The sequence below is a fragment of the Myotis nattereri genome (genome assembly GCF_964212035.1).
Source record: "Myotis nattereri genome assembly, chromosome: 10".
NCBI lineage: Eukaryota > Metazoa > Chordata > Mammalia > Chiroptera > Vespertilionidae > Myotis > Myotis nattereri.
The window spans coordinates 27915606-27987286 of record NC_138085.1 but is presented as its reverse complement, the minus strand read 5'-3'; the positions used below and the strand labels follow the sequence as shown (position 1 = coordinate 27987286).

Genomic DNA, 71681 nt, shown 5'->3' with positions numbered 1-71681 from the left:
ATGTAACCAAGAGTGAACCCAGGGACATGGGGCAAGCTGTACAAGAACACAAACAGTATGGTTTCATTCTATAAAATGTAAAGGCAAGCAATACTATACTATTTGGGGGAGATATACATATGTGGTGAAAGTATAACAAAATGCAAGGGAATAATAACCATGAAATTTAGGATGACAATTACATCTGAGGGAGGGAGGGAACCCGATGGAAGAGGAATATACAGGGGTTCCAACGGTCCTAGCTTTGGCTGGGTGATGAGTTCACGTGGGTACCATTTATTTACATCTAGGATACACTTGTTATTAATATCCCCTCAAACCTACTCAATATTTACTTTAAAACAGAGATAATGGGTCCTAAAGAGATCTCCTGAATTTTCTGAATATACTAGTAATAACACAACAATAGCTATCATTTACTGTTTACCACAATTTTATTCCTTAGTTTAAAAAAATCTTTTAGCCGAAACCGGTTTGGCTCAGTGGATAGAGCGTCAGCCTGCAGACTGAAGGGTCCCAGGTTCGATTCCGGTCGGGGGCATGTACCTGGGTTGCAGGCATATCCCCAGTAGGAGATGTGCAGGAGGCGGCTGATCGATGTTTCTCTCTCATCGATGTTTCTAACTCTCTATCTCTCTCCCTTCCTCTCTGTAAAAAATCAATAAAATATATTAAAAATATATATATATTTATAAAAAAAAATCTTTTAGGGAGAACCAAGATGGCGGCATAGGTTAACGCCGGAGTTTGCTGCCTCGAACAACCACTTCAAAAGTGAAACTAAAAGATGGAATGGACATCACCCAGAACCACAGGAATGCTGGCTGAGTGGAAGTCCTACAACTAGGAGGAAAGAGAAACACATACCGACACTCAGAGGAGGCGCAGTGCTGAAGTCAAATACTGAGGTGCGGAGTGCATGCAGAGAGGGCTGGTGGCTGAGGGCGCAGTTGGCGTTTTCAATCGGGAGGGAGTCGCAGACTCTGAGCTCCAAATACAGGCGAGTCTTTAGGGACCCTGACTCAAATGGGAGAAGCGAGACTGTCTGGCTTCTGTCGGAGCGAGTGCAGCTTTCTCTCCGAGGTTTGCAGTGGTTGCTGGGACTCAGAAAGGCAGAGCCTCTGGGGACAGGACTGAGAGCAGCCATAACTGCTCTCTCTGGCCCACCCTCTTGACCCCCTGTGACCCACTCGCCCCGCCCAAGCCCTGCACAAAAGCATTTGCCGGATAGCCTCAGGCAAATGCCAGATTAGCACCTACCTAAAGGACAGAAGTTCTCTCACTGCAGACACAGCTGATTCTCACAGCCACTTGGCCTGGAGGTCAAATCCCTGCCAGTATTACCTACAACAGTCTAGGCTTAACTACAAGACTGCACACAAAGACCACTAGGGGGTGCACCAAGAAAGCATAACAAAATGCGGAGACAAAGAAACAGGACAAAATTGTCAATGGAAGACATAGAGCTCAGAACCACACTTTTAAGGTCTCTCAAGAACTGTCTAGAAGCCGCCGATAAACTTAATGAGATCCTCGAGAAATCTAATGAGACCCTCAATGTTGTGATAAAGAACCAACTAGAAATTAAGCATACACCGACTGAAATAAAGAATACTATACAGACTCCCAACAGCAGACCAGAGGAGCGCAAGAATCAAGTCAAAGATTTGAAATGCGAAGAAGCAAAAAACACCCAACCGGAAAAGCAAAATGAAAAAAAGAATCCGAAAATACGAAGATAGGGTAAGGAGCCGCTGGGACAGCTTCAAACGTACCAACATCAGAATTATAGGGGTGCCAGAAGATGAGAGAGAGCAAGATATTGAAAACCTATTTGAAGAAATAATGACAGAAAACTTCCCCCACCTGGTGAAAGAAATAGACTTACAGGTCCAAGAAGCGCAGAGAACCCCAAACAAAAGGAATCCAAAGAGGACCACACCAAGACACATCATAATTAAAATGCCAAGAGCAAAAGACAAAGAGAGAATCTTAACAGCAGCAAGAGAAAGAAACTCAGTTACCTACAAGGGAATACCCATACGACTGTCAGCTGATTTCTCAACAGAAACTTTGCAGGTCAGAAGGGAGTGGCAAGAAATATTCAAAGTGATGAATACCAAGAACCTACAACCAAGATTACTTTATCCAGCAAAGCTATCATTCAGAATTGAAGGTCAGATAAAGAGCTTCACAGATAAGGAAAAGCTAAAGGAGTTCATCACCACCAAACCAGGATTATATGAAATGCTGAAAGGTATCCTTTAAGAAGAGGAAGAAGAAGAAAAAGGTAAAGATACAAATTATGAACAACAAATATGCATCTATCAACAAGTGAATCTAAGAATCAAGTGAATAAGTAATCTGATGAACAGAATGAACTGGTGATTATAATAGAATCAGGGACATAGAAAGGGAATGGACTGACTATTCTTGGGGGGGAAAGGGGTGTGGGAGATGCGGGAAGAGACTGGACAAAAATCGTGCACCTATGGATGAGGACAGTGGGTGGGGAGTGAGGGTGGAGGGTGGGACAGGAACTGGGAGGAGGGAAGTTATGGGGGGGGGGGGGGAAAGAGGAACAAATGTAATAATCTGAACAATAAAGATTTAATTAAAAAAATGAAAAATAAAAAAATCTTTTAAAAGTGAAATGTAACAATTATTTTAAAAGCCATATGTAAAACAGAACTAGCTAAAATGTTAATTATTTAAAAGGCAGAAATAAATCAGACATCAGTAAAAAAAAATCCTATCTAATAAAAGAGAAACATGGTAATTGGGGTACAACCGCTACCCTTCCCATTGGCTAATCAGGGAGATATGCAAATTAACTGCCAGCCAAGATGGCGGCCGGCAGCCAGGCAGCTTGAAACTAACATGAGGCTTGCTTGCTTCAGTGACGGAGGACTCCAACATTCCCCGCCTGCCTTGCCGGCCTCTGAGCCTGCAGTTTCAAATATTGTAACAAATATAGACGCTAAACAAAACCCCAGAAACCAGCTTTCGGCCGCTGGGATCTCAGAGCTGGAGTTAATACAGAGTTTCGATTATAGAACCGAAACAAACCAGATACCTGCTTCCAGGAGTGGAGGCCTAAGAGCTGGAGCCTCAGAGCTAAAGCTGGCCCAGAATAAAAAAATAAAAAAAGGAGCAGTTGGGAGCTTCAGTCGGCCTGAAAACAGCCCTCAGCCCCTTACCCAGACTGGCCAGGCACCCCAGTGAGGACCCCCACCCTGAAGGGTGTGTGACCAGCTGCAAACAGTCATCATCCCCTCATCCAGGCTGGCCAGGCACCCCAGTGGGGACCCCCACCCTGATCCAGGACACCCTTCAGGGCAAACCAGCCAGCCCCCACCCATGCACCGGGTCTCTATTCTATATAGTAAAAGGGTAATATGCCTCCCAGCACTGGGATCAGCGGAGCTGAGAGGCTTCCAGGCACTGGGATCAGTGTGACAGGGGGCAGCGCCCAAACCCCCTGATCGCCCTGCGGCTCTGTGTGTGACAGGGGGTGGGGCCACAACCTCCCTATCCACCTTGCTCTGTTCGTGACAGGTGAAGGCGCCCCAACCCCCTGATTGACCTTGCTCTGTCTGTGACAGGGGGCAGTGCCCCAACCCCCTGATCCGCCCTGCTCTTTGCGTTACAGGGGGTGGCACCACAACCTCCCCATCGACTCTGCCTTGAGTGTGACAGGGGGCGGTGCCCCAACCCCCCAATCGGCCCTACCCTGAGCGTGACTGAGGGTGGCATCGCAACCTCACAATCTGCCCTGCTCTTGCATGACAGGGGGCGGTGCCCCAACTCCTCAATAGGCCTTGCTCTGAGCCCAACCAGGGGCTGCACCTAGGGATTGTGTCTGCTCTCTGCCACCCAGGAGCAGGCCTAAGCCTGCAGGTCGTTATCTCCCAAGGGGTTCCAGACTGCGAGAGGGCACAGGCCAGGCTGAGGGACGCCCCCCACCCCCCCAACCCCCTGAGTGCACAAATTTTTGTGCACCGGGCCTCTAGTAAATAAATAAAAGAGAGAGAGAGGAAAAAATGAATTCAGTCAAATGATAAAGCCAGACATTTTTGCATCTAAATTTTACAAAGAGAAAAACAGTGGTTGAGAGATGGCAGTTGCTCTATATGCAGTGGTGGGTGGCAGGAACATTGGAGAGAGATGGGTGGAGTTGAGGTGTATTTTGAAGGTAAACCTCTTTAGGGAAAGGAGGATAGACTTGATGGGTTGGATGTAGGGCTTCAGGGAAAGGAGGAATCAAAGATGAGTCTTAGGTTTCTGTCTTGAGTAACTGGGTGTGGGAGTGGGCATGTTGGACAATTATTGAGGGTAGTACTTAGGACATATTCAATTTGCATGCTCTGGGACAACATAAATTGGTATTCCAACAAGAGCCTTGGGCCAGATCAAAGAGTCCCATCCTTCAGGACAGTGTTTCATTCATGAGAACAGGTAATGTCATCCAGGGAGACAGCATAAAGGAGAGATGGGGCCTGAGGAACTGCAACTTTTGAAGTCACAGGAGGAGGAACTGGAGAAGAGGAAAGAGGAGGGAAAGCCACTGGGGTTGGGGAACACTAGGGGTGATGGCCACAGAGCCCCTAGATGTGAGTGTAAGAATGAGTCAGAGCAGCAGGCTGTGTCCAACACCGATTAAGATGAGGACAGCAGAATGTCCATGGGGATGTGGCAACAGAGATGTCATTGGTGATGCTCAAAAAAATGTTTTGGTGGAGAAGTTAGAAGCCAAGACTAGAATGTGCTGAGCAGTCAATGGCATGCTAGTACTCAGGGGCATACAAATCACAGTAACAAGATATTCTTTATACACTGGATGAATAATGGTTTTTAATTTAAAAGTAAGTTTTGGTCAGGGAAGGAAGGATAAACGCATCATTGGGAGTATAAGTTGGAAAAGCCACATCAAAAGGCAGATTGCCAGTATCTGTTGAAAATAAAGATGCACTTACAATGTTTTTTCAGAAACTTATGTAAGAGGCAATAGCTGGCACATAAGGGGAGTAGATTGCATAAAAGACACAATCCCTGTTCTCTGTGTACCTAGAATGTGGTTGAGGAGAAGAGAGCAAAGGGGCCAAGACAAGAAGAAAAACTTGAGCACAAAGTCTAGCAAACGAAATGTCACGTGAGAAGGCAAAATGCTATGGACTTTAAAGGAGACCAGATAGTGCATTTGGTTGGGGAGATGAGGAGAGGTCTCTCAACACTTCACACATGTGGGATGTTAGAGACTTGGGCAGTGAAATACACAGGGATGAATGTGTCTGAGATGTTTGTATGAGAGGAGGTGTTGGGGGAAGAAAGCTAATGCACTGGGAGTAACTAGTAGAGGAAAGAAGCTCACTGTAAATCTGCCTCAGCCTCAGTTTACACCAGAAAGCAGAGCCTGAGACAAGGCTTGCATGCAGGGTGATGAGAAGGGAACAGGAGTAGGGGCTGGAAAAATGGAAGCAGGAACGCTAGGGCAGCCAACATAAGGCTGTGTTCTTGGGCACAGCACTGCCATGGGCAGCTATGACCAAGTCCTGCTGGGACCCTCTGAGGACCTTGTAGATAGACTGCATCTCAGAATTGTCCACCAAGTGATGGGAGAGGTAGCATTTCCCACCCACTCCCATCCCCCACTGGTAAAGATCTCCTCTGGAGCAGCTCCCTCTTACTTCCAAGTTTGCGTATGCATGAGTGCCAAGCAGGCCCCTGCAAGTGTCCTCCCCCAGGTGTCCTAGGCACCCCAGAGCAGATAGAGAGAGAGATGGCTGGTGCAGCCGAGACGACTTCTCAAAGCACAGCAGTGACTGGGGAAAAGGCAGGCTAGCAGGATGTAAGGTGATGTTCAAGGCTTATCCCTAACAATCCTGGGCAGTGAAGCAAAAGGAGGTAATGCCAGAAGGACAGGTCTTGGAACAGATTATGCTTGGCTGAGAAATGCAAACTTAGTTAGCAATGATCACACCTGTGATGTGCAAAGAAGGGCAGGGTCTTCTGAGAGGAGAGCCCATTGCACGCACATTCATGTCCAGGATATTATAGTAAATTGCAACTTATATGTGATGGGTGTCATGAATTTCATTGCAGGCTTTAACTAAAGTCACCCTCACAAAATGGACAATGGGCTTAAAAACATCCCAATAAAGAAACTGTTGATTGAAGGTTCTAGTAAAATTCCAAAAAAAAAACAACACGAGAAAGTGTCATGGCTGACCTACTTCCAGACACTAAAAAGTAACAACAAAGACAATACAATGAGTTTCAAGAAGTTGCCGGAAAAATAATTCCAACTAATATAAGTGATTCTTTGAAACATGGATTGATTTGCATTCTATTGTTAATTTGCATTCATATGTTAACAATTCACCTTTTACAAAAATATATACTGTGTGTCGAATTACTAACTAACTAGAGACCCAGTGAGTGAAATCATGCGAGACCCAGACCTACCACGCCATGAGAGCCATCAATGCACTTCCTGGTGACAAGTCATTTGGTCATTGCAGCGTTACGGCATTACCGTCACTGGCTTTTTATAATATAGATGGTATTAAGAATTCATCATGAGTATGAACATGTAAAATTTTTTATTTCATAGTTATCCTACCCTTTACATTTCTCTTTGGGAGTAAGTTTCCAATATTTATAATGAACATGCATAAAATTAATAAAGAGTATTTGTATTGAAAGAGTGGGGTTCAAGAGTTATCCCCAACAATCCTGGGCAGTGAAGCAACAGGAGGTAATGCCAGAAGGACTGATCTTGGAACAGATTATGTTTCAAGTAAACATATTTGTAAGAACAAATATGTTTGAAATTCACATCTCTAGGCCATGGGTTGGCAGGAGGAATAGGAGATGGTTGTGTACAAGGAGCATTTAGGATGTGGACTTAACTAGACTTGACAGCAAAGTGGATAATAGGACAAGATCAGGAAACAATAAAAAGTGACTCTAGGGTTTGATACTAGAACGACATTCCAGAGGGAGGCGTGGTGTGCCAGTGCATGTCTAGAGGAGGTGGCTTTGGGTGCTGAGCATGAGGCGGGCTGTGGATGGACAGCAGTGCTCGGTGGTCTCTTACCATGACCTACAGGTTCTCTGTCCCAGAATCAGCCAGCCACAGCCCAGGCTACAAAGAACTGAAATAGAAGTTGGTGTTGTAAGTTTTGCCCCTGTCGTTGGTGAGGGTGACAGGCTGCCCCACTTGCGAGGAAGTGGCGATGAACCAGCCGAGGCAGGCGACGGACTGGAAGGTGGAGGTGGAGCCCTCTATGCCACGCAGAAAGAGAAAGGACTTCTGCGCCTTCTTCTCCTCATACAGTTTCATTATGCTTTCCTTCTAGGAGCAGAAAGAGGACTATCAGAGAGGATTACTGGGAGGAGGGAGCTCAACTAACTCAGCCTCAGGAGTGACTGCTTTCCCCACAGGGAGGAGCATGGCTGATGAGAGGAGGATGCCAGGTGTCAGCACAGGCAACGCTTCGGTTCCCAACAGCTTGGCTGCCCCTGATATCACACAACACCAGGGACTTCTGATTCTTTGAGACAACACCATCTTTTCCAGAACAGAGTGGGGCTCATTGTGTCGTGGGGGCTCCTGCTAGGCACCCATCCACAGGTTCAGATCATTCTCACGAGATTCCCAGTCTCCAGTGGGTTTGCACATTGCAGCGTCTGTCACAGCAGAAGGATGAGCTTCATGACTGTAAACGCTGCTTTCAGTGCAGGGACCACTGACATGAAATCTGCAGCATCCAGACTCACAATCTGCCCTTCCCTGCTCTGTGTGCAGTGGCCTGAGCTCACATGGGAGTGCCCGACATCTCAGAGGGTTTCTGGGAGGCAGTCGAAGAGGACGAGGAATGGAGAAGCTGCAGTCCTGGCCTTCCTGAAATGCCTCTGTGGTGTCCTTTCTGGCATTCAGAGGATGCTCTGACTTTAAAGTAAGTGTTGCATCCACTCCAAAGGGAACAGGTATTGGCTGGGGGACTATCAAAGTCAAGTTTCCTTACAATGAATAATCCAAGGTTGAAAAATGTTATTTTTACTCAGTAATGTATTAAATTAAATTAAAAGTCACAGTACTTCTCTCATTAGCTGCACAACCACTCACCTTAAGCTGCAAAGTAGGCCGGCCCTCAATTTCTGCACAGAACAGACAGAGATCTTCCTTAACTCCCAGGTATATCGGACTGCCTTTTTCATTAGAGATGTCCGGGTCTGTGCATGGCACTGAGAAAATAGTAGCTGGAAATAGGGAAATGGGGACAGGCATCAGCTCCAGGAGGCAGCAAGGCTGGTCCTGTCGTCAACACTCTGTTGCTCCTCCCAGCCCCATGCTGATCAGCCAGGTCTGCCCAGAAGGCTCCCCCAATTAGCCAGGGGGTAGAACTGCTCCATCAGAGATGGGTGGTGAAACCCATTTCCTTTTTCCTTCCTTCCTATCAGAGCCCAGTTTCCCCAAAGTAAAGATAAAATTCGCCACCACACTTGCAGCTAACATAAGTTGTAGCCCATGAGCTCTAAGTGGAAGTGTAGTGGGGGATTTCCAAGAATGTCCTTTAAGGAGAGCTCACTCAGCTGGAAGGAGAACCTTTTTTTGTTAATGCTCACCCAAGGGTATTTTCCCATTGATTTTTAGAGAGGGTGGGAGGGAGGAGAGACACAGATAGAGAAACATTGATATGAGAGAGACACAGAGATTGTGTGCCTCCCACACATGCCCTGACCAAGGCCGGAGATCGAGCCTTCAACTGAGGTACATGCCCTTGACCTGAATTGAACCTGGAACCGTTCAGTAAGTGGACTGACTCTCTATCCACTGAGCCAAATGGGCTAGGACTGAGCTCCTTCTATATATCCTGTGGCTTCCTTCACTTAGATGACAGTTGGCATGACCTTGAGATTCACAAGGCACCATGGGCTCTTCACACTGGCCTCAGCCGCCCGCTCAGGTTTCTTTCACATGATGTAAGCATGAGCAGCAGGGAAAATGGAGACAGGTTGTGTAGTCAACGCTTCCATGGAATTTGGCTGTGGTTGGCATATAGCATGGTACGTTGTATATAGGAAAACAACAATGGTAGGAATGAAATGTGGGCATCAAGAAGAGCTTTTTAGTATTAAGCTTGGAAATATTATATCAGAGCATGTTTGTCAGTGACAGAAAAGACCCAATAGATATACAAAGGTGGGATATGCAGGGGACAGAGGGATGGGATCAAACACTGAATCATAGGGGAGGGAAAGAGCTGAGTTGCACTGACTTCTTCCCACAGCTTCATTGAGGCATGGTTGACCCTTGATAGGAGGAAGACATATTCTCCTGTTACCAGAGGAGAGGATACCAAGCTAGAAGAGTGTGCAGTTTGGTGGTGGAAGGTGAAGTAATTTAATCTGAGGACATGGGTAGCAATGGATCAAATTTAAGGGAGAGAAGCTCCGAGGAAAAGCAGCCTGACTGAATGGACAACACCTTCTTGTTGACATTTTTTTTGGCCAAGGAGAACTGCCCATCCCTCACTCCTCATTTCTAGGTACAGGGTTTCCTTTGCAGGAGGGAACCGCCTTGTCCATCTTGCCCTCCTGTGGACACTGAGCTGGTACCCAGAAGTAGGAGACGCCACAGCCAAGCTCATAGAGGTCAGCCCCATACACTGTGGAGGTGGTATCCCTTTAAGAGGCAAACATTGTCACTCACCAGGTTTGACATTTTTGCTAGAAGGAACTGCGATTAAAGACTCTCCCTCCAGCACCCACACCATCTGTAGAGGATCTCGAATACTAAAGGTTCCTGGATGTCCCAGCCCTGCCAGGTGACGGGGGAAGCACAAAGAACACGGGAGGTTACTATCAACTTTCAGGACTTGGGCTGCGTCCTGTAATACAGTGGTTTCCCCACCCTCCCCTTCCTATTCACTGTTTTACTTCCCTCGATTTCAGTTACCCACAGTCAACTGTGGTCAGAAAATATTAAAAGGAAAATTGCAGAAATAAATAATTCATAAGTTTTAAAATGCATACCGTTCTAAAGTTGTGATGGGACCTCACATCACCCACGCCATCCCACCTGGGATGTGAATTGTCCCTTTGTCCAGCGTGTCCTCACTGTATACAGTCCCCACCCAGGAATCACTCAATAACCGTCTGAGTTATCAGATCTACTCTTATGGTATCACAGTGCTTGTGTTCCAGTCACCCTTATTTTACTTAACAATGACCTCAAAGCTTAAGAGTAGTGATGCTGGCAACTCAGATGAGTCAAAGAGCAGCTGTAAAGTGCTGATGTGATGTGTAGGAAACAACATAATATATGTATATGGGGTTTGGTACTATCTGTGGGTTCAGGCATCTGCTGAGGATCTCAAAACATATCTTCCACAGATTGGGGCGGGGGGGAGAGCGACTGTACTGGCTGATGAATTTCTAGGGTAGATTTACTGTTCTAAGAATGGCTTTCAGGAGAAAGGAAGGGGACCCAAGACAGGGGCTGTTTTCTGGATCAAACTGTCTGAAATCATGGTCCCCAAAGATTTACAAGGGGTATTAGTAACTTGTCCTTCTCTGATTGACAGTCTCTGAGTACTAAAAAAAGCCACAAAAAATGTTAAAATTGGTCATCAGTATGTTGTTTGTTTTTTTCTATGCCCTCTTTATCAAAATAAGTAAACAATTCTAAACACACATAAGATGAGAACTAAATGCTCTGAGATTTTCAAGTGCAGCTTTCCTGATGTGAGTATTTTAGCAAATACATCTGTAGCTGAGCAAATGAGAGAACCTGGTGCCCTATTGTCCCTGGGGAGGCAGGATGGAGACCGCCATGCTGGTTTATAATTTGCCACTTACTTAGTGGGGTGTCCGCCTTGTCTTTAGGTTTTCTGTGAAGAGCATAAGGCAGATCAGATGGTGGCGAGGAGGTTGTCATCATCTGGCCTTGTGAAGGAAGGAGGGAAGAAAAACACATTATTCATTGCCCTGCCCTTCCCCTGGAAATGGATGGAAAAATTGTTTGGAGGAAGCTGCCCTGAGATCCTGTCCCAGCTGCACATGTGAGACTTAGGATGGAAGAGCATGTTCCCAGGCCAGACAACCCCAAGTGGAAGCTCCCATCTCTTTCGGGACTGTTTGGTCCTGGCTCTCCAGGCAGTGATGGGCCTGGGGTACTCTCTACCTACCACATCTGGGGTTGGTAGGAGGTTCCAGAGTACCCCCAGGCACCTCCTAGGATGAGTTTCTGGGTTTAGAGAGGGTGTGTTCATCTCTGTTTAGTCCTGCACAGCTGGTAAGTCACCAGTTCTCCTGACTTCAAGTCTGAGCATCCTAAGTAAGTGGCAGCAAGCCTGTCTCTCTGCCCCCAGCTCCCCTGTTCCCCACCCAAACAGGCATCTCTAAGGACCCTGCTGTGGACATCCACATGCTCCAGGTCACAGGACACATATCTCTGGGCTTCTGGTCCGGGCAGCAGTCAGCTCCCTGAGAAGACCACAGACTCCCCACAGTGAGAAGCAGTTGTTCACCACCCTCCCTGCCTCAGGACCCCCAGTGCCTGATTCTACAGTTATCCCTAGAGAGGGAGTAGGCAGCCACCCACACTCGTGGAAGCAGCCCAGCTCCTCTGATGCCCTGAGCCTTCGACCCCGGGTCCCTCAACCTCAGAGGCTCCTCAAGGCTAGACAGGGCCCTGAAAGAGCTGCCCACTACGTGCCTTCTGAGCAGCAGAAGTTACCTTTGCTCAAAGATATGCTCTTGTCCCTAGGCCAACGCAAACTTAGGCTCCACCGCATGCAAGGGCTCCTTTAGAAAACTGATCCGGAACTCTGGCCTTCTAATAGCATTTAAGGTCTGGGTCATTTCCTGGTCTGGGTGTGCCACATTGTCAAAAAGGCTGGTCTGACACAGAGGTCCCGTGAGTGTCACTGGGTGACTGGGAGGCAACACAGGTGTGGCCGTTCTGGGGTCCCAGAGAGACAAAAGCAGGTCAGAAGCCAGGGAACAATGGTGAAGAAACACGGATGAGGCCAGTGCTTTGTAATCAAGAATTCCTTGGGACCGCCTTGGGGATAGAGGTGTGACATGTCACTGACTGAGCCACACCTCCTTCACACCATTCAGGAGTTTTACACAAGCAATATCCAGAGTTTACTCCATGTTGATAAGCTAAGGGAAGTACCTGATTAATCTTTTAATCCTCACAACAACCCTGGAGCGGCATTAATCTTCACTCCTTATGCAAAAAACAGAGACCCTGAGAGATCACAAGACTTACCCCAAATCACATCATCAGGTTACAAGCCAGATGGTCTGTTCTTAACCACTGGGTGGTGCTTCCAGCAGCTGAGACGTGTGCCTGTGGCCCATGGTGGGTGCTGAAACCTGCACTATGTCCAACGCAGGGGACTGACTCGTGGGCCGGAGGGACCTGGGAGGCCTGTGGCTTCTCAGCTCTGATGGGATCAGACTCGGCCTCAGCAATGGCATGGAAGGGAATCATTACCCTTCAAGCCCGATATTGTGGTCAGCCCTAAATGTTAAACAATCCGACTCCTTCTCTGCCAAAATGTGCCTCCATGTAAACTCACCACCATGGGCTTCAGTTCTGTTCTCTGAAATCCACTGTCAACTCTCTCCCCAGAGTACTGCCAGAGCGCCTCCGTGGTCGCCCTGCCTCTGTTCTCACCCGCGGAGTGAAATGTCCACCGGCCAACATCAGGGTCAAAGGTGTAGTGTGGTCATAGCACTCCCCTGTCAGAACTCTCCAATGGCTTCATCACACCCAGAGTAGTAACCGAATCCCTCAGCATAGCCCACCTCTGCCCCTGCCCCTGCCCCTGCCCCTGCCCATTTGAGTCTCTGCTCCAGCTGCCCTATCACCATACTGTTGTCTGTATCTATGTGTCATATCTCTATATTTTTTTTCTTGCTTAATCCCTTTACCTTTTTTCACCAAGTCCCTCCCCACTGACAACTATCAGTCTGTTCTGTATCTATGCTTCAGTTTCTATTTTGTTTGTTAAATTATTTTGTTGATTGGTTTCCACATATAAGTTAGATCAGTTGGTATTTGTCTTTTTCTGACTGGCTTATTTCACTCAGAGTAATAATTTCGAGGTGCATCCATGCTGTCACAAATGGTTAGACTTTCTTCTTTTTTATGGCCAAGTAGTATTCCAAGATGTAAATGTATCACAGCATTTTTACCCATTCATCTACTGATGGGTACTTGGGCTGTTTCCAGATTTTGGCTACTGTAAATAATGCTGCAATGAACATAAGAGTGCATATATTCCTTTGAATTAGTGTTTTGTGTTTCAGAGATATTCCCAGAAGTGAGATCACTGGGTCAAATATAGTTCCATAAAAAAAAAAAGTGTTTTTTTAAGAGAGAAACATCTATTGGTTGCCTTCCACACATGCCACACTTGTTGTTTATTGATTTATTAATAGTCATTCAGACAGGCATGAGGTGATATAAACTTTTACAGCAAAATAAACCATCAACAAAATAAAATCTCACCCCACTGCATGGGTGAATCTGATACATCTGATAAGGGGTTCATTTCCAAAAAAATATTAAAAACTTATACAACTCAACACCAAGAAGACAAACAACACAATTTAAAAAAAAAAAAAAAACAGGCAAAGGATCTCAATAGACACTTCTCCAAAGAGAACATATAGATGGCACATAAAAAGGTGTTTATATAGACACATAAAAAGGTGTTCAACATCACTGATTATCAGAGAGATGCAAATTAAAATGCACGTATGATCTTATCACCTACATGCCAACTCCATCTGGCTAGGGCACTTGTCTGTCTCACTAACTATGTGCTTTGTTTCAGTAATGGTGTCTGGTCCATAATTAGAATTCATTAATATTTGAATATACAAAGGACTGAATGAAGTGTTCCCATGAGTAACAGGAAAACTGGGAGCAGAAAAAGGGAGTTGTGGTAAGGGGCTAAGGATGCTCTTCTACCGCATGTCAGGGCTGAAGTGCCCTGGGAGAACCTCTCAGACAAGTAGGGGAGACTAGCTGCTTTGTTTCCAACTGGAGAGAACTCTGGGCCCACCTTGGCTCCTTGGCCAATGCCAGGTGTGAGGAGGGACTTCTGGGGAAAATTTGACATGGTTCCAGCCTTGTACCCAGGAGGCCATATACCCCAGTTGGCCCAAGAGCACCCAAGTCAGTGCCCATCACTCTAGTGTACTTATTAATAGAGCCCTTCCACTCTCCTCCGTGTCCACAACTCTAGGGAAATGACCGACAATGGAAAAGCAGAAGAGACGCAGTTCTACAATTTTGTAGGAACCCTGAAAGATGAAAGCTCAGGGAATGTCGTGCTGTTGCCAGGAAGAAATATAATCTCTGACACCAACATGGTCACTCAGAGGCTGGAGGCAGATCTCAGCAGAGGGGGAGGAGGTTGGACAACGCCTATGGGCCCTGGGAGTCAGCACTATGTTTGGAAAAATAGTATCCCAACATCTTTCTTCACATCTTGGGGACAAGTAAAAACGTGATGGAAAGACTAAATGGGTTAAATGTCTGAGGAACCACATTGCAGAGAACAAAGTTCACTGATATGTGGGAAGATAAGTCTGCAAAATCAATATGCTCTCGATGGCTGGGAGGCATATGGAATTATGGCTTGTGAGTTCCTGGGAAGCCCATGGCCATGTCAGAGCCCCCACCCAGATGGGGCGGTTACTTCTCAGTGAGCTGTGTGCCAGCATCGTGCACTGTAGTGTGGAGAATGATTTCTAATCATGAGGCCCTATTTGTACAGCCCCTCCCAGCAGTGAGGCCTGCAGAAACCTGAGTTTGGGAAGGTACCACCTTCCCAGCAATCCTTGCTCAGGGTGTATGACAAGTCATGGCCGCTGCAGCTGACATTCTCCTCACAGAAAGCCTCACTGGGCCTCAGGCAGCAGGAACCCGCGGGCACCAGTGCATGAAGCGGCCCTCACAGGGCAGAACCACCTTCCTCCCCCACTTGTGTAAAGCTAATTTAAAAAAATGCTTAAAGTGATAGGAGGGTCACAAACCAGGCCTGAGCAAGGAGGGCCACCCACACCTTCAAGAGCAAAACCAGGAAGTTAGTCATCAGCCTTGAGTTTGAGGAAAGAAACTGTAGGGGACTGTCCCAGGGCCAAGGACTGGATGCTGATGCTGCAAAATGACGCACAGCACAGTTATTCCTAAGAGCGAAGCCCTCAGTGGGTGCGGCAGGGGTGGGCCTCCTGAGACTGTGCAGCTTCTGCTGCTCCAGGTCCAGTGGCAGCATATGCTCTGCCAGCCTCACACCAGGAAAAAACAGGCCAGGGTACAGTCCTCCAGGTCCTCAGAGGAGGAGTGCAAGCTGCTTCTCCACTCCAGGGCACCTCCTGGCAAGGCCAGCTCCTGGCACCCTGCCCATGTGGCCCCGAGATCACTTCTCTAGATTGGCGGTGAAGGGAGCCTGGCTCAGAGGCTCCAGGGCTCTGAGCTAGCAGATATGCAGTGTGTCTTCCAGGTAGGAAGCTGGAGCAATGCTGTCAGAGTTCACTGCCCCTGTGGTGTGCCCAGTCTCTGTCAGCCTTAGCCCTCCAGGCTGCTGAACCAAGAGGAGAGGGACTGGTAGGTAAGTGTCCCAGTCTCCCCTCCTCTGGTGGGACCATGCCAGGGTTTCTCAGAGGGTTCCCTGTCCCAGTTGCCCACAGCCCTGACCAGCACTAGAATTCCCTTCATTGAGTTTCTTGAGATCCTCTCCTCAATGAGTTCCCTCGTTATCCTGGGAACAATCCACTCTAAGGTAGCAGTTTAGTGTCAAAAGCAAGAAACTTACATTCAAACTAGAGGCCCGGTGCATAAAATTTGTGCATCCAGGGGTGGTCCCTCAGCCCAGCCTGCACCCTCTCTAATCCGGGACATCCCTCTCACAATCCGGGACTGCTGGCTCCTAACCACTCACCTGCCTGCCTGCCTGATCACCCCTAAACTCTCTGCCTGCCTGACTGATCGCCCCTAACTGCTCTCCTCTGCTGGCCTGATTGCTCCTAACTTTAGCTCTCCCCTGACAGTCTGATCACCCCTAACGGCCTATGCCTTGGCCCCCGCTAGGAGGATGTCCAGAAGGATGTCCAGAAGACGTCTGGTCTAATTAGCATATTACCGTTTATTATTATAGATGATGTGTGTTTGAAATGTGGCTTTGCAACTTTCAGACTTGTGTCCTTGGCAAAGTTCTTTGGCATCTGTGATTGGGCCAGGTGACTTCCGTGACAGCAGTGTGCCTTGATGGACTGTGCAGGTTAAAGGACACTATGCAGACCCCCAAATATGACAGCTTACCTAGCAACTGGCCTAGTGAAGCCCCCACATGTGTCACCAGACCCCACACTGCCTCTACCAGCCTTCTGGCTGTGACCACCAGTGGATCACCCTAGTCTTCACCTTTGAGCTACTTCATCAGCCTACCTGGCCACATAAAGACACCCTCGTGTTCACACCCTATAACCTCCCCAGGATCCTGGCTGCAGGGGACCATAAATGGCCGTTACACTCTTGTCCTGGCTGGCCCCACAGCCTCCTCCTCGGGCGTGTAAAATCAGGAAGCCCCCACAGGTTAATGTGCAGCAGGTGTCCCTGAGTCAGAACTAGGGTTCAAAATCCAGCTGGGCCTACGAAGAGGAGCCGCCCCAGGTGGCCATCAGCATGAGCTCTCTTCCATGCTCTCGGAAGGAGCCTACGACATCACCGCTGTGCTCCCTCTACAGGACTGACCCACTTGGATATCTTGAGGGAAGGGGTTCAGTGTCCTGCCATTGGGCACAAAGAAGCAAGCACCCAGGACACATTGGGATTAATGCAAAGTCACTCACACCACATGAGGGTCCTTCCAGATTCCTCATTTCATCCTGTAAACACACGGAGCTCTGTGTGGCCAGGCACTTGGTCCAGAGTGATGGGGTTGGAAGGAGGCATTAGGGGTGATACCCAATAGCCCAAGGCCTATACATACCTCTCCCTAGTATGGAGGTGACATCTTTTATAGTCAAGGGATAGAGTCCCCTGAGAAGGGACATTGTGTCAAATATGAAGAAGAAAACTTCTCTCTGCAAAAAAAGGACTCCGTGGGGATAAAGTCTGTAGATAAATGCTCCCCTCTTTCTTCAGGTAGCCAAACTAGATCTGCCTTGGGATTTCATTTCTTAGTCCAGAGATTTTCAACCGGTGAGACATAAGAATTTTTATAACATGCAATACCTATTTACTTAGGGGCACTGACCTCGTTTCCGTTAGATTGTGAAATAAAATTTAAAAAATGACAATAGCCAACAGAACAATAACCATCCGGTGTGAATAAATAAAAATTATACCCATTTTTGTCCTAGCCATTTTGTCTCAGTGGAGAGAGCGTCAGCCTGCGGACTAAAGGGTCCCTGGTTTCATTCCATTCAAGGCACATGCCCGGGGTTTCGGGCTAGGTTCCGGCAGGTGATGTGCAGAATGCAGCCAACCAATGGTTCTCTCCATCATTGACGTTTCTCTCCCTCTCACTTCCTCTCTGAAATATATATATATTATACCTATTTTTGTCAGATCAGCAAAAATATACATTTTTTGATATGCCACAGAATTTTAGTAATCAGTTTATGTGTGGCATGAGATAGAAAAGGTTGAAAATCACTGCCTTAGTCCATTCATATCTCTTCACCACTCAGGTCAAGGTCTAACATAGACACCTCAGCCCCACAAATCCTTCCCAACTCCTGTAACATCATTTTCACCATTCAACTTGGTTAGTGTTCACACAGAGGAAAATTACTAGATGGAATTGTCCTTGTGGTGAACATCCTTGATATTCAACGTGTGGTCCATGGACCAGCAGCATTGGCATCATCTGGCAGCTTGTCAGAAATGCAGAATCTCAGGACCCTCCCAGACTTAAAGAATCAGGGGCTCAAATAAAGGGACATTAAAGGCACTATACGTTCTGTGATGAGATGGCACATGCCATGCCAGTACTCTAGTCACACACCACAACAAGAAAGAAATCTTCCTGGAGCCAGGGAGGGGGCAAGTAAGCCAGATCTAGACCAACCTCACCTTCTGCAAACTCTGAGCTGTCTTGGCACTGAGCCAAGGGGGAGAGGCAATGGTGTCAAGAGAATCAGTCATTGCTGGAAGGCTGAGGCCATGCACAGGCCCTCACAGGAATTTTGCTTTGCATAAGTACAGCTTGATTTAGACAGGAACTCTCAAACGGTATTTGGTCTCATGGGAGCCAAACATTTGCTATCAAAAGCCAAGAGAAAGTCTCTCTAGAGGAGGACGTAGCCACTCTATTTTACTAAGATAACAAGCCGCAATAGTTGGAGATTACTAAGCAAACAAGTAAACAGATCATAAGAACAGGAACCAAAAAGAGAAACAAACCAAGCAAACAAACAAAGCAAGCTAGCAGGATTCTGCAATGATTATACATGGAGCTTAACACAATGATCTCAACCATGCTTAAGAAATAAATGACAAATATGAAAATATATTTTAGAATAGCAAACTATAAAAAATTGACAGATTTGAAAGTGTCAAACAGCACCTCTAGAACTATGTAATGCAATAATAAATAAAATAAAATAAAATAAAATAAAATAAAATAGCCAATATTTGCACTTGGCAACAGACAGCTCACATCAGAAGAGAGTTAGAGAGAGACACCAGCAGGATGGAGGTGTAGGAATTTCTAGCACTTGTTTCCTCCCAGAAACATTAATTTGAACAACTATGCACATATGAAAATGCCTTCACAGGAGCTAAGGATTCTAGGTGAGGGATTATAGAACCTGGGTGGAGTACAGAATAAGAAAAAATGCATTGAAGAGGTTAGGAAAGAGTTTCATAAAACCTCCTTCATCCTTCCCCAAGCCAGGGCAGCCCAGTGTGGAAAGAGATATACTCTCTGTGTGGAAAAAAGAGCAACATGAGCACCCAATTCCACTGCAGACCCTAGCACCAGGCCTGCACCAGCACCAGGCTGGCCCCCTGACTCTCAGCCCACCACAACACCTAGCCAGCTTTCATTACTCCCAGGCTCCCACAAATCCAGACTCCCAGCACTCCCTAGTGACAGTGATGGCGAACCTTTTGAGCTCGGTGTGTCAAAATTTTGAAAAACTCTAACGTAACTCTGGTGCCGTGTCACATATAGAAATATCCATAATTATTTTTTATATTTGCAACCATAGTAAAAAAAAAGATTTATATTTTTGATATTTATTTTATATATTTAAATGCCATTTAACAAAGAAAAATCAACCAAAAATATGTATAAAATGAACAAAAGCAGAAAAACAATGTACATTTAGGAAAAAAAATAATAAAAACAATGATAATCAAATGGCATGAAAACTAGAAATTAGTGACTTTTTTGGTGCTGAAGTTTGTCTGCTAATTCTTCGATTGCAGGTTCATACTTGGTGCACTTCAAGGCCAAGCAAGTGCCACTAACTTCATCTGTTAACCTGTTTCTTTTGTTCTTCGTAATATTATTTAATGCTGAGAACAAAGTCTCACAAAAATATGTTGATGGAAAAACTGTGAGCAAAGCCATCGCTAGATTTTTTATGTCGCTAAAAGTTTCAGGTACTCTGTTCCAAGCACTCAAAATTCCTTGCTCGTAGTTGCACTCTTCTTCATTATTCAAACGATTTCGTTCCAGATTTTCAAGTTTCGACCTTAAGTCGACAAACACATGAGTCCAAATGCTACCTTGGAAATCTGCAAGTTGCATCTCTAAATCGTCAATTTGCACCCATTGGAAATCCTTTAATTCCAAAGTACTGTAAACAACTACATCTGGATACTTAATTATTTTAATGGTCTGTTCTAGGCTTCTAAATTGGTTGAATCTTTCACTGAACTTTTCAAATAACGAGTTTACTATATTCTGGTACAAAAGTATGGACTCCATTACACTCATGTAGTAGCCTTCTCGAAATACTTTTTTTACTCAAGGAAAATACTTATAAGTTTTAGTTTCAATATCTCACTTGAAAATTTTAAGTTTACTTTCAAAAGATTTGATGTATCCAAACATAACGTCAATACTTTTGCCAAAACCTTGTAATTTTAAGTTCATTTCATTCATATGGACAGAGAGATCTGTAATAAACATCAAATTGCTGACCCACTTATGATCATTGATCTGAGGAAAGTTTGCCAGATCCTTATTCTCAATAAATACAATAATTTCTTCAAAGCACTCCACAAATCGCTCAAGTACTTTACCCTCCCACTCCTGTCTCCTAACGAACATGGCGATCAAGTGCATCCATTTGCCGAATGCACCCAAACGCACAGGAAGCTTACCCGAGGCACATGTTGACAATAACGAGGCCGTTTCCAGAATTGGGCATTTTGTCACTCGAGTTAAAATAAAATGTCATGAGTAAAGATTAATCTCTTTATAGTGCAATTCTTAACCTTTTTATATTAATGTCAATATTGGAACAATGTATCTTGGATGTTTTCACTATATATCTTTGCTACACAACACCAATGTACATGTTTACATCCGGTTTAAGAATTGCATTATTGATCATGAGTAACGTGAGTAATAATATTACTCAAGTGATGCCCAGCTCTGGCCCTTGTGAGAGACAAATATTTGAATTATGGAATTTTTTGTCTCTGTCGATGCGCATCACCCAAAATGAGTTTGCGTGTCACCTCTGACAAGTGTGTCATAGGTTTGCCATCACTACCCTAGTGCCAGGCTGACTCCTGGGGCCCCAGGCTCTCAGCCCACTCCCGTGCCAGGTCTGCATAGATTTAGGCTCTAAATTGGCTCCCATAGGCCCAGGCTCATGACCTTACCCAGCACCAAGACAGCCCCAATGACCTCAGGCTCCAGGCAGGCTGCTATAGACATAAGCTCCCAACCCACCAGCACCAGGTCAGCCTCCATAGCCCCAGCCTTTAGATCAGCTTTTATGGACACAACCTCCTGGCTGGTTCCCCATGATACTCATGGATCCAGGCTCCAGGCCAACACCCAAGGTCTCAGACTCTAGACCAGGGGTGGGCAAACTTTTTGACTCAAGGGCCAGAATGGGTTCTTAAACTGGACCGGAGGGCCAAACAAAAGCATGGATGGAGTGTTTGTGTGAACTAATATAAATTCAAAGTAAACATCATTACATAAAAGGGTACGGTGTTTTTTTTTTAGTTTTATTCCTTTCAAACGGGCTGGATCCGGCCCGCAGGCCGTAGTTTGCCCACAGCTGCTCTAGACTCACCTCAGTGTCAGGGTGGCCCTCATGGCCCCAGACTCCAGGCCAACTCCCACAAGCCCAGATTCCCAGCCTGCCCCATTACAAGGCCAGTCTTTGTAAACCCAGATGCCAGCTCACTCCAGTAGTCCCCTGACACAATCTTTTGCAGCAAGGATTCAGGATCTGGAAAAGGGGTCGGGCACAAACGAACGCATTAGACAAGAAATATGAATTTAGAAGGCATGGGGGCCAGGCGGAAACCTTTTTCTAGTGGACAGGCTCCCTGACTTCTCGTCCTCTTTGCTTTTATTCACTTGAATACCCATTTTCCCTTTAGGAGTTCACATAGGCATATCAAAGATAAAGTTTGGTAAACAATGAAAGGATTATCAGGTTAGGGCAGTGGTCAGCAAACTCATTAGTCAACAGAGCCAAATATCAACAGTACTTCTTCAAAATAGACTCGCCGAGCTGAAAACCGACTCCTGCGCATGGGCCACGAAGTTTCAATCTCACTGTACGCGCACCTGCACGTGGTATTTTGTGGAAGAACCACACAGAAGGGGCCAAAGATCCGCATGTGGTTCCTGAGCCGCAGTTTGCTGACCACGGGGTTAGGGGATTGCCTTGAGCCATTTGACCAACAGCAGAGCAATATTATGCTGATTTTCAGCCCTGCTGAATACTGCATTGATATGCTAACTACTGCTAGCCTTAGCCTCCAGCAGTCCCAGGCACCCAACTGGCCCCACAGACCTGAGTTCCAGGCCTGCTCACACAGACCAAGGTCCCAGGCCCACCACTACAGACTCAGGCACCAGGCCTGCCCCAATGGACCCAGAAACCAGCCAGCCCCTGTGGCTCCAAGCACCAGGCCTGCCCACATGCTGACCCAGGAACCCTATATGCCCATCTAAGGACTCTAGCAGCATGCCCTCCCACAGATACCACAGTCAGCACACCCATAATATCTGACTGACTGGCTAAGGGCTTTTCCTGATGAAGCCAGACTGTAAAAATGGAAAGAGGTGCCTTCTTCCTCAAAAGTGCAGACACCAATGAAGGACACAGAATCATGGATAATCAAAAAAACATAAAACCGCCAAATTTAATAAAGCTACATAAAATGACCCTAAACAAATGATGACCAATGAATTGCCTAAAAAAGAATTCAGAATAATCCTCTTAAAGAAATTTAGCAACAGACAAGTAGACAAAATTAGGAAAGCAATGCATGAACAAAGACATAGAAACCATTAAGAACAAAACAAACAGAAGTCCTTCAGTTGAAGAATGCAATGAATAAACTGAAGAATTCAATAGCAGACTGGATTAAGCAGAAGAAAGAATTAAAGGACTAGAAGACAGGTCATTTGAAATTATTCAGTCAGAGAAACAAAAAGAAAAGAGTGGAAAAAAGCCCATGTGAATTGTGGAATTCTACTAAGAGCAAGAATCTATGCATTATTGAAGCCCTAGAATTTGAAGACAGGAGGAAGGAGCAGAAAGCTTATTTAAAGTATAATGGCTGAGAATTTCCCAAACCTGAAGGGAGAGTTGGACAGTCAAGTTCATGAAGCTCATGGATGCTCCTGAAATATCAACCCCAAGTTATCTTCTCCAGGACACATTAAAATAAAATTGTCTAAAATCACCACATTGTTTATGTTAAATTTACACAGTGATGTATGTGAATTGTATCTCAGCTTCTGGTAAACAGGAGCGATTTTGATCTCCCTTTAGGAGAAGCTGCTGCCCAGAAGAGAGCTGGCCTACAGCCTCAGGCTGCCACAACCCTGGGCTGCTCCAAGGCCATGACTGAGCACAGCAGCACTGCAGCCAGGCCCTTCCTGGGACCTGGAGCCTCTACAGGTAAGCTTTGCCTGGGGCTCCCTGCCAGTCAGGTCAAGCCTTCCTCAGAGTAGTGCCAGCTGCAGTGCAGCCCGAAGCTGTTCCTACCCACTCCTCTCTTCCCCATTGCTAGAGTCTGACTTGCATTATGGCCTGAAGGCTCTGCCTGCCTCCTCCTGATCCCTCCCTCCTACATCTTTCCTGTGCATTTCTCCCAGCACATTCACTGTTTGTCTAATCTCACCGTGGTGTCTCCTCTTCAGAGCACCCAAAGGGACATGATGTAACCAAGAGTGAACCCAGGGACATGGGGCAAGCTGTGCAAGAACACAAACAGTATGGTTTCATTCTATAAAATGTAAAGGCGAGCAATACTATACTATTTGGGGGAGATATACATATGTGGTGAAAGTATAACAAAATGCAAGGGAATAATAACCATGAAATTTAGGATGACAATTACATCTGAGGAAGGGAGGGGACCAGATGGAAGAGGAACATACAGGGGTTCCAAAGGTCCTAGCTTTGCCTGGGTGATGAGTTCATCTAGGTGCCATTCATTTACATCTAGGATATAGTTGGTATTAATATTCCCTCAAACCTACTCAACATTTACTTTAAAACATAGATAATGGGTCCTAAAGAGATTTCCTGAATTTTCTGAATATACTAGTTATAATGCAACAATAGCTATCGTTTCTTGTTCACCACAATTTTATTTCTTAGTTTAAAAAAATCTTTTAAAAGTGAAATGTAACAATTATTTTAAAAGCCATATGTAAAGCAAAACAAAACAAGCTAAAATGTTAATTATTTAAAAGGTAGAAATAAATCAGGCATCAGTTAAAAAAAAAGGGGGGGCGGTTTGGGGGTAGGGAATGAATTCAGTCAGATGAGAAAGCCAGAAATTCTTGGATCTAAATTTTACAAAGAGAAAAAATATTTTTAAAAATATTTATAAAATTTTGAAGTTTAAATACCCAGATATTCCAAACCAAAGCCATGGGCCCATGAAGAAGGAAGATGCTTAGTCCCTCTCCGTGGACTTGACCCCAATCTCAGCAGCTCAGGACGGAGTATCTCTTCCAGAGAAGGACCTCTCCCCTGGTCTACAGCCCCAACTTCACAATTGGCCTAAAAGAGGAGGACTATTGGGAAAAAAGGAAAACCACTTTAATTCAAATATTCAAGGTTAGACAACTGATGGTGTCCTTGACAACATTATTTTTGAGACCATGAGCAGAACCTGAGTTTTCATGTAGAAAAAGAAAAATGTTCACCCATTCTCTTTGCTCTGATTTTGCATTTCCAAAAGCAAAAGTTTCTCCTAAATGTGGCCACTGTGTGTTTTTCTTATTCTTTGAATGTGATCAGTGTTAGCTCTATAACTTTTAGAATCTTCTATTTGCTCTCACCTCTGCCAAAGCAACCACTGTTCTGATTTCTATCATCATAGGTTAGCTTTGCCTATTCTTGAACTTCTTGTATAAACGAAATCATACAATATGAACCCTTAGTGTCTGGCATAAGGTTTCTGACATTCACTAGTTCAGTGGTGGCGAACCTTTTGAGCTCGGTGTGTCAGCATTTCGAAAAACCCTAACTTAACTCTGGTGCCGTGTCACATATAGAAAATTTTGATATTTGCAACCATCGTAAAACAAAGATTTATATTTTTGATATTTATTTTATATGTTTAAATGCCATTTAACAAAGAAAAATCAACCAAAAAAAATGAGTTCGTGTGTCATAGGTTTGCCATCACTGATCTAGTTGAATGTGTACCAGTTGATCTTCTTTTATTGCTGAGCAGTATTTCTTTGTATGAATATACCACCACTGGTTAGTGGAAATTTAGGTTCTTTCCATCTTAGAAATGTAGGAATTTTATTTGAGAGTTTGAACGTTTTTATTCAAGTCATTTTGTTCAATTCATTTTTAAGTTACTCAAGTGAGGACAATCCAAAGTAAATATCAACCAAATCAGTAACAAAAACACATTTTTATGTATTTCTTTGTTTCTGAAGAAGCACATAAGTTGTCTCAAGCATGATTAATCTGAGTTTTTATAAGCAAAACTCCACTGGGAAGTCCCGAGGAGCACATCCCAAGTGTGGTTAATCATCAGTACTCCGTAGGGTCCTTAGTCAAAATTTTTTTTAACCCTCACTCAAAGATATTTTTCCATTGATTTTCAGAGAGTGGAGGAGGAGAAGAGAGATAGAGAGAGAGAGCAAGAGAAAGAAACATCGATATAAGAGAGTCACATTGATTGGTTGCCTCCCACACGCACGCTGACCCAGCTGGGCGACTAGCCTGCAACTGAGGTACATGCCCTTGACCAGGAATCAAACCCATGACCTTTTGATCTGAGGGCTGACACTCTAACCACAGAACCAAACCCACTAGGACCTTAGTCAAATATTGGTTCTTTTTCTTTTCAATCCTCACCTGAAGGTATGTTTTCATTGATTTTTGAGAAAGGAGAGAGAGAGAGAGAGAGAGAGAGAGAGAGAGAGAGAGAGAGAGAGAGAGAGAGAAAATAAAAAATATAAGTTACCTGTGCTGCTGTGAAGACCTTATTTAAGCAAACAGGATGTTCTGCAGGTGTAGTATCAGAGTGAAAATAAGAAATCTATTCTCTACAGAACCAGATCTGAGCTACAGTTCCCTACAATTATAGCCATAATCAGTTACTCAGTTTCATCAGAAATGTCACCTGAAGCCTGGCTGGTGGGAGAGCAAGGCTCTGTTCTCAAAAGAGGGCTCCTCACCCAGTTTTTAAAGGGGCGTGTGGATGGAGACGACTAGAGGAAACAAGGCTGTGAGACTGCACAGAGCGTGGTCACAGAGCAGTGAGTGCCCTCTTGCACGCTCACTGTCCCACACACCTGTCACCACGGACACCCTGTCACCACAGACACCCTGTCACCACCAGTGGGCCATCCTCCCCCAGCTCTGCCCAGTCCCAGCGCGCCCACTGCGATTCCTCACTCTGTCACTCTGGCTGGTCTCGGGCTCCTCCCTGTCTTCCATTTCACTTTATCTCTGTCTCAGCATTTTTACTGTACAAACACATGAAGCTGATATTTAGCAGTATGTTTACACATTAGAATTAGGACAAAAATCATTTATTATCCAGAATTATTTTTCTTTAAAAGTTTCGCAACCTTAAAAAGATACGTTGCACACGTGGAGGTGTACTGGCAACATAAAGAATAAGGGAAATGTCACCCAAACAGGAAAACAGCACACAAGGCAAAACCAAAACGAAGGTCGGCTCCAGCTCGTCGCGCCCTCTTGACCTTGGGTGAGTCACAAGCTCTGAAGCTGCTTCACCGCCTGCCCCAGGAGAACACCCTGCTGCCTGTAGGTCCCACGTCTCAGCTTCCTGAGACCCACAGCTTCCGCTCCTGGGGAGAGCCTGACCGCACCCCTCACTCCTGCTCTCCTCCTCTGAGGGCGGCAGCCACACCTGTCTTCTCCCTTCCCTCACACTCACCAGCATTCCCGCGCCATTCTCTGGCTGATGACCAGTAAGAACCCACATATTTTCTGGGTTGAATTGGATTGGTTTGAATTAAGTTGCATTGAATTAAACTGATTTGAATTAAATTGCAGTCATTACATTAAACTGAAGTGTATTGAACTGGAGTTTAAGAAACAAGGTTTTTACAACAGGCACTTATAAAGAGAGCACTGCCCTCGCTGGTTTGGCTCAGCAGATAGAGTATCAGCCTGTGGACTGAAGGATCCCAGGTTTGATTCTGGTCAATGGTACAAACCTTGGGTGCAGGCTCAATCCCCGGCGCCAGGCGGGGCGTGTGTGGGAGACAACCAAACGATGTGCTTCTCTCACATTCATGTTTCTCTCTCTGTATGTCTCCCCCTCCCTTCCACTCTCTCTAAAAATCATGGGAAAATATCCTCGGGTGAGGATTAACAACAACAAAAACAAGAGCACCAACAAGAGATCTTGAGAATTTATCTAGAAAAGATTGAAATTTCAGAAAACACAACAGAAGGATAGTTTAGCAGACAGGACCAGACCCAAAACACTTAAAATGTAATTATAACCTGAAATATTGAACTGAGAAATTCTTCCAGAATGTATCATCAACAAACAACAAACAACAACTTGACGTGGGGTGGTGAACACACAATTCAGTGTATGATGACTTGTTGTGGAATTGTGCACCTGAAACCTATATCATTTTGTTAACCAGTGTCACCCCCAATAAATTCAATAAAAAGGAAAAAACAATGAATGATAGAGAGTGTGGAACATTAGATGAGATACTGAAGTGAGACCTAAAAGTGCCAATGGCTGGTGAATAGGCATCCCAAGGGGAGAGAAAGGCAGGAGGAAGGCAAGAACATGCTGGAAGGAAGAATGGCTGAGACATCTCAATATCAAGAAAGCCAAGTCGCCCTGGCCGGTTTGGCTTAGTGGATAGAGCGTCAGCCTGCAGACTGAAGGGTCCAGGGTTCGATTCCGGCCAAGGGCACATGCCTGGGTTGCAGGATCAATCCCCAGTGGGGGGCGTGCAAGAGGCAGCCAATCAATGATTCTCTCATCACTGATCTTTCTATCTCTCTCTCCCTGTTCCTTCCTCTCTGAAATCAATAAAGAAATATATTTTAAAAAAGAAAAGAAAGAAAATGAAAGCCAAGCGGCCTCACTGTGAGGGAAGGAGCCCACTGCACGAACTAACTCACACAGCGTGAGGAATGAAGATGCTTAAGAACAGGCAAATAGTTTTTTTTATTAATTCTAAAATTATATTTTCTACCAAATAAATTTCCTATAAAAAAGGGGGTTTTTTTCACATCACTTTTCTTAGTCACTGACCTTCAGTTGCAATGTGAGCTGCTCTCCAGTGTCCTCACAAGACAGACACCGTTCTGGATTCTGGAGTCCCAAATAAGTGGGGGTCCCTTTGCCTTGCTCAAGAGACTCTGGAAACTTGCGTGGGAAAATGGTGACAGTAGCGAAAAAGATGGGATGGGAGGTATTGTCAGTCTCCTTTAGGATTCAGGAAAAGACCTGTGTCTTCCAGGTGGGGCTGGAAGAGACCCTAAGAGTGAAATTCCTGCTACCCCAGGCCTACCAAATGGCTAACCATCATATCCATCCATCCTCCACCCATCCATCCATCCTTTATTTCATTCACAGCATGTGCCAGTCACTGCCCTAGGAAATGGAGCAAACACAAGAGTTAAGCAGAGGGCATACCTTGCCCTGAGATTTTCACACCATGGTTAAAGCAGCTGGAGGTGGAAATCTCCAATCCCAAGCTGTCCCTCTGACCCTTGGAGAGGCCGGTTGCTTGGCAAGTTTTGCCTAATGTGATGTGGGATCTGCTTTCCTCTGCCGTCCCCCCGTTTGGTCCTGTTGGGACACCCTGAAGCCTGGCAGACCTCGCCAGTAGCCCTTCTGCTTCACCCTTTCTGCTTTTGTTACCCTGGTCCCAGACAGACTTCTCCCTGGTGACCCTTCCCAGGCAGGTGTGACATTCTCCTACCCCCTCTGTAAAGCCACCCACCCACCGGAGCCACACTGTCACTCCGTGAGCCATTCTGTCACTCTGTGAGCCGCACTGTCACTCCATGGAACTGTCATGGAGTCTGACCCTGAAGAATCCACACCGGCTGACTCAAGTCAGGGACCTCCCTAAACAGAGATCCACTCACTGCAGTTTAAATGGCAAAGAATAAGGATATATTACAATTATGAGATGCTAGAAGATCATTTAACCCAGGCCCTCCAGAGAGAAAGGTCTGGGATTTACACACCCAAACTGGCAGTGCTCAGGGACCCAGCAGCCCAGCGTTTCTTTGCAGTAAAGCTGTGGGCTCTGGTGAGGGCAAGTGGCCTAAGAAGAAACCATCCGTCCCAGGGTGCACGTGTGCCGAGGCCCAGCCTCAGCCGTGCTTGGCTCAAGGCTGGGTCTGGAGCTGCCCCAGTGAATGGCCCTGGCCCAGGGGGATGTGGACAGCACTGGGTGTTGAGGACCATGCACAGACAGAGAGGGCAGAGGATGCTGGGGTGTCCAGAAGAACCACGTCTGAGTGCAGGTGTCCCAACCCCCCAACATCACCTGCACTAAGGAACAATCCAAAGATAGGGGCTCTTCAGATGACTATCATCGAGGGGTTGTCTCAGCACTTGTGGGGGCAGCAATAAGAGTGTGAGCCTCAGAGACATTCCCAAGATCTTCTCGGGACACTGGTTCCTCAGGTCCTCCTCTTGGATGGGGACCAGGAAGCCTGGCCCCACAGGAGGCCCTAGACAGGACACCTGAGCCACGTCCTGGGAAAAACTTCCAGGCAGGCTTGCTCTCTTTCTGCCGTCATCTTGGTTCCGCATTTCCTACACAAAATGCCTGGTGAAGCCACAGAAACCATCCCTGCTACAGAGCAGGAGTTGCCACAGCCCAGGCTGAGACAGGGTCTGGAACAGAATCTGACAGTGATGAATCAGTACCAGAGCTCAAGGAACAAGATTCCACACAGGCAACCACACAAGCTTGGCTGGCGGCGGCAGCTGAAATCGATGAAGAACCAGTCAGCAAAGCAAAACAGAACCCAGATGAAAAGAAGGCGTCCAAGGCTGTGTCCAAACTGGATCTTCAACAGGTTACAGGGGTGACTATGGTCACTATACGGAAATCTAGAATATCTTCTTTGCCATCATAAAACCAGAGGTCTGCAAGAGTCCAGCCTCAGATACCTACATAGTTTTGGGGAAAGCCAAGATCAAGGTTTTATCTCAGCAAGCACAGCTAGCAGCTGCTGACAAATTCAAAGTTCAAGGTGACGCTGTCTCAAACATTCAAGAAAACACACAGACTCCAACTGTACAAGAGGAGAGTGAAGAGGAAGAGGCTGATGAAACAGGTGCGGAAGTTAAGGACACAGAATTGGTCATGTCACAAGCAAATGTGTCAAGAGCCAAGGCAGTCCGAGCCCTGAAGAACAATGGTAATCTATATACTAGTATATAAAAGCCTAACTGACTGTTACGATGGGACGACCAGAACGACTGGTTGCTATGATGCACACTGATCACCAGGGGGAAGACGTTCAATGCAGAAGCTTCCTCCAGACTGCAGGCCCCGATCACTAATGGGGCCTGTCAGCCAACCTCCCAGTCCTCTCCCCTGGCCAACAGGCCCTGATCACCTGATCAGGGCCGGGAACCAGTCTGGGATGGGGAACCAGGGTGGTGGCAGTAGACATGGGCAGCAAGGGAAGGAGGAGGCGGGGAGGGGGGGAGGTGGAAACCTGATTGGCCCTGATTCCAGCCAGGCCTAAGGACCCCACCCACACACAAATTTTGTGTACCAAGCCTCTAGTCTCTCTCTCTCTCTCTCTCTCTCTCTCTCTATATATATATATATATATATATATATATATATACTAGAGGCCTGGTGCATGAAATTCCTGCCGGGGGGGCGGGGGGGGGGGGGGTCTCTCAGCCCAGCCTGCACCCTATCGCAATCTAGGACTGCTAGCTCCTAACTGCTCACCTGCCTGCCTGCCTGATTGCCGCTAACCACCCTGCCTGCCTGCCTCATAGCTCCTAACCACTCGCCTGCCTGCCTGATTGCCCCTAACCACCTCTGCCTCAGCCCCCGCCACATGGCTTTGTCTGGAAAGGTGTCCGGAATGATGTCCGGAAGGTTGTTCAGCTGTCTGGGCTAATTAGCATACTACACTTTTATTATTATAGATATATGAAAGCCTAAGCAACTGTTAAAACCAAAAGACCGGAATGACCAGAACAAGCAGAATGACCAGTCGACCAGTCACTATGATGCGCACTGACCCCCTGGTGGTCAGTGTGCCCTCACAGCGGGAGCACAGCTCAGCTAACTGGCCCGTCCTGGTGGCCCACCAGCCCAGCAGCAGCCACTCACTCCCTCAGTAGTCCTGCAGGTCCAATCTCCTGAGTACAAGCCGGGAACCGATGGACCAGCCCCACCGGCATGATCCCAACAGCGTCTCCAGCCTTCTGGACGTCGGCCTCAGGCACCGTGGCCACTTCCCCTCCCTAGCCACTCTGCAAGGAAGAAACAATATAAAAGTGCCCACCAGGTGGCTCCCGACAACCGTCAGCAGGATGGATCCAGATCCTGGGCCAGCAAGGGTGTCCCACTGCCCACCTAGAGGGCCAATTGCATCCTGGCCAACCGCCCTGCCTGCCCCCAGCACCCCACACATGCATGAATTCATGTACCGGGCCTCTAGTGATATTGTAAATGCTATTATGGAATTAACAATGTAACCATCTAAAAAAGGAGGACTCTTCTTTTGTGTGTTTCAAAAGCATTACTGCAGCTTGGTTTAAAATTTATACTATTTCTATCATTAATAAAGTTATGGCTTTTTGTGGGGAAAACAAGCAAACAAAACAAAAACTTCCAGGCAGCCTCAGGGATGGGAGAGCAGGCCAATAACAGCATCTCCTTAGAAGTCTGAAGGGCAGGCGTGACTTTTGACCAAAGTCACTCATAGCCCTGTGTCTCCTCACAGCGTCCTGCGCCCCCCACCCCCCACCCCCCCATTGGCATCTGCTTTTTGCCTGGGAGCAGAGAGCCCTGAGAAGCAGCCAGGTCTGCACAGGACCACAGGATGTGATGCAGAGCCAGCCTGGCAGGCCAACTCCTCCACTGACCCCAAAGCATAGGAAAGAGGGAGGGCTCCAGGTCAGGACTGCCCAGCTCTCCCCCAGCAAGGAAGTGCCTCTCCTGCATGTCCTGTGGCTGAGTCACAGTTCGGCAGCCCCCAGGAGCAGTGACGGGCTCTGACAGAGCCTGAGTCATGTATCTGATGGGCACCAGGAGGCTCCAGCTTCCTTGGGGTGTGACGACCGTAGGTGGAAAAGAAAGCCAGTTCCTCCTGCGGGAAGGTCCCATGAGGCTCCGATGAAGAAATCTCACCTGCGCTCCCTGAGAAGTGAGCCCCAAGCCGATCCCCAGGAGGAAGTAGGGTTGAGGACAGATGCTGGGTTTCTCAGACAGAGAAGCCCAAGAAGCCTCCCCCAGCATAGTCTCCTGCCTGTCCGTCTGGGGCTGGGACTGGAATTGCCAGGCTCTGATGAAGGAGTCCATCTCCGGGGCCCCAGGAGTTGGCCCTCTGCAGGCCCACTGTAGAGAGCACCTCAGAAAAGCCCGTGAGCTGATCTGAATCCAGTGGCGTCTGGCAGAGCCATGCCCTGGAAGCATACCTTGCCAGGGGCAGGTGTGTTGTCAGCCTGACCTTTAGCTCAAGTGCCAGGGGGTGGGTTTCATTATCTAAGTTCAGCCAGGCACCAGGAACAGACGCAATTATCTGGGCACAGCCAGAGTGACAATTACAAAGAAGCCACAAGATTGAAGAATTCCAGTTTGATCTTTAACCAAGATTTCATATAATTTCCTTTATCTTAAACTTTAGTAAAACTTCCTGGCATCATATTGTATAAAATAAACATGCTCCACCGGCTCTGGGTCACTCTCTCTCCATCAGAGGGCCAGCTGTCCCACCCGGCCCCAGCTTTTCCCCTCTGTGTCTGCCTCTTTCTTTCATTTTCTCAATCCCCAGCCGCCCCTACTCAGGATTCATAGATGGCTCTCTAGCCACGCTGAACATGGTAAAAGAGAGAATACTTATATCCCACAAAGGGGGTCCTGTGATTACAAAGTTGACTGAGTGCTTCAGGCCACCCATCCACTCCAGCGCTGCCACCCTGAATGGAGGGTCAGGCTGAAAGCCCCTACCTACACTCTTTCAATCCCTCAGAGATGCAATGCCCTCTCCTTGGAGCCACGGGCAGTGAGAACCACATTCCTAACCGAGGGAGGCCTGGCCCCTGGTGCCCTCAGAATACAGTGGACTCCAAAACTGACTAAGTTCTAAAAGAGGTCGACAATGATTTCTCCAAAAACTGAGCGGCCCCAACTTACCCCCCACCCTCTGCCCTACTAATGCAGAACCTTTGTAGGTTCGCAATAAATGGTAACAGTTTATTTTTCTATCATGTTTGTTACCATCCCCACCACCACCACCAAACATCTACTATCCCCTCTGCTGAGGTCAAGCATAGCAATTTCCTGAGGCCCAAGTCAACCTGACTAAAGTGAATGTCAGGAGGCAGACCAGAAGGCAGACCTACAGCTCCACACACACCTGTCTAGCTGGGAGAAGAGTGCTGAGAATGAGACAGGAGCTCCGAGGTTAGCCCCTCTATGAACCCCTCTTCCCAGCTCTGAAAAGAGCCTCCTTGCTCAGCCCCTCATACTTTGCACCCCATCTCCTCTTTGATCTTGGCAGGACAGGGCCCCTTCCTGTTAAGTCCCCAATCCCATCACTTTTGGCTTCCAGCTTCTCTGTTCCCCTAAGAGACAGTAGGATAATGAACTCAGACACATTCTGTTCAAAGCCAAGCTCAGCCCGAGTCCCCTCTGCCCGGCTGACCAGCCTCTCCAGCATGCATCTGTCAACGTATCCCTTCCTTGGGATGCTCCCACAAGACAGCATGTCTAAGGCCCCACATTCCTTCTGTCTCTGTTTCGATCAGGATCCAGTCTGGAGAGCAGAAGGCCACGAGGAATTGCCAACCAAGAGAACTGAGCACAAGGGCTTGGTTGCACGTACGTGAGAAGGCTAAGGAGTAAAACCGTGTTGTTGATGAATTCTGGATAGTAACAACTGCAGGAGGGAAACCGAGGGAACAGAAGAGCCAGGAGCTCAAAGGAGGGACCTCATAGGACTGATGTCCAGACTGCAGGAGGGATCCCCGGCCATACTGATGCTTGGACAGTCTGAAAATAAGTGGTGGGTGCATGAACCACAGAGGCAGAGAGGAAGGGCCGGCCCAGGAGGCTCTCAGAGGGCCCACGGGGCACAGCCCAGAGAGCTGTGTCTTCATTGATTCAAGAGCTTTGGGGTATAGCTTGAACTTTTTTCATGCTCAGATGAAGGTTGCAGAAATCTGTGCATTATGGGATTGTGCATCCTCATTGCCTCAGTCCTTGTCCCACTTGATCCTGACCTTGCCCTAGCTTCCTGACATTCAGAGAATGCAGTCTTCCCAGATTCCCCAGCAGTCAGCATTCATTCGGAAGTCCCCAGTTTAAATGTTAGTGTGAATAAATACCAGAGGAATTAGAGGGAACAGGGGTGATGGTGATTAGAGGGAAGAACTGAAACATTAGGATGGATAATTGAAGAGCAGAGAGCCCATCTACTGAAGAAATGGACCATAACTTTGGTCTTGGGGTAGAAGGGATACCCTAGCTGTGTCTGAGAAGGCTTTCAATGTTTATGCTGGTTATAAAAAGGAAGGAACATGGTTCTGCTCTATAAGCATCACCAAGCTTGCTAGATTCTTTCTATTAATGCTTTATTGTGTTGTAGAACAAAGGGAAATTGTGTACATCATTAACTGTGGCTTGAATTGACTACAAGTACATACTCATTAAGCCAAAGATCCTAGACATGGGAATAATTTTTAAGAGATCACTGAATCCAGATTCTAATTTTCAAGCTCTCCAATATTATCACCCATGCTTGCTTGGTCACGTGCACTGTTAGCTTGCTAGCACCTGTCCATGATGATCTCATTGAGTTGAGGAACCATCCGTGGGAACCAGGTGAGGTGGGAGAGGGTGACCATTCACCACTGGAATCTCCAGAATCTGTCATGGAGGCTCAGTCTCTATAATAACTTACTCGTGTAACCAAGCTGACAGTCACAACTAATAAAGTAGAAGGAATTGTGAAGCAGGAGAAGTTATCTGGCACCCACAGTTAACAACTACACAGAATCAAATTTATAGTAGAACTGGGTTTAGAATCTACAACTCCCAACCCCCAATCCGGTCATGGGGCTCACCAGTTCCCCTGGGACTTCTAAGAGGACCAATGCCCCTGCAGTTCAGGCCTTACCCTGGGCCACCTGCAAGCAGGGCTGGGGGTCTGGCCTGAGCATGGCAACCGGTACCCACCCCTGTTCAACCAAGGGGGCAATGTGATGTGTGCTGTGAACCACAGAGAAGAGCATGGGCCCTTTGAACTCTGGATGTTTTGGGGAAATGCCAAGGAAATCCTAGCTGCCTGTGCAGGGCAACCATTGCCAGTGGGGGTGGGGGAATGTAGTTGCACCAAACCTCTGCCCACTCCCAGGCATCCCAAGCCCATCACATATGCCTTGCTTCCCTGTGGGCTGTACCATCACATCTTCCTGAAGCCAGTCTCGCCATGAAACCTAGATTGTAAGGTGTGAGCCAATGTGCTATTTAACCTCCCCTCCCTCATGTAAAAATGAAGGACAAATGAACAAAAATGGCCCATAAATTACTCACCAAAATGGCAGAAGCATTAAAAGCATTAAGACAAAAGAACCCAACTCTATAGGACCAACATAGGATTTAAATTTCCCTAAATTTAAAACAGCTTTTGACCAAATTGGACACATGTGCAGCCAAAAAACAAAAATAACTAAAGCCTTAATTGTTCAGCTCCTGGTACAAAATTTAAGGAAGGGTTGTAGGTTTAATGCCTAAAGTTTAAAATTCCTGGACAAACAGCCAAATGACAGACAACTTTTGGCCTTCACTCAATGAGCTACATCACTCAAAATGCACATGCCGTGAATGAGAAAGTGAGGAACTGAACATCATCAGCCATTGTAGAACTTTCGGCAAAATTCATCATGGAATGAAGTTAAAAACTAAGGTACTTGGGAGAAAATAATTGCAATACATCTAGCAAGCTAACAATTACTAGCCAAAGTTTTAAAAGTTGTTTCAACTTATCAATAAGGAAAATGCAAGTAATTCTATAGAAAAATGAGGAGTAGATGTAAAAAGCATTCCACCAAGAAGAAAAATATAAATATCCAGTAAATAGAAGTAATTACAGTTACCTGTACTAGTAATTAGCAAAATTCAAATCAAAGCAATCATGAGATTCAGTTTCTGGCCATCAGGAGGCACAAATTAAAAAGGTGGTAGGCAATGTTGTGAGAAAACAGTCATAGTGTGGATGAGAAAACAGTTTCACAAGAGCTATTAAAAACCTAAACGTGTCCCTACCCAGTTTGGCTCAGTGGATAGACTGTCCGCCTGAGGACTGAAGTGTCCCGGGTTTGATTCTGGTCAAGGGCACATGCCCAGGTTGTGGGCTTGATCCCTAATAGGGACCGTGCAAGAGGCAGCCGATCAATGATTCTCTCTCATCACTGATATTGCTCCCTCTCTATCCCTCTCCCTTCCTCTCTGAAATCAATAAAAATATATTTAAAAAAGAACCTACCTTTTAAGTAACATTCCACTTCAAAAGCTGGGAAAATCCAGTTCAAAGTGGATAAAACAGTAACAGTGTTTAGATCACATCACTGGAAGTCCAGAAGTGGTAGAGGATCAGGGTTGCTGATGTAATAGTTACACGATGTCAGCAGGGATCATTTACTTCATGCAAGAAAGAGATGTCTCTTCCACATAAAGCCTTCCATGCCGGTCTGAGCCAAGTTGGGCGGCACGCTGTCAGTCAAGCTCTAGCAAGAAACATGACATGCAAACTTGGCAATTCGAGGTAAGTGTAATACAGGAGTCATTTACAAAGACGTGGGCTAAGTATAGGGAAGCCCCAAGGCAGGGTGCAGAACCCAGGCTAGTGACAGTAGGATACTCCCCTTAGCACCAGGAGGCCTGAGGGGACACGAGGAGGGTGGTTACCAGATTAGAGAGAGCTCTGTGGAGAGGACCACTGGATAGGAGACGGGGTCTTCATCAGGAAAAGTAGTCATCCTGGGGTGACCCCACAGGAAAGTCACCGGGGATCAAAACCCCAACTTACTCCCACCCCCCTCCAGGGTCCTTCCTGTGGATCTCGAAGGGTTATTGGAAGACACCAAGCAAAGTCTAAGCCAGTAGTTCTCAACCTTCCTAATACAGTTCCTCATGTTGTGGTGACCCCCAACCATAAAATTATTTTCGTTGCTACTTCATAACTGTAATTTTGCTGCTGTTATGAATCATAATGTAAATATCTGATATGCAGGATGTATTTTCAGGGGTCGCAACTCTAAGCCTTTCCTCCTCAGGTTCTCCCTCCATGAGTAAGAGATGTCCCCTGCTCCAAGCGAGGGCATCAGCTTTATGTTCATTCACCTACTGAAGGACAGCTCGATGGCTTCCAGGTTTGGGCCATGATTAATAAAGCTACGATAAAGATTCACTTGCAATTTTTGTGTGGCGTACCATTGCTGTATCATGTGCCAGGACTGTGTTTTGCTTTGTTAAAAACAAATTGGCCAGACTGTCTCCAACGTGGCTATAACGTGTTGCATCCCCACCAGCAATAGTTCCCGTTGTTCCACATCCTCACCTGTATTTGGTACTGTCAGTATTCTGGATTTGGGCCATTTGTGTTTTCCTGATGACATAGGATGTGGAGCATCTTTTCACAGGCATAGCTCCTTCGGTGAAGTGTCTTGTTCAATTTTTTTTTTGCCCAGTTTTGGGTGGTTTGTTCTCATATGAATGAGTTTTAAGAGATCTTTGTAGCCGAAACTGGTTTGGCTCAGTGGATAGAGCGTTGGCCTGCGGACTGAAAGGTCCCAGGTTCGATTCCGGTCAAGGGCATGTACCTGGGTTGCGGGCACATCCCCAGTAGGAGGTGTGCAGGAGGCAGCTGATCGATGTTTCTCTCTCATCGATGTTTCTAACTCTCTATCTCTCTCCCTTCCTCTCTGTAAAAAATCAATAAAATATATTTTTTTTTAAAAAAGAGATCTTTGTATATTTTAAGTTTCATTCTTTCTTTGTGCTTTTGTTCATATGCCTACCGGGAAAATTTAAAATTCCCTACATGGCTCACCTTTGCGCCTCACATCATGCTTACATTGGACACTAGTCTAAGAGTGAACTGTGGGGCCAGAAAGACCCAGGAACAGCACATGCTGAAGGGCCCAGCTGCCCTCCCAGCCTGTGAGGATGGGGCGGGGCTGAGAGATAGGGCAAAGCACATTTCGGTGTGACGCGTTTATCACACTGATTTTTGCAACCCCAAAAACAAAATATTGAATTTCCAGCTTTTTAAAGTTACTTACCAAGGAATATGTGCAGCTGGCATGCCCATCTGATGGCTCGGCTTCTCCACATCCCTCACCCCCAGACCCGGTGCTGTGGGGCTCAGGCCACTGTGTGTCACCTGGATTCCCCCTGCTGCCGGTTAATGGTCCACTCGCCTCCAACCCTCACTGACTCAGGCCATCCTGCTCACTTCAGTCAGACAGAGTTTTCCAGAATGCTCATCTGCTCTCGCACTATTCTCTAAAACCTTCAATGACTCCCTATTGCTAAGGCAACAAAGTGCAAGCTCTTAGGCATGTGCCCTGGCTAGGGACAGAGGCACACTCACAGGGTGTGAGGGAGAGTGCGCGAAAGTGCAGGCCGGTCCAGAGAAACCCTGGGAGATGGAGAAGGACCAGCTGCCACGCTGAAGTCCATCACCTCCTCCAGACAGGAAGGGCAGGGGGTGGGCTGTGATGGGGTAGGAGAGGGCTGGAGCTAGCAAGGGGGCTATGCTAACCTAACTCTCCCCTTTCTCTGATCTCTCTCGGCCTGAGTACAACTAAGAGACCTTGGAAGCTGGTCAGTCTCACAGGTGTAGGGCAGGTGGAAACAGGGCACCCCGCCTGAGGCCCGGGGGCACACATCACCTGGATTCCTGCAGCCTGTAACTGTCCACCCTGCTCCAGGCGGTTCACCTTCCTCTCCTTCACGCCACTCCCCTGAGTACAGCCCTCCACACTGTCTACCCCGAAAGCCCTGTAGTGAGACCCCAAGACCTGTTATGAGCTGATGCTACTCACTCCTTGCTCACCTTAGGTTCACAAATGAAAGTGTTTGGCTCATCGCAAACCCCTTAAAGAACCTCCTCATGGGTCCTGCTGCAGAGAGGGCCCAGCTGCCAGGGCATCCGGAGACCTTGAATCACCTTTACTACCTGACCCTGGGGGAGCTGCGCAGCCGTCAGCGCTGCCTTCTGTGACCAGCAGAGGGCGCCAGGACACTGAGAGACATTGAGTGAGTGTGAGTGACAGCCTCGGGAGCCCACACCTGGGGCTGCAGAGCTGAGCTCTGTGGGTTCCCACCGGCGGACCGCTTTCATAACCAGGGAATCCTGCTTTTGAAACTTCTTTTTTACTACAGTGCACGCTTTGAAATACATTTACCTTCCAGTTCAGTGCCCATGTACATGTATATTTATTACCCACTTCTAATATTAACCTGCCTAAATCTAATGACTAAAGGTATTTCATAGTGAAGTAAATGTAAAAACTAGTTTGACAAAATCAAATTTAGCTGATTCATTAAAGTAAACTTTTGGGCTTTGTACCTTCAGCAAATTAGTTTTTGTTTTTGTTTTTTTGTTTTGTTTGTTTTTGTCATTCACTTTTCCGCATACTTTATTTGTTACCAACATACAATTTTTTAAATATAGACTGTAAAACTCCATTTTCAAAAGTCTGCTATTGTAAGGAGTACACACCAGCAGTAAGGATTAGGAAATTAGTTTTTAATAGTTTGTTTTTATATGACTGACACATTTATTTTGTAACGTACTCAGATCTTTATTGACTACATGAAAGTATTTAGCAATAAATGCATGGAATGCATACTAGTACATTTTTTTCACCACATGCTTAATTTTTGTGAGTTTTCAGTGCAACTTACTTGGAAATGTTCTTTAAAATGCAGATGACAAAACTTATGAAAATCTGACTGTGTAAAGCAGTAAAGGCCTACCGTCTCCTTAAAATGAAGCATTTAATTTTCTGGTGTTATGTCTTTATTTTCTGAGCAGCTGAATGCAAAACTAGAAAGTCATCAGATTCGTGTCCTACTCGCTGACCTCACTGGGGCTCGTGTGAGGTTTCCTGACTGACACAAATGTAAACTCGATGAGCTCCTGTTTCCCAGGCTTGTCTGTCATTCTGACAGGTTCATAGGCATGGCAGGTGCTGATGAACCAGCCCTGGTGGGCCGCCGACTCCAGTGTGTGCCTGCAGTCCTTCTTCCCCTTGTAGAAGGTGAAGCCCTTCGAATCTTTTGTGTCTGAGGCAGGCAGCTGGGAGATGTTCTTCTTCTGTGAGGTAGAAGGGAGTGGTCAGCAGCACAGCCTCCGCCCAGGGAAACCTCAGCGTGGGCTCTTGGAGCTCAGAGCCAAGGAGGGCCAGCAGCTCTCCAGCCGGCTTTCCCGAGGTGAGGGGGGTGGGGGTGGGGGTCCTGTGGCCCCGGCCCAGGGGAGAGGCATAGCGGGGAGCGAGGGCACTGCCGGCCTGGCCTTCCCCTTCGGGGTGGCTGAGAGGACAGGACGCTGGGTGGGAATGAGCGCTCACCTTCAGCTGGAGGGCCGGCCGGCCTTTCTTCTTGTCCATCTCACAGTAAAGACACAGCTCTCCTCCTGAGACGGCCAGGAAAACGGGGTTTCCCTTGTTACCCTCTGAGCTCAGGGTAGAGGCTAAGACGTAGAAGGTCTCTGGGAAAAGAGTCACAAAAAGCAGGGTGGTCCTCAGAGCAGGCATGAGCCTTCTGTCTGTGGGGCTGCAGGCTCCTTCACTCGGGTGCAAGCCTCCTCCTCCCCCACAGACCAGAGAGACTCCCCTCAGATCTTGTGCCCTCAGACCCTCCACTCCACACTCCATTCCCAGCAGTCCCGGGCTGCTCCACCCACTGCCTGCCGCCTGCTGGAGCTGGAGGTGTCCTACAGCCTGAGCTAAGCCCCAGTTGGAAGGACTTGGGGGACAGAAAACAGCAGAGAGAGAGAGAGAAAGTTGGAGTCACCTGGGCGTATGTAGCTTTTGGGGGGAACTGCTATGAGGGTCCCAGAGTCCAGCACCAATACATTTTGGTTCCAGTCGCGAAAGCAGAATTGTTGTGGTTCTGGGTACTTCACTCTTGGGTCTAGATGAATATAACCAGATGTCAACATTTCACATTGAAAAGGAAAACTCAATCCTTCTTAGGCCACAGGAGGGTCCCAGCCCCGCCCTCCTCCTGCCTGTGGGCTCAGACATCAGCCCACTGAAGACCTCCCCACCCCAGGCTCCCTGCCTTGCTCCAGACCAGCGATTCAGCACATGTGTGAGCACGTGAGTTCCCAATTTTGACACGTGGGTTCAGCCCCAAGCTCTGTGACTTCCTGCTCTAGCACATCGCAGATGCCACTATCCTCTCCAAACCTCATGTCTTCGTGTGCAGAATGGGGGTAAGAGCAGCACCTACCTCCCAGGGGTGTTGGCAGGATTAAAATGCTTCCTCAGTGAACGACACTTACCAGGTGTCTGAGCTGTTCATCATTACTATGCTCATCGTTATTCTTCTTCACCCCTCTGCTACACCCAGCAGTGCCTGGGAGAAACCCATCCCAGCACTGGCCAGGCCAATGGAGGGGCAGTGGAGGGTGCGAGGTGGAGGCAGGAAGCACAGGAGGCCGCATCCTGAGACCAGCTGGCCCTGCAGGCCCATCAGAAAGCGGCAGGCCTTGAGCCTGGCCTTCGAAGAACCTCCCTGAATGGGCTGGACCAGCAACAGCAGTGGCCAGGGCACTTCCCAGGGCAGGGCTCCTGAGAGTGCGTTCAGGCCAGCCCTGCCCGCAGACGCCCTCCCCACTACGCAGACGGCCCACCCTCTGCGGGGCTCAGGCACTTGATGGGTGGAGGCGGGAGCCCACAGTGGGCCAATGGGTGGTGGTTGTGAAATGTCAGACATGGGAATACAGTAACCACTGCACCGAGTGATGCTACCGTGTAACTATCTGTGACGGTAATTACGCCCAGAGATGAACTCGGAGGCTCACTCTCCTCCCATCAATAAGACTGTCTGTCTCCTCCCACCCTGGGAACAGGGACTCTTCTGTGACACTGGCTCCCTGCCGCCTCCTCCCTGGAGCACTGCTCAGGCCCTCTGCATGGAGGCTCCCCCCTGGGCGGTCACAGTCCTCTGCAGGCACACCTGTGGCACAGGGCTGGTGTCCCTGTCTCGTCTCCCTACAGCACTGGAAGGTCCTGAGTGCAGGAACCTGTCTGACCTGGCACAGTCCTAGTGCCCCAAGGGTGCTTATGACAGGATAGGTGCCCTGGGCCAGACCCTAAGTAACTGCAATGACATGGGTCACGTGAGGTCCGTGGGTCACAGCCCGCTTACCCTAGAATCTCCCAGGAGCTTTCTGGGCCCAGCCCAGACAGTCTGAGTTCATGGGACTGATGCAGGTTGATTCAGAATCATGAAACCAGATAAACTCTACACCTTCCAACTTCTCAAACATTAACCTCACCTACAACTCTGCCTTCCCATCAGCCCCGGGGCTGGCACTGCTGCTGGCCTGAGCGCCACCTGGCTGCACGTTGGACTACCGGGTGGGTGATGTTTTAAGATCATGGGTGCCTGGGCCTCACACCCTGAGATTCTGATTCAATTGGTCCAGAGTGACACCCAGACAAGCTATGTAAGTTGCATTTCTAGCACTAACATCGTGCTTTTTAACTCTGAAATATAGGGTAACCCCAACAAATGCATGCACACACTTTGAATAATAATAAAGGCAGTGATAGATTTCATTTTCAAAATGAACTATCCCCTGCTAAAGTGTGCGTACACTTTTGGGGCACCCTGTATTTCCTAAATCTGTCCTCTTACCTCTGTTCCCTCCTGTCACAGCCTGACTAGGGCCCCCATCTCTGCTCAGGCCTGTGCATGTCCTCTCGCACCTTTCCTGACCCCAATCCACCCTGCGATGTCCTTCCAGAGGCCTCGGTCCAGCACCACGTTCCAGAGGCTGGTGTCTTCCCTACCGTGCACCAGTCACCTGATGGCTGCGAAAACTCCTGAGCCTCAGACCCCAAGTTTCTAATGCGAGAATCTACGTGGAGCCAGAGACTCCTCATTCCCCAGATTTCCAGGAGGAGCTGCTGCTGCTGGTCCAGGGACCACACACTGAGCACCTCTGCCCCCGGGTGGGCGGGGGCACCAGACGGCACAGTGCGGAGCAGGAGCAGAGGCCTCCACCCACCGGGCCAACCCAACCAAACCCTGGGGCAGCAGCAGTGTGGCTCCCAGGGATGCGAGGCCGTCCTGGCACGTCGTCTCCTGTGGGGCTCACGGCCCTTTCCCCAGGAGGAATCGAGGCTCAGTGTGCACCCGTGGCCTGCGGTGGAGCCGGGACTTGGGCCACGGGTTCCTGACGTTGCCCTGGGCAGGGGGCGAGGGGGCGGGAGCCTGAAGCCTGACTGGGCAGACAGATGTTGTAGTTCCTCCGATCCCAGCATCTGTCGCTTACACCCTGTGCACCTGGGCAGGGAGCCCCCCTCCCCCTCAGTGTCTGCACCTGGAACACGGCGATGCTAGCATTTCTCCTGGGTTATTGTGGGACGGGTTCTAGCTCAGTGTGCCTGGGGCACCCATGGTGTGGGTCCCCCACGCCCCTCCTGCCCAGTTCCTGGTTTTCACAGGCGCTGTGAGGAAGTCATGGTTGCCAGCAATAGGCAGAGGAACCTGGATGGTTCCCAGGCTCAAAGCCTTCTTTCTCCTGAGCCACTCAGAGGTATGTGTGACCTTCTCTCTCTGCAGAAACCAAAGCCCATCTTTCCTGTTGGTCCTGCTAAGAGGTGCTTCTACAAAGGAGAAGCGCCAGCCCACCCCGGCACCCGTAGGTGTCCCCCGTCTCTGGTTCTCCCCCTCCCCTGAAAGGGCCCTGAGGTACCGCCCCCACCCCACCCTGTCCAGGCCCCAGGGCCATACCTGCCGTGGCCAAGCTGAGGGACGGGGGGCTCAGGCCGGGCTCCAGGGCGCCTTGGGCTGGGTCTGGAATGAGAGACAGTGAAGTTGGGTGTTTCAGGGACCAGGAGCACCAGGATCCATTTAATGCCTTACTTGTTTGTGTGTGTTTTCAGAAGCACTAAGAAGAGAGGCAGTGGTGACATTAAAAATAACTTTTCTGGTCGAAAATGCTGGGGAACGGAGGTGAACTGGAGCTGAGTGCAGAGCCCGCCATCGCACGTGCACAGCTCAGGGCAGAGCATCCCTCCCCCGACTGTGGGGGCCCAAGTCTGAGGCCCGCCCGGGGGGAACCAGACGCAGGGCTCACGGGCTGCGGGAGAAGAGCCGGTCTGTGCTCTGCGAGCAGGACCTGCCAGCCCGGCTCTGCCACCGCTGGGCCACCGCTGCGGCCTCACACCGCCCAGAGCTGTGTGTCCCCAGGTGCCCCCACGTGTCTCCGGCTCGGACAGCCCCAGGCTTTCGAGAAGCAGAGGGCACTGACCACAGAGGCAGCGCCAGGACACGGCTCAGTGTCGCCGGTCCAAGTTCCCGGGCCCAGGCCTGCCCAGGAGCCACCGGCAGCCCTGCTCCAGGAGCGGGCGGGTCCCCACCTCCCTGTGGGTACCCTTAGTGGACCCACAGTTGTCAGACCAACGTCCTGATTTTAGCTTCAAACTGTGACGGCCACGTGCGAGTCCACAGCTCGGGACGTGGCCTCTGGCGTGTCCCAGGCCCTTCCCCCTCACACCCGCGCACTGGACAGCCACGTGGGTCAGCGTTTTGCTTTCAAGTCCCCCTTGAGCCAGTGCCCAGTGCTTCCTCCCGGGAGTGCCCAGAAGCGCTGGGTCACTGCCCAGCCAGACGCAGAGACCCCACGCAGGCCCCGCCTCGGCTGGGCAGGCAGGGGCACGAGGTGTGAGTGGAGGGTTCAAAACCATCCGATGGCGAGTCAGGACATCATGCCCCAGCCGCTGGTAAAGTTGACCCATTTATCTACCATCGGCTGCCCCTGTCGCCTGCGACCATGCTTCATCTCCCCTTGAGGATTTGTGTCCTAGAATTCACCTACCAGGGAGATTCCCAAAGCTCCGTCCCATGCAGGGTCCTGGAGGCAGGGACCTGTGCCGGCTCCTCTGGAGGGGGCGGGGGGGAAGCGGGGGGGGGAGGGACGGGGAGTATCTTCACAAGCACCTCACCTTCTGTGCTGCCCTGGGCTCCGGCCCCTTCCCCATCTGCAGAGTCCACCTGCGCTCCTGCGCTCTGCTCCTGAAAGGACATCGTCAGGTGATGGAATGACGCCCGGAGCCTGGGATGAAGGGCAGGACCTGAGGGAACAGGAAGGACACTGTCACGGCCCCGTCTGGCCAGGACACCTTGCCGATGCCCTGGGTGTGCCGCCTGCCGCCGGCCGCCCTCTCTGCCCCGAACTGTTGGCTGCGGCAGGGCGGCCGTGCCGGCCGACCGTGATCTTCCCTCCAGCGCTCCTTTGCTTTCTGCCGCTACAAAGTGACGCTTTCCAACCTGTGGGTCACAATACTGTTTTTATGGATCTTGGCAACATTTTATAAAAATGACATAGAAAGTTCAAACTGCACTGCTCTAATCCCAGGGCTGGCAAACTATAGTCCACAGGCCAAGTCATCCCACTACTGCTTATGTTTTTAATTTTTTTTAATTTTTATTGATTTTTTACAGAGAGGAAGGGAGAGGGATAGAGAGCGAGAAACATCAATGAGAGAGAAACATGGATCAGCTGCCTCCTGCACACCTGCCACTGGGGATGTGCCACAACCAAGGCACATGCCCTTGACCAGAATCGAACCCGGGACTCTTCAGTCCACAGGTCGACACTCCATCCACTGAGCCAAACCGGCCAGGGCTTGTTTTTAATTTTTTTTAATTTTATTTATTGATTTGAGAGAGAGAGAGGAAGGGAGAGATAGAAACATCGAGTTGTTGTCCCACTTATACATTCATTGGTTGATTCTTATATGTGCCTGATCGGGACCTAATCTGCAATCTGGGCATATTGGGGTGACACTCTAACCACCCCATCCAGGGCCCACTCTTGTTTTTTAAATAAAGTTTTATTGGAACACAGCCGTCTGTTTGTCATCTGTGGCTGCTCTCCAGCTACACAGCAGAGATGAATATTCCAGGAGAGATAGTAAAGCCTATAATGCTGACTGTCCCAACCTTTACAGAAAAAAATCCCCCCCACCCCACCTCCTCGCAGTCTAATCTTTGCAAAGAAAGGCAGTTTCTTTGCAGCCTCTTGTCATGGAAAACGGAGCCTCCGAACTGTCCCAGGAGGCTCAGCTCCTGCTGTGTTAAGGAGGCTGACACAGGAGACTTCCCTCCCCCAATATCATGCGTCACTTCTCACTCAGTTCACACAGAATCTTACCCAGAGTCAGCTCAGGGCAGCACTGCGAGGGCAGAGGCAAGAATTCTTTTTCTTGAAAACCTTCAAGATGAAAAGTTTTCAAGAAGAAAACCTCGAGAGACTTCTCAAGGGCCACACCACTTTTAAGATTGCAGGTGGGGCCTGGCCGGTGTGGCTCCGTGGGTTGGGTGTCCTTCCATGCACCGGAAGGTTGCTGGTTCAATTCCCAATCAGGGCACATGCCCAGGTTGTGGGCTTGATCCCTGGTAGGAGGCGGCAGATAGATGTTTCTCTCTCTCCCTCTCCCTTTCCCTTCCTCTCTCTCTCAAAATCAATAAAAATATATTTTTTAAAACATTGTCGATGGTCAATTTATGTAGAAAACCAAACCTCCAAGAAAGGCTTAAATGTGTGACAAAGGGAAGCAAACGGTTTCGCAAAAAATAAACATGAAAAGGAAGGTCTCCAGGGCCCGGCAGCCAGGACTGTGCGGAAAGGCGGGGATGGTCCCTGTGGCCCTGGGGTAGGGAGACCTGGAGGGGCTTTCACAGATGCACAGATACCACTATTTGATTTTATGTTTGGTTTTTGTCTGCATCCCCTGAACCCACAAAGCACAATTACCTTTGCAGTTTGGGGGGTAAGTAAGGGACACAGAGAAGAAGGCAGAGAATTTGGCAGCCACGGGCCACCAGACAAGAGGTGTCTGGCAGAAATGTGGGTGCCCAAATATGTGCTCCTGGGGGAGAACAGGGTGACGCTCAAGAGGGAGGCCCCGGGTGTCCCCGGAAGCTGCTTATGGGGGCCACCTACATCAGCATCAGTGCAAGTGGGGTCCACAAGGCTCCCTAAAGAAGCAGGGCGTTAGGCACCTGAGATCCATCGCTTCCCACCTAGGGACACTCAAAATATGGGGGCCCAATATCTCTTTCTGAAGTCCAGTTCTTCCCAGACTTTGAAATCAGTTCAGCCTTCAGACCAGGTCCCAGCGTCTCCCTAAAGTGTCCTAAGGGGAAGCCATCCTAGGAGACAGCGCGTGGCTGCTGGGCTGAAACAGGGGAGGGGGCAGAGAGGGTGTCTGGCTCCCCATCGTGTCTGTTGGCCTCTTGAGCTCGGGGTGAGGACCACCTACCTGGGCCAGGGATCCCCACGATCTGTGGCTCTGTCTTGGGCCCTTGGGCCTTCGGTCTCTGTCCTCGAAATCTCTGACCTGGAGGAACCAGGCCTTACCCTTCTTATGAATAATGTTGGGGGGGTGTATATATAAAAGCCACGACAGCATTCCTTTAGCCAATGATAACAGCATCTTAGATTATCAGTTGTCATTGCCTGCCATTTTGCAATTTGTGCACATAAGCAAAATTCCTATGGGTCATGTCACTCTGCCAAGAACTGGGCCATCTCCCTTCAGCACATTTCAAGGTGCTCAAGACAGACGGGGTGGCTGCCCATGTACGCCAACAACAAAGGGGTGGGGAAGAGACCTGAGGGACAGAAAGGGAGACACAAGGTGGTCAGGCAGTGGCAGGTGCTGCAGGACGTCCCGCCCTCACGTAGGTTCTTTGCCCCGGTCCTGGTGCAATGCCCATGTCCCCGAGAAAAAGGCCCTGCTGGCATCTCTCCTCCAGATGCACTCCAGGACGTCACAGACATCTCCCTCCACCTTTCCTTCAACGGGGACATGCAAAGCTCCCCAACGACCAGCTTCTCTCTACAGCCCACCAGGTGTTCCCGTGTGCTCTGCTCCTGTCCATTCACAACATCAAAACCAGCCAGTCAATTCAGATGAAAGTCCACACAACCAAGTAAGGTCACAGCTTCTGGGCACCACGACCAGCAGCACAGGACTAGAGCGCAGGCCTTTATGAGCGTGTGGTGGCTCCGTCCCTTAAGTGGTCTCTCCTTCTATGGTTTTCCATGCACACATCTACCTACATGCAGACAGAAAGGTGTTCTGTAGCTCCTTTTGTAACACGCCTTTCCTACAATGCATCTTGCTTTTTCTACTCAATACAACACCTCGGGTTGTTTCATGTGATCAATACTTTGCTGCAACAGGATTTTTTATAGCTGCAAGTTACTTTGTTCTTCAGCTTTAGGCCTGGAAAAAGATTATTCCCTTGAGAGCTGGAATTAAAATCCCTATTTTGTCTGTTAAGTTCCTAAGAAAGAGATCTTAGGAGAATTTCTTCATAAACCTTTGGGATGGGGACGAGACGGTGAAGGAAAAGATGAAGTAAAAGCAAAGTCAAGACTGTCACTAAGCTGTCTCCCAGGCAGGCGCTCCTGTTCCCAGGGCCCAGGAGGAGAGGGGGTGGGAGGAGCCCTGTAGGTTCTGCAGGAGATAGACCTGTAGAGGCCCTGCCCCGGGCTCCAGAGGGAGGTCACCTCGGCAAGGGGGTGTGATGCCGTGGGTGTGGAGCAGACACTGCAAAGTCCCTGTGGGGCCCCCCACACAGCCTCAGTGAGCCTGGTAATCTGGTCACCACTGATGCACAGCAGAATGCTCTCTGTCTGCTCATTTGCGTTTTTATTTGTTGGAGGCTGAGGAAGAGGACAAGGGTCATTTGTGAATAAACATTATTAAACTAATCCTCAGTGTTGAACATCAGGTCTTCATTTTTACACTCTTATATACAATGCCATGCTAAATACGATTGGACTTAAGCTTTTGCATACATCACTGATTATGTTCCTGGGATAAATTTCTAGAAGTGTAATTGCTGGATCAAAACATATACATATCTTCCTTACATACTTTTAAAATTTTTGCATCATACAGTGAATTTAAATTATTTTATTTATTAATTTTAAAGAGAGAGGAAAAGAGAGAGAGAGAGAGAGAGAGAGAGAGAGAGAGACTTGTTGTTCCTTATTTATGTATTCATTGGTTGATTCTTTTATGTGCCCCAACCAGGGATCGAACCTGAAGCCTTAACTTATTGGGACAACATTCTAACCAACTGAGGTAGCTGGCCAGGACTTACAGAAACTTTTAAGGAATCTAATTTAATAAATCTTTTTTCACTTATCTAACCACTCCTTACAGAGCCATCACCATTCAGACTTTTTGACATGCTATATTTTTCTGCCTGTGTGTGTATTTGGTGCATTTATTTTTTTCTGTATGTATGGCGGTGTTTATATGCTTTATGTGTATATACTTTGTGTACATGTATGTTTTCATAAAGTGTTTATGTCTTTTATGTGTATGTGTGTTGTATTTTGTATGTATATATTATTGTGTGTTGTGTGTTTTGTGGTTGTATGTGTTTTGTGTATATGTTATATGTGCGTTGTATATGCTGTATTTTGTGTGTGTTGTGTGTGTATGTTTTATTGGTGTGTGCATTTTTTAAAATATATTTTTATTGATTTCAGAGAGGAAGGGCGAGGGAGAGAGAGATAGAAGCATCAGTGATAAGAGAGAATTATTGATCGGCTGTCTCCTGCACACCCCACACTGGGGATCAAGCCTGCAATCTGGGCATGTGTCCTGACTGGGAATCGAACCTTGACCTCCTGTTGCATGGGTCAATGCTCAACCACTGAGCCACACTAGCCAGGCGGTGTGTGCATGTTTTTATGTGTATGTTTTGGGGGTAGCCTTCCTTTCCTTGGTGTGTCTACAGCACAGACAGGGCTCAGTGTAAATGAACACCGGTTCATTTACATGTAAGGTTTCCCGGGCATTGGGCCAAATGCAAATGCGCAGAATTACAAGGCTCCACTTCGGACCAGCCCCACAATCAGGGAGCAGAAGCTGCTGGGACATCTGCCATCATTTCCCGAGAACTGTGAAGTGGCCAGCTGCACAGCTGCCGGCCCGGGGACCCCAGCCATCCTCGCTGCCGCTCTGTGACATTCTGAGGCCCCTGCCCCACTGAGGGGTCCCACCTGCAAACGTGCCATAGGCTGTGAGTGTTAACAGAGACGGGGACACTCTGAAGAGAATGTTCACAAATTTCTCCTGAGATTTCCAAGGGCACCTCACCCCCGACTACAAGTACATTTTAAACTCTGTCACTATACAGTGTCTTAGGACGTCATCCCAGCCATAAGCACCTGAGAAGTGTCCATGACCCTTGGGGCACTAGGCTGGGGCCCAGAAGGACTGTGCCAGGCCAGACAGGTACCTGCACACAGGACCTTCCAGTGCTGTAGGGAGATGAGACAGGGACACCAGCCCTGTGCCACAGGTGTGCCTGCAGAGGACTGTGACTGCCCAGGGGGGAGCCTCCACGCAGAGGGGCTGAGCAGTGCTCCAGGGAGGAGGCGGCCGAGAGCCAGTGTCACAGAAGAGACCCTGTTCCCAGGGCGGGAGGAGACAGACAGTCTTATTGATGGGAGAAGAGTGAGCCTCCGAGTTCATCTCTGGGCGTAATTACCGTCATAGATAGTTACACGGTAGCATCACTCGGTGCAGTGGTTACTGTATTCCCATGTCTGACATTTCACAACCACCACCCATTGGCCCACTGTGGGCTCTCGCCTCCACCCATCAAGTGCCTGAGCCCCGCAGAGGGTGGGCCACCTGCCGCCTGCGCAGTCAGAGGCCCAGTGGGGAGGGCGTCTGCGGGCAGGGCTGGCCTGAACCCTCTCTCAGGAGCCCTGCCCTGGCTGCGTCTGGTCCAGCCCTTTCAGGGAGGTTCTTCGAAGGCCAGGCTCAAGGCCTGCCGCTTTCTCACGGGCCTGCAGGGCCAACTGGTCTCGGGATGCGGCCTCCTGTGCTTCCTGCCTCCACCTCGCACCCTCCACTGCCCCTCCATTGGCCTGGCCAGTGCCAGGATGTGTCCCACTGCTGCCCCAGGAGAGGGTACAAGACAGAGGCTTAAGAAGAAGAAGAAGAACTACAACAATAATAATGAACAATTTATCGATCTTTTCTCCATGGTCCAGGCACCTTGCTAAATACTGTTCACTAAATAACTTTTTAAATTCTTCCAACAACCCTATTTGGTCAGCCCTGCGACCATCCTCATTTCATGGCAGAGGAAATGGAGGGGGAAGAATTTAGAAAGTGCTCTGGGTCCCACACTAACACAGGCAGACCTCGGGGATCCTGCAGGTGCGAGTTTGTTCACCAGCCACCACAATGAAGTGAGGATCGCAAGGAAGCCGTGGTAATCATTTGCTGGTGGCGGGTCTTGCCTTCAATTGTACAAACACAACGTCTGTGAAGTGCAATGAAATGGGGTCCACCTTGCGTGAGAGGGCGCAGGTTTGAGCTCACGTCTGCTTAACTCCAGAGTCTGAGGGGCTAAGAAGGCAGGTCTCAAGCCTTTCACTAAACTGCCGGGCGACGGACACAGTGAGAGCCGGCTCAGGCCTCCACTCGCGAGGTGAGATGCTGCTACATGCTGGTCATGTGGATCCGGTTCTGATGACAACCAAAGTCCCACGACTTTCGGTGTTTAGGTCACGTACCTAAACAAAGGTCTGTGGGGGGCGCCCTCTCAGTCTATGACTCTTCCCTCCTTGCTGACTGGGGGTCACAAAGCCTCACATCTGGGTGCATGTTCCTCCCAGAAGGACATGGGGTGTCCACACGGTGCGGGCCCACAGTCCTGGAGGACACCTGCTGGGCAGACACAATGCTCAGTGGGGCAGCTAGTCTGAGGCCTGGCCCCAGTCGGGTGAGTGATGGGAAGCCTAACTGAGCATAACTTCTGCAGCCCCAAAATCAAGAGCTGGAGGCTGACTCCTCCACCCTGCCTCACACAGAGGCTTCCCCTCTCAGATCTGCCGAGGCATGCATAGCAGGACGGCAGCAGGGTGCACTGTCCACTCTGGAACTAGCCACGCCCAGGGCTGGGCAGTGCTGGGAAACTGACCCGCTGTAGACGCCCAGGGGTGACATACTGTCGGTGTCCAGAGCACAGGCCTGAGGGAGCAGGAGAAGCGGTGTGTCAGTGAGCGATCGGCAGGTAAGACGGGAACCAGTCCCACCCAGACAGCAGGTGGGAGGGACAAGGAATCTGGGTCAGATGATGTCACACGCCCAGCTGGCCATCATCCAGCATCTGAGAGGCCATCAGCAGGCGGCAGGGGCCTCAGAAGACCAGGAACTCCTAAGGGGCCACAGAACAGTGAGCAGGACAGAATCCAGATCAGGACACCGAGTCAGAAGGTGGAAAAATGACGGGGTGTCATGTTTGCTATAAAAGCTTTAGAAGCCAATGAAGAGATGGCTGCAATCCCATAATTATTGTCATTAGCTAACATCTCCTGGCCGTCTGTCTCTCTTGCAACCTCCCACTTCCCACCAGTGTCTGTAGGCAAATGTTTGACATGTATTCCACAGACAGTATGTATGGTATTCCATACACGTCCATGAAGGCAGATGTATTCATCTCATTGGGCAGATGTTTTTAATAAAATCTGAATGTCTTTTTAGAGTTTGGGGCTTGGGGCATGAGGCTGTGTTACCTATTCAACTTTTTAAAAGCAATAACAATGAATGCAAATTCTCAGACCGTATCTTGGAGATTCTGGTTGAGCAGATCCAGGGTTAAGCCCAGAACGTGCATTTCTACGAAGCTCCCCAAGCAATTCTGGTGCAGGTGGTTCCAGATCGCACTTGGAGGAACACCACCTCTTCCTGATACGTTTTCTTTGAAACACAGTAACTTGCATGACACAGCTGAGAGCTAGTTGGGGTGACTGGGCTCCAGCAACTGTACTAACAGTGTGTAGCGTAGCCCCAGATCCAGACCCCAGCCAGCATTCTGCTGCAACCAAGAAAGGAAAAGTCACCTGGAACATGGGCATGAACATGGGCAGGGCTGTGAGTCAGGGCAGGCAGGGCTTCCCTGAGGACAGGACTCTTGAACTAAGATCTGAAGAGGACCTGGTTTTTCACTAACCAAAGAGGGGCTGGGGGGCTCCTTTGGGGTCATAATTATTTCTATTGTTAATATTAGAATGAGAAGCAACAAAGGTAGAGTAATGACGAGCCCATGGGGGCCTGGCAGGTTAGGGCTCAAGTACCGCATCTGTGGGCCTTTAGTCTTCACACTTCCCTTCCATGGGAGAGGAGAAGGGCCACTGCCCCAGAGGCACAGCGAGCTCACAGCACCCCTTCCTTCATCCCCACCCCCTCCTCAGGCATCCATAAACCCAGTTTCCTGATGCTGAATAAGACAGATTGCTCATGAAGGTCTACCTACAAGATGAAGCTTTTGGGTATGCCCTGCGCATTCTTCCACTCTGAATTCCTTCCCTGAAAAGTTGACATTTTGAGCTGACTTCTGATCCTTAATCAGTCCAGAGCATCCCAAGACACTGTTCTGTTCCTCACGCAGTGGCCATCCCATCCCATCTCCACCCCATTCTCACCTGAAGAACAGACAGAAAAAACAGGTTTTTCTTATTCTTTTCCTCGTTGATCCGTGAGTTGTGCTGGGCCTGACATGCACCAAGGTAGGAGCTATGAGGTGAAGGAGTCATGAGCTCTTCTCAGTATTTCAAAAATTCAGAAAAGAAATACACATTTAACCACATGAAGGCCTTCCCTGTTAACCCAGCAATTTGGGTCTGTCTGTTTTTATTAGTAGATGGAATTACCTCAATTCTGTGCTGTGATTTGATAATCTTGTACTGAGGAAAAGTTGTAATTGACCATTGAATGGCTTTAGTACGTGGTTTAAAACATTAATTCTTGTTTAGTAGATGCAGTTTATTTATAAAAATCCATCAAAAACCCACTATGGGGTTAGAGAGGTTCTCAGGGTGCAAAGACCAGGAACCCTGACACAGCAGAGAGACTGGTTTTGAATCCTGACCCCGTCAGTCCCAGCTTTGTGACCTGGCTCACCTCAGCTCTGCTCATCCCAATTCCTCCTGTTGTAAAGTAAGATCATATTGGCCAACTCTGGCAGCTGCTAAAATCAGAGGTACAACACAGAGCACAGGGCCTGAGGCATGTGGGGAGTCCACAGGTGTTCTGATGAGGACGACGGTGAGGACGGTGAAGATGATGATGATGATGATGAAGGTGGTAGTGATGAAGATGGATGGTGACAATGGTGATGGTGGTGCTGATGAAGAAAGTTACCAGGGCTGACCAGCAGACCCTGGACGGCAGATGAATGGATGACTCTAACACACGTTTCTGGGAAAGAGAGGGCTAAGGCACTGCTTGGGTGTCGCCGCCAAGTAGCCCTGTTGGCCTGCCTCCTTTGGCTTTTATTGTCGTAAATGCTGGAACTAAAATTAACCTCTAGACACAATTAGCAAGGTAAGCATCCTTGAGAAAGGATATGCTCTACAAGGTCGGGTCTTTAAAGACTAAACATTGAGATTCTAACAAGAATCTCACCCCGGGGGAAGGATGCTCAGGACCTCCCTGTACCTTCCTTTGCACTTCCCTACAAATCTAGAATTATTTCTCATTAAAAAGTGTTTTTATAAAAGCCTGTATCATTCTCATTTTAAAAGGCCCCTTTTGCTCTTGGAACTCACATGTGTAAATAATGATCAAGATACAGCACTAATGGTCCCTGGCCTCCGGGAACTGACAGTTCCTGCTGTTTCCTTTTTGTAACCCTGGCCAAGTCACTTCTCTTCTCTGGCCCTCAATTTCCCGTCTTCAAAATGAAGATCAAATGACATAAAAACTCTTGCAGTTCTTGAGATGAAGGGCCTCATATGGACTGGGAAGGATGCCACATAATATCAATATGGGAGTTTTATTCAGTCAGTCATAAAAGACAGAGGGCAACACCAGGATGTGGCAACTATGGAGACAATATGGAAATGAGGACCATGGGGCACTGGGTCTGGGCCCTGCAGCCCAGTTGGGTGTGGCAGCTGGTAGAGTGTGGGAGCTTCTGGAAAATATGTGAGCTAAAGAGGGGGGATGAGGAAGATGTGGGAGCAGTACCAGTGGCTTCGTAGTCAAGCCACGCCCACTCGTGAGTAGGAGGACCCAGCCTGCACGCAGAACTCCACCCTGCCCTCCTGGAAGTCCCCATGGTTGGCAGGATTTGGTCATGCTCTCACTGCCCGAAGCTGGTGATTAGGAGCCGGCATACTCAGGACATTATATCCAGTTCCATCTGTTAGCCAATGGTTCTCATTTTTATATCTTTCACCCTCACCTCTCCCATGGAATCAGGCTGGGTTATTCAACTACCAACCTGACACTGACACCTGGCCCCAAACTGCAAATGGCCAAAACCAAGCTCTTGGTTCCCTGTCACCTAAACCTGCTTCCTCCCCAGTGTTCCCCTCAGGATCTGCACCCTGACCCGCCATCCCTCCGCAGGCTATGAACCTGTCCCCTTGGCTTTACCTCTGAGGTGTATTCCAAGCCTGTCCACCTCTCTCTGTCCCCATGGCTACCACTCAGCCCCAAGGCATCTTCTTCTTCTGGACCTGCCCCCAGTAAGATGATCCTCCTAAGATGTAAATTAGATCCTGTCACTCCCTGCTTAAAACTCTCCATTAATTTTCTGCCCGGCCGTATTGGCTCAGTGATTGAACATCGACCTATGAATCAGGAGATCATGGTTCGATACCCGGACAGGGCACATGCCTGGGTCACAGGCTCGATCCCCAGTGTGGGGTATGCAGGAGGCAGACGATCAAGCATTCTCTCTCATCACTGATGTTTCTATCTCCCTCTCCCTTCCTCTCAGAAATCAATAAAAATATATACTTTTTTAAAAAGAAATATGAAGAAAGCAGGCATTGTGCAGCTTTCTTCAGTTAAAAAACAAAAACACCCTCCAATGGTTTCCTGTCTCCCTTAAAACAAAATCCAAATTCCTCACCAAGGTTGATAGGCTCCACCTTGTGCACCCCACTCCTGCTCTGACTCACACGCTGTGCTGCACGGGCCTTCTTTGTCCCTTCAGGCCTGGAGGGTCCTCTGCCAGAGAGGAGGCTCCTCCCAGACCTTCCCTGGCTCCTTCTCACAGGCACCCTTTCGTCACCTTCCCTAACCGACCTCTCCAGGTTGCAGACCCGCCGCCCGCCCCACATCACCTAGTTCATTGTCCTTATTGAACACGTCACTCTGAACATTTTCATCATTTGTTATGGTAACTGAGCCGGCCCCTTGCTTTCTCTACTATGAAAACACAGCTTTGTGTGAGCAGGCACCTCGTCCATATTGCCACCCAGGGGCACACAGTAGGTGCCCGATAATATTTGTTAAACGAAAGAATACTGAAGGCTCCCTGTGGCTCCCTGGCTATGTAGACATGTTTGCCCTGGTTTCTACAGCTCAATGAAGAGTCTTTTGTCCCCTTTTTTTTGAATATTCTTTTCACTTAAGAAACTCAGACATGACTATGGTCTGGAAATTCCTATAAAAAATGGCTATAAGGAAGAGGTATGGTAGTCCCCCCTTACCTGCGGAGGGGGACTTTCCTGGACCCCCAGTGGACGCCTGAAACCACCATAGTACCGAACCCTATCTATACGGCTTCCTCCTATAATGCATACCTATGGCGAAATTAATTCATAAATTAAGGACAGCACTAACCAATGATGAACTAGAACAGTTACAACAATACACTGTAATGAAAGTTATGTAAATGGCTTTAGGGCCCTTTCTAAGTAAAACGGGTGATGAACGCAAGCACTGCATTCGGGGATGTCCATGTACTCATGGAGACGAGTGTAAGTGACTAACGGGCGGTGAGCGTGTGCAGCATGGAGAAGCGGGACCAAGGGATGAGCCACATCCTGGGTGGGACGGAGCAGGATTTCCTCACACTACTCAGAATGGCATGCCGTTTCAAACGTACGAGTTATTTCTGAAATTTTCCATTTACTATTTTCGAACCGCAGTTGAGCGTGGGCAACTGAAGATGCAGAAAGTGAAACGGCCCTGAGGGGCGCTTTGTAACACCGAAGGAAAAAAACATGTTAGTGTGATTGCTTTTGTAAAAAACAAAACAAAACAAAAAAAACATTGTACAAGTATACTTTTTACTGCATGGAGGTGGAATAATACATTTGTGCTGTTGTTTTTAATATATATATCTTTATTGATTTCAGAGAGGAAGGGAGCGATAGAAACATCCATGATGAGAGAGAATCACCGGTTGGCTGCCTCCTGCACACCCCCCACTGGGATGGAACCCGCAACCCGGGCATGTTTACAGGCATGTACCCCTGACCAGAATCAAACCTGGGACCCTTCGGTCCGCAGGCCAACGCTCTATCCACTGAGCCAAACCGGCTAGGGCAGCAGTGGTTGCTTTTGAAAGGTGCGGTTAATAATGCTTTTCTTCCATTTTTCCACATTTTCCCAATTCTCTGCAATAGCCTTATATTACCTGGATAACTAGGACCGCTGGTCATTCACTGGAAACCTGAGTCTGGTCATTAACCTGGGAAATCAGCTTAGGGCGGGGGGCTGGGGGGGGGGGAGGAATTGGGACCAGCAGCCAGGCTCTGACTAGCAGGAACCAGGTAGACACAGGCTGTGCCTATTGCCTGTGGCCCAGGCTTGGGCTTCCCTGGGTGTGGGAGGAGCAGAAAGAAGAGAAAAGCTCCAGGACCCCCGAGATCAGCAGCTCAGAAAGTGATGGAGACAGTCACCATGGCTGTGCTGAGGCTCTGTGGCTGCTGGGTGTCTGACAACTGGGCAAAGACCTGCAAAGACCCTCCCTGAACCCGACCTGCTGGAGGGGAGAGTGCTCATGACCACGTACGCGCTGGGCCACCTGGATCTCCGCGGGCAGCTCACACCTCAGTCAACTCTACATAGTGTGTGCCAGGCACGAAGCTGGTGCGGGAGCCACCTGGGGAGTCACTGTCATGGTTGTACCCGCATGGTGCTCACAGTCTCAGGAGTGCCAAGCAAGGGGTGCGGAGAAGAGGGCTTTTCCAGCAGAGAAAGTAGCAAAAGCCAGGCCAGGGGCTGAGGAGACGCTGCTTGTCCTGGGCATGGCCTCAGCGCAGGCTGGACTGGAGGTGAGGCCGAGGAGCTGCCCTCCAGGCAGGAGAGACTGCCCCAAGGTGGTCCTGGTAGGAGGTTCCCTTCCATAGCAGTGTGAAAGCTCCATGTGGGCAGAGAAGGGCTGAGCCGGAGACAAGTTAAGAAGCTGAGCTGAGTCAGGGAATGAGGGCACCTGAACCCAGGGCAGGTGCAGGGCCTGGGGCGAAGCAGGCACCGAGGAGCAGAGTGAGGCAGGTGGTGCAGTCCTGTCCCTTCCTCTGACTGGGATGAGCCATCCGCCCAAGGCAAAGAGCAGGGAAAGCAGAACAAGACAGAGATGGGCTTGGGCACGCCTGGAGAGCATGGCGTCAGGAGGAATGGTGTGACGCTGACTAGACCTCGAGAAATGCAAGTCTGCATTTCCATGGCACTTCCGGGAGGGCTTATACCTAAGCAAGAAGAGTAACTAGCCAGTAACAGGTGTTTTGTTTTGGGGGTTTTTTGTTTGTTTGTTTGTTTGTTTTTTTATCAAATTGTAAAATTAAGAACCAAATAAAGAAGTTAAGAAAGCCCTAGCTGGTTTTGCTCAGTGGATAGAGTGTTGGCCTGCAGACTGAAGGGTCCTGGGTTTGATTCCAGTCAGAGGCACATGCCCGGGTTGCAGGTTCAATTCCCAGTAGGGGGCGTGCAGGAGGCAGCTGATCAGTGATTCTCCTCGTTGATGTTTCTATCTCTCTCTCCCTCTCTCTTCCTCTCTGAAATCAATAAAAGTATATTTTTTTTAAAAAAAAAGAAGTTAAGAGAAGGGCAGGTGTGGTCTCCACGTGGACACGCTCAGATTTGCTGGGCCAACCCCTTCGGTAGGTGTGTGACTGTCATTCGTGACTGTAGATGCAAGGACAGCTCTGGAAGGTGAATAGGCCCCAAGGCTTCCTCTGAAGTCGTCCCTCTGAGGGTTTACAGACCAGACACAAACACCTAAAGACCAGCTCTCACAAACATGCAAAAAAGAGACTTTTGATAGGCCAGAAGCCATACTTTACTCGAGAAGACAAGGAGGATCTTGAAGTTATGGCAATTTTTCCTTCGATGTTACCTTTCCAAATTTTCTCAATTTGTTTTAAATTGCTTTTCAGAGAAGGGAACAGACAAATATTATATTTATGAGAATTCAAGGGCAGGAAGCAAGGAGAGGGTCTCCGCGTATTTGGCCAGATGCTTGGGTTCCATGAATCCGTTTCACAGATGATCCAGTAAAAAGACTCACAAAACGCACAGTTGTTGCAAAATCAGGAAAACCACTTCGCACACGCCTCGGCTTCCCAGGCCAGTGTCACAACCAAAAACACTTGTTGTGGTTGATTACGTGTCACAGAGTTGAGCGGTGTGGCAAGAAAAGACAAACAGAAGGGCCTCTGGGTGACAATGGCTGACAGCACAGAGGAGCTGGCCTGTGGAAGGCGGGAGGAAGGGACAGCTTCTGTGACCACATCAGGGAGGGCCTTGTGCCCGGAATGCATAGCATTGAAATCATGCACCCCAATTGCAAAGCCCTCTGCTGCTCATTATCTTACCTGACCGCTCCTATGAGGATCATTAGAGCTGACAAACGGCTTGTACACAAAATGGATAAAGAATGAAAAAGGAAGATAAACAATTCAATCAAAAAATGGACAAAGGATCTAAATAGACACCTCTCAAAAGAGGACATTCAGAAAGCCAAGAGATATTGAAAACATGCTCAAAGTCACTAATCATCTGAGAGATGCAAATCAAAACAACAATGAGGTACCATCTTACACCTGTCAGACTGGCTATCATCAACAAATCAACAAACGACAAGTGTTGGAGAGGATGTGGAGAAAAAGGAACCCTTCTGCACTGCTGGTGGGAATGCAGACTGGTGCAGCCACTGTGGAGAACAGTATGGAGCTACCTCAAAAAACTGAAAATGGAACTCCCATTTGACCGGTGATCCCACTTCTAGGAATATATCCCAAGAAAACAGAAGCACCAATCAGAAAGGATATATGCACCCCTATGTTCATAGCAGCACAATACACCATAGCTAAGACCTGGAAACAGTCTAAGTGCCCATCAGTAGGTGAATGGATTAGAAAACTGTGGTACATCTACATGATGGAATACTATACTACTGTAAAAAAGAAGGAATTCTTACCATTTGCAGCAGCATGGATGGAACTGGAGAGCATTATGCTAAGTGAAATAAGCCAGTCAATGAAGGAAAAATACCATATGATCTCACTCATTCATGGATAATAGAGACCATTATAAACTTTTGAACAATAATAGATACAGAGGCAGAGCTGCCTCAACCAGATTGTCAAACTGCAGCGGGAAGGCCGGGGAGGGTTGGGGGGCAGGAGGGAGGGGGGTAAGAGATCAACCGAAGGACTTGTATGCTTGCATATAAGCATAACCAATGGACATAAGACACTGGCGGGTAGGGGAGGCTAGGGGACTGTCAAGGGCAAGGGGGGGGGGGGAGGACACATATGTAATACCCTTTGTAATACTTTAAGCAATAAAAAAAAGGATGAAAAATAAATATGAAACTCTTCTGTAATGATTCAAAGACCCAATTATAAGGTCAGGATGGTTCCCCCACACCCAACAAGCAATTCTCTGCCACACCAGCTGGATGTCTTACAATTTAACCCAATTCTAGCTCTAACTACCTGGAGGTAGCGGCAGAGGGCCCAGGTAAGGGCTCAGCCCCACCAGACTGCCTCCCCACCCCCACTTCAGACCCAGTTGCAAGCTCAGGTTATCACCTGTGCTTCTGACTGACCAGCTACAGATCAGAGGTTCCAATACCCGTGCGTGGGGTCTGATTAATTTGCTAGAACAACTCACAAAACTCAGGGAAACACCAGTTTATTAAAAGATGGGCTAGCCCTAGCTGGTTTGGCTCAGTGGATAGAGCATCGGCTTGCAGACTGAAGGGTCCCAGGTTCAATTCCGATCAAGGGCACATGCCTGGGTTGCTGGCTCGATCCCTAGTCGGGGCATGCAGGAGGCAGCCGATCAATGATTCTCTCTCATCATTGATGTTTCTATCTCTCTCTCCCTCTTCCTTCCTCTCTGAAATCATTAAAAATATATTTTTAAAAAAAAAGATAGGATAGGACTAGCTAGTTTGCTCAGTGGTTAGAGTGTCGGCCTGCAGACTGAAAGGTCACAGATTTGATTCCAGTCAAGGGCAGATATCTCAGTTGCAGGCTCAAGCCCTGGCCCCAGTCGGGGTGCATGCAGGTGGCAACTAGTCGATGTGTCTCTTTCACATTGATGTTTTGCTCTCTCTCCTCCTCCCTTCCGTTCTCTTTAAAAAAAAAAATCAATGGAAAAATATCCTCAGGTGAGGCTTGGCAAAAAAAAAAAAAAATAGGATAAAGGACACAGATGAACAGCCAAATGAAGAGGTACACAAGGCTAGGTTCAGGAGTGTCCTGAGTGTGGGAGCTTCTGTCCTGTGGAGTTGGGGTGAATATGCTCTCCCAGTGTGTATATCTGCCAGCCTAGAAGCTCTTTGAACATCATACTTTGGGGTTTTATAGAGGTTTCATCTCAGATACATTAACTCCATTTTCAGGCTCTTTCCCTCAAGAGATTTGGGGGAGGCAGGGGGGTGAAAACTCCAAGCTTCTAATCATGGCCTGGTCTTTCCTGTGAGCAGCCCACATCCAAGGGTTAGCCAGTGTCACCTCATTAAGACAAAGATGCTCCTGTCACCAGGAAATTACAGAAGCTCTATGTCAGGAACTAAAGACAGAAACCAATATATAGTTTATTTTCTATTATCTCACATATTTCAACACAATCATAAGACAAACCAGCAAGTTGTTTAAATGGGCAAAAGATCTGAATAGAAACTTCATAAAAAAAGATATGTGAAGGGTTAATAAGCATACGAAAAACGCTCAAAGGTGTTGGTCATCAGGAGAAAGTTAGAACCACCATGAGATGCCTCCACATACTCAGGTGTCTAACATTAAATAAAGCAAAAAGGAGAGGTCAAGACACAGAGCAACTGGAACTCTCAGCCATTGCTGGAGGGAATACAGAATGGATCACCTTCACAGAGAACTCTTACAAAGAGCGACTCTTACAAAGTTAAACACAGACTCACCCTGTGACTCAGCAACTCTGCTCTGCTCCTCGACCAAGAGACATGAAAGCACAAGTCCACACAAAGGCTTGTACGAGAATAAGTTCTATTCCTCATTGTCAGAAACTGGAAACAGATCAAATGTCCGTCAGCAGTCGAACAGATAGACAGATTATGGTACATTTTACACAATGGAAAACTGCCTGGCAGTCGAACGGAATTAACTACACAGACAGCTCTCAGGAACGTTATGCTGAGCAAAGGGAGCCAGACACAAAGACTACAGGCAGTATGGTCCATTTATATAAAATTCTAGAAGGGCCCGTTGAAGCTGTAGTGACAGAAAGTAGATCCTGGTTGCGGGGAGAGGGGGGAGTTGGCTACAACAGGGCATAAGGGAAGTTAAGGGGGTCATGGAAATATTCTGTGACTTGGTTGAGGTATTAGCTTCACAAGTTTTTCATTTGTCAAGTTGTGTCAAGGTGTGCATTTAAAAGTGAATGTTTTATTGATAGGAAGCAACAATTGGACAAACAAAACAAACAAACAAGTAAACACAGAAAGCAGTATGGTGGTTACCAGAGAGGAAGGGGGGGGGAGGTTGAAGAGGGTCAAGGGGGTCAACTATATGGTGACAGAGGAAGACTAGAATATGGGTAGTGGGCACACAATGCAATATGGAGATGATGTATCCTAATATAGTACACTAGAAACGTACATAATTTTATTAACCAATGTTACCCCAAAAGGGTGTTATATTGTATATAAATTATATCTTAATAAAGTTAATTTTTTTAAATAATATGGCTACATATGACCTTATTTAGGAAAAAATAGTGTCTGTGTATTTCTGTGCACATGCAAAGGAAAGCTTTAACCTAGAAGGGCACCAACCAACTGCAATACCATTGTGAAATCAAGAAGTGCATTTAGGAGTGAGAAGTGAAGGGGGGGACAAGGGAGGCTATGGATGTTTTCTTCTACAAATTCCCAGTTGTTTGAATTTTTAAAAAACTTAGAAGAAGAAGGAGGAAAAAATGATGGAACTTGAGTTCCATCACACCAGAGGCAGACGGGATTCCAAGCAGAGCTTTCTAACTCCGTGTGTGCGGTGACCCAAGCCACAGGAGGAAGCCTGGAAGAGCCATCCTCCACCCTCTGTTGTTTCTCTGACAGTGTGCAGAACTGTGGTCAAAAGCTGCTTAGAAAACTCCCAAATGTGGAAAATGTCAAATTCATTGGGAACACTTAATGCTGTGGTTTCTGATCTCCAGAATTAAATAAATATTTATGTCATTTTTGCCATTAACTTCTTTCCTGGCTAGAAGAGCTACCTTTCTGCTTCCTCCTCCCCAGCTGTCACCTTGGCAGACAGCACTCACAAACTCACTCATCTGTCTCGGTGTCATGTACCAAGTCCACCTGAGCGCGACCACTTAGCACTTCCTTCAGGAATGGTGCTCTGAGCACTCTAGAATGCTACCACATAGGCCTCCTGCATCTTACCAAAAAAATATGACTATAGCAGATTCGCATCAGCTGCCTTTGATGTCCATAGGCTGTGCACATCTTACGTGTATTTTCAGTTTTACAATAATGCCCAACACATAGGAGCAATCAATCAATCGACTTGGAGCTGAAACCCAACCACACACCAAATCTCTCTTACAACACTTTGGGGGTTTCCCCCCTATTTCTTTACTTAGTTAAGCTTTTCTCTGCTGAAGACTATGACAGACACTGGACTAGTGACGCCCAGGTGCTCCCCTGACATGTGAGCTCGTGGCCACTGGGTGGCGAGAGAAGGTCTCATGGCCCCTACTCCTGGGGCTTTCGGAACGACAGCTCTCAGTAAATGTAGAATTCGTTTGTTAAAGCCTCCTGAACATGCCAATCTCCTGAAGAAAAGACTACATTTCAGAAGAACACCTTCTTGGCAAACTCACTTTAGAAGGTGTTTCCGACTTAGGGTTCTGAATGCAGACACTTGCCAGCGCAGCAGTCATTTTTCAGCCGGCAAGCTGCTTCCTTCACTCGCACAGGCCCTGCTCGTTCATCGTACTAGAGCCCAGACCGCATCCAACTCACCTTTTAACAGCCGTGTTAGGATGAAGGACTTGTCATCTTGTTGCTTCTTCTTAGGGAGAAATGGCTGACAGAAGGGTGATGAACCCAAATCTGGGAGTGGGGCGCAGGGGAGCCTTGGCGGCAGGTAAAATTTGAGAATTTCATTAAAGGTTGTGTCCTACACACCCACTTATTTTCCTTTGCACTTTCTCAGCTGCTCTCTGCAAACCCTCTCTGTCCAGCCTCCCAAACTGTCCCAGGAAAAACTAGTTTTGGAACTTAAGTAGGTCAGATGTTAGTGTCAGTGTGACAGCTACCAAGAGATTTCCAAGGGGAACTTTGATTCCACGTGAATTCCAACCTGTACCCACTTAGTGCTGCAACTTTACGTAAAGAGCCAGACCAGTCTTTCGGCCAGGCGAGAGCAGGCCGCCCTCGGGTGGACAGAAGCAGCTCCGGAGGAAGCAGAGGCCCAGGAACAGCCTGTCCTTCAACTCCTGCCTCCAGGATGAGCCCTGCGGTGGGTAAATGACAAAACCCAGGTCACTTTAGACATCCAAGGGAGGCCAAGGAATTTGAAAACAGGAAAAAAAAAAAAAAAGCTAGAAATGACACAAACATAGCAAGAAAGGTCTGGACAAAGCACACAGATGCGTGCAGTTTCCAGTGTCCCCGGGAAAGCTTGGAGCATCCGAAAGCTGCAATCATTCCATTTCAACAGCAAGATAGGCCTGTGGGCCTGACAGCCTGTGGTTGAGTCATGAAGGACGTAGAGCATCCTGCAATGGAAACTGTGAGGAGTGAGGCCAATGACCAGAGACCAGATGGGGCCAGACTCAGCTCTGCAGTTCTGAAGGGCCACCACAGACTTTCCCTCTTCCCACCAGCAGCTCTATGCTGTGAATACCCCGGCACATCTGGGTGCCCCTATGGGAGCAAGAGGAGGATGGGGACAACACTGAGCTTAGCTGAATTTAAGTGTAAAATGACTGTGGGATTATTGAACTGCCTGAGTGTACCTGAAAGTGTAACGGAAACTAAGGGTCAGCTACCTGTTGCCACAAAAACCAAATTCATAAGACAGGTGCTAATGGAAAAGGAAAGAGGTTTATTCAAGTGCCAGTCACTGAGAAGGTGGGGGGCTCTTGTCCAAAGCCCATCCCCACATCTCAGTGCAGGCAAAGTTTTTTATAAGGAGGGAGAGGGAATGTAGAACGAAGAGATCATGGGCGGGAATTGAAAAGTGATCTACGTGCAGACCAGCACAGTCCATTCAGACAAGGATCTCAAGGCTGGTCAAGTGATGGTGTGGTGTGCATCATCCTGGTCCTCATCATCTACATCATCCTGGTTCTATGGTTGAAGGTCAGAAAATCTTCTGAAACTGGGATGACTGAGGTTCAAAGTCTGTATCTTCTGAAGTTAGTTCCTAGGATTATTATACAAACGTGCACTTTTTTCTTTATTGATTAAGGTATTACATATGTGTCCTTACCCTCCCCCATTCTCCCCCCACCCCCTCTCGTGCCCTCACCCACCCCCCCTCAGAGTCTGTGTCCATTGGTTATGCTTATATGCATGCATACAAGTCCTTTGGTTGATCTCTCCCCCTTCCCCCACCCTCCCCTACCCTCCTTCTGAGGGTCGATGGGCAAACGTGCTCTTTATCTACAAACTACATATTAGTCAGAGTCAGCATTTACAGAACCAATGTCAAAAGAACGCTGGGGTGGGTTACATTTCCACACTGTTTCAAAAGAAGCTAAAAATGAGGGCTTCAGTCCGAGTTTAAGGGGAGTTACAGAAAAAGAAGGAAAGCTCTGTTATGCTTCTCTGAGTTTGTCATCCATAAAATGTGTTCACTGCCTGGGAAATGGCCCAAATCCACATTCTTACCAATGGACGCAGGCTGATTCCTGTGTCTGTGCCTTGCACAGAGGGCAGGGAAATCACTACTCAGGACACAGGCTGCAAAGTTTAAAAAGAAAAAAGTGAGCTCGGTGATCACCACAGCGTTTTCAATGTTTTCTGTGAGGCAGGTAGTAGGAGCCCCATTTTGTGGTTAAAAGGCCTCTCCAAATAATCGGATAATTCTCTTGTTTTCTAACATTCAAAACTAGCTACAAGCCTAGCTCCAGAAATACCTAAGTAAACCGAATCAATAAAGTGTTTCTGTGTGTGCATCAACTGCTAAAGTTCTAATCTTAGCAATGTAAAAAATAACTGACCACAGCCTCCATCTCTGTGGATAAACAGCAGCCCTGTTGGGAATGTAACTCACGGTGTAGACTATTTCCAGCTGGCTGGTAGCAGCTGTTCAGGCCCCCAACCAACATACATGTTTCCACTGCAGCTCAACTAAGGAAGTAAGACCCAAATGCTTCTGACCCCAAGAAACCATCAGAGGCAGAGACTTCAGCCCCTGAACTCGGGCTCAGGTAGTGGGGGAGCCCAACCCTGACCTTTTCTCCAGTAACTAACCAAGAGGCTCAGTGGTGGCTTTCTTTCTTCAATCTTCCCTTCCTAAGTGCTCTACCATTCATGCCCCTCCCTACCAGATCCCTTCTTGGATTCCCACTTGTATTATTATTATTATTATTATTTTGTTGTTGTTGTTCATCTTCACCCGAGGATATTTTTCCATTGATTTTTGGAGAGAGTGGAAGGGAGGGGGAGAGACACAGAGAAACATCGATATGAGAGAGACACACCAATGGGTTGCCTCCTACAGGAGCCCTTACCAAGGCCAGGGATTGAGCCTGCAACCCAGGTACGTGCCCTTGACCAGATTCAAACCTGGGTTCCTTCAGTCTGTGTGCCAACACTATCCACTGAGCCAAGCTGGCTAGGGCCCCACTTCTATTGTTCTTGCAATTCTGACTGAGAAATGTCACTGGTGTTCCTGACACAGCCTGTGTTTGGCAATCCTTGGCGTGCAAGTGGGCATGGGCACAGGTGTGTCCTCTCTGTCCCTCAATAGGAACCGCACTCTCCCAGGTGGGTGGTTCAGGCAGTCGACCTCACTGCCCCTGCCATGCCTTCCCGTGGTTCCTGGCAGGTGGGCTACAGGCTATGACTCTAAGGGATGAGCCTGCTGGTCCTGGGAAGCACTTGCCAGAGGCCAGAGTATCACCCGTAATGGGGGAACCAGGCCTAGCCCTGGTGCCTGGCTCACATTTCCAGAGCAGAGAAGATGTAGAGCAAAGTGCAGCCTCTCCCTTACCCAAGGGCTGCGGGATTGTCTGCCTTGATCCCTCTTCCTGGACCATTAGTCCACATTCCTCACCCGTCTTGTCCAACTTGCATAAATTGAAAGTGAGGAGCCCCAGGCTCCTGCTGTCATAGGAAGGGGTTTTTATGGAATTAAACAGAGCTGAGTCAGTACAACAAGGATCTAACACAGACCGTTAGTCAAACCGGGCGTTCCTCTGGTGGGGCGGGTGTTTGGGCCCCCATTGCACGTCTCCTTCCTGAATCTCCATGCAGCCTCCCCTCCTCAATGGTATATCCAGCTTTGGGGCCAAGGCCAGAAAACAAGAATGGGGATCGGGTGACACAAAGAGCCCTTTCATGTCCCAAGGGAAATGCCAGATGGCTAACTCTCTCTAGTGGTCCATTCGGTCACTGCTCCTTGCCTGGGCCGGGGGCTCCATGGGCTGGAGGCAGAGGGAGGGTGGAGAGGATGGGGGACCTTCATTAGCTGGAGGATGTCACAGGTGAATAAGTACCCAAGCTTTCCCTGAGGCCCTGGCGTAGAAGAGCAGGAATCTGTGAACATCTGTGGGCTGGGCATGGTCACCAGATGCATGGGCCCCTCAAGCCCTTTATCTTTATGTACTAAGTACAACCTATTTCCCCACATGCCATAGCCAAGGCAGCCCAATGTCACGGTCCCAATGTCAAAGGGGAAGTGATGGTGTGCCTGCCTGTGGGTGCTTTCATGTTTGCATTCCTGCAGCAGTGCGGGTAAGTTACCCTTTACCAGCTGGGATCAGATCCAGCTGCAAAGAAGATCCAGGCCCTGGACGGGACCCTGCCTGACACCTGCCGTCTGTGCTGGCCTGACTCATGGGAAGCCTCAAGTCCTCTTTCATTTCAGTCATCAAGGGCTCCTGGACGGGAGTCCTGGAAAAAACGAATGTGATTGGACAGCAGTCTATATGTTCGCACATCGGCCAATCTGACTCCTGACAGGACTTGGTCTTGCCCATCCCACCCAGTATGTGTGGGGAATGCAATGTTCCCTCACCTGTGGCTACAGAGTCATAGGTGAGTCAAGGAAGCAGGTGAGAGCTTTTATTCCCCTAGCTCCTCAGCCAGCCCCTGCAAGGGCAGGGGGCTTTCCATTAAGCTACTCTCTCTAAGTCCTGGGAAACAATGACCACCAGTAACTGTGCATCACCAGCCAAATTGTTCTTTTATTTCCTTATCCCACTCTCCAGAGAGATTTACCTGTATATCCCAAAGGCATGCCAAATTCACACACCCAGCTTCATTGTGGTAACTCTCCCCAAAGCAAGCAAATGAACAGCTGATCGTTCCCTGGTTTCCTGGGGGAGGGGCGGGGGTTAAATTATGCCATTGCAGTGAGTCAACCTAGAAGTCTCATTTATCCTCAATATTTCTTCCTCAACCTGCATTCATGTCCAGTTGCTCACAAAGTCTGCTCTGCTTCGGCTTTGGAAATATCTCAGCTCAGTCCCTTCCCCTCCCTCCTCACCACCGCTGCCTTATTTCAGGGCCTCGTCATTTCCCTAGACCAGCCGTGGGCAAACTACGGCCCGCTGGCCGGATCAGGCCCGCTTGAAATGAATAAAACTAAAAAAAAAAAAAAAAAAAAAAAAAAAAAGACCGTACCCTTTTATGTAATGATGTTTACTTTGAATTTATATTAATTCACACAAACACTCCATCCATGCTTTTGTACCGGCCCTCCGGTCCAGTTTAAGAACCCATTGTGGCCCTCGAGTCAAAAAGTTTGCCCACCCCTGTCCTAGACTCTCTGTCTCCCTGCTTAGAGCTGCTGCCACAACTCCAGTGCTTTCCCTGCTATAGTGCAAAAATGAACTTGCTAAAATGTGAATCTGATTGTGTCACTGTAGTACACAGGTGCCCACTGTCCCGTCTCATCTCTCATTATTTCCCAGCAGAGACCTTGTGCCCGACACTCCCCATCCCTCCTGTGTGCTGCCTCTCCTTTAAGATCATGCAGGTGCTTTGCCCATGTTTTCCAAGCCGGCAACTGCACCCTTCTGCAGAAGTAGATTTGCCTTGCCAATCCAGTTTCGAGTGTTTATCTCATTCCCACAACACCGTTGACCAGCATTTCTGACAATTTGGGGGCTCATCTGGGATTTCACCACTTGTGAGAATCATTTGGACCCCCTTCCTAGGGGAGGTGCGCCCCACCATCTTGTTATGGTGACCTCTGGGAGAGAGGGACCTACGACACTCCAAGCCAAGCCAGCAACAGACTCCAGATCGAAAGTCGATCAGCAACACAGGAGGGGGAAGAGCCCAGGAAAGGAACCCACAGAAACCAGGCCACTCTATGCATAGACCAAGATACGGAAAATCTTCCAAGGGAAGTAAGTAGGGCCTTGGTGGTCGGGACATCCCAGAGGTTGTGCGTGTGAGTGAGATGCATCCCAGACGGGAAGCAGGTGTGGAGTTCTGATCTACAGTTCCATTCTCCCATGAGGGAAGTGGCCAGAGATGAAGCAGATCTCGGTGAGCACAAGAAATCTCCCGTATAGGAGGTTGAGCACGAACAGACACAAGGAACTTTCTGAGGATGAGAAACAAAATTCTAGGCCTAGGGAATACATTCCCCCAAAATAGTCCATTGGGAGAATGCAGGGGTTCTAGGGAGTAGCAGCCCCCAAACCAGGGACAGGAGATATTGTTCTGCTTTGGTGGGTTTGGTTTTGTTTTTTTTCAATGCAGGGCATTCTTTGGTGTCTGTGAGTTGTGAGTGCCTGTAAATATTGTATATAACAGTGTTTCTGTTGGTGTTGTGGGTCTCTTTATTGTTTGGCTCAATCTGTTTAAAGATGGGGCATGTCCCACTCTGTTGGGGGCCCAGCTGCTTGTGGGCAGTCTGAACACGTGGCAGGGATTGCAGGAACTTTAGGCATTAGTGGCCAGAAATTCAAAGTTTGAATTTTGAAAGACTTTTTGTCTGTGTGTCTGTAATGTAATTTTGGTTACTGATGTTCTCTGCTAGCTCAGTTTGCTCTTTGCCGTTTTATGAACATAAGGAATCCTCTATCTATCTCTGTGCTGTGTGGGCTTTGTGCCACTCAGAACCTATGTGCCACTGCAGAAATAGTCAGGCGGGTGGCGCAGGGGGCGGGAAGGGGGGGAAGGGAGACTCCCATTGTGTAAAGAAGAATAAGCCTGCAAGTTATCCCTGTTTAAAAAATAATAATAATAATAATTTCTTCTTGTCAAGAAAATGCTTTGGGTAATAATAATTGGCTTTAAAATTTCAAAGTTGTTAAGGTATAATAAATAGATGTAACTAAAATGAAGGGTTTATGATAAAGCTTGTCAGTGATAATTATAAGTATCCTATCTAATAAAAGAGAAACATGGTAATTGGCGTATGACCGCTACCTTTCCCATTGGCTAATCAGGGTGATATGCAAATTAACTGCCAGCCAAGATGGCGGCCGGCAGCCAGGCAGCTTGAAGCTAACATGAGGCTTGCTTGCTTCAGTGACGGAGGAAACCAACGTTCCCCGCCTGCCTTGCTGGACTCTGAGCCTGTAGTTTGAAACATAGTTACAAATATAGAAGCTAAACAAAACCCCAGAAACCTGCTTTCAGTGAGCCGGGATCTCAGAGCTGGAGTTATACATTGTTTCGATTATGGAACCGAAACAAACCAGATACCTGCTTTCAGGAGCGGAGGCCTAAGAGCTGGAGCCTCAGAGCTAAAGCTGGCCCAGAATAAAAAAAAAGAAAAGAAAAAAAGGAGCGGTTTGGAGCTTCCGTCACCCGCCAGCCTGAAAACAGCCCTCAGCCCCTCACCCAGACTGGCCAGGCACCCCAGTGGGGACCCCCACCCTGAAGGGTGTGTGACCATCTGCAAACAGCCATCATCCCCTCACCCAGGCTGGCCAGGCACCCCAGTGGGGACCCCCACCCTGATCCAGGACATCCTTCAGGGCAAACCAGCCAGCCCCCACACGTGCACCAGGCCTCTATTCTATATAGTAAAAGGGTAATATGCCTCCCGGCACCGGGATCAGCATG

The 71681-nt window shown here is 48.2% G+C and overlaps 2 protein-coding genes and 1 pseudogene across 3 annotated transcripts; 1 reads left to right on the top strand and 2 right to left on the bottom strand.

Annotated features, from left to right (window-relative positions):
- Positions 1-7147: 7147 nt before the first annotated feature.
- Positions 7148-20972, bottom strand: LOC308526411 (interleukin-36 beta-like; the record flags this gene model as incomplete). Its single annotated transcript, XM_081101528.1, has 4 exons — positions 7148-7357; positions 8132-8265; positions 9719-9826; positions 20882-20972. The coding sequence occupies 4 exons, from the start codon at positions 20970-20972 to the stop codon at positions 7148-7150; spliced, it is 543 nt and encodes a 180-aa protein (XP_080957654.1).
- Positions 20973-29512: 8540 nt separating this feature from the next.
- On the top strand, positions 29513-31420 carry LOC308526212 (nascent polypeptide-associated complex subunit alpha-like; annotated as a pseudogene). The gene is made up of 2 exons: positions 29513-30114; positions 31380-31420. The product of its transcript is annotated as a nascent polypeptide-associated complex subunit alpha-like (transcript).
- An 8606-nt stretch (positions 31421-40026) lies between these two features.
- On the bottom strand, positions 40027-45221 carry IL37 (interleukin 37; the record flags this gene model as incomplete). Its single annotated transcript, XM_081101216.1, has 5 exons — positions 40027-40272; positions 40526-40665; positions 40971-41090; positions 43926-43988; positions 45140-45221. The coding sequence occupies 5 exons, from the start codon at positions 45219-45221 to the stop codon at positions 40027-40029; spliced, it is 651 nt and encodes a 216-aa protein (XP_080957342.1).
- Positions 45222-71681: the final 26460 nt, after the last annotated feature.